This window comes from Salmo salar, chromosome 10 (assembly GCF_965601325.2).
Source record: "Salmo salar chromosome 10, fSalSal1, whole genome shotgun sequence".
Classification (NCBI taxonomy): Eukaryota; Metazoa; Chordata; class Actinopteri; order Salmoniformes; family Salmonidae; genus Salmo; species Salmo salar.
Window position 1 is genome coordinate 12,873,737 of NC_138300.1, and position 72,089 is coordinate 12,945,825.

General features: G+C 42.2%; 2 protein-coding genes and 1 long non-coding RNA gene across 3 annotated transcripts; 1 reads left to right on the forward strand and 2 right to left on the reverse strand.

Annotated features, from left to right (window-relative positions):
• The first annotated feature begins 12,640 nt into the window (after nt 1-12,640).
• LOC123724602 (uncharacterized) lies at nt 12,641-13,478 on the forward strand. The gene is made up of 2 exons (XR_006757138.2): nt 12,641-12,863; nt 13,053-13,478. It is a non-coding gene; the product is annotated as an uncharacterized LOC123724602 (long non-coding RNA).
• A 16,964-nt stretch (nt 13,479-30,442) lies between these two features.
• On the reverse strand, nt 30,443-49,312 carry LOC123724381 (uncharacterized). The gene is made up of 2 exons (XM_045687326.2): nt 48,980-49,312; nt 30,443-38,687 (listed from the first exon to the last, which is right to left on the reverse strand). Exon 2 carries the CDS (start codon nt 38,677-38,679, stop codon nt 36,964-36,966), a length of 1,716 nt encoding a protein of 571 aa, XP_045543282.2. The 5' UTR covers nt 38,680-38,687; nt 48,980-49,312; the 3' UTR covers nt 30,443-36,963.
• Nucleotides 49,313-55,246: 5,934 nt separating this feature from the next.
• LOC106613459 (uncharacterized) lies at nt 55,247-59,494 on the reverse strand. Its single transcript, XM_045687327.2, has 2 exons — nt 59,397-59,494; nt 55,247-57,943 (listed from the first exon to the last, which is right to left on the reverse strand). Exon 2 carries the CDS (start codon nt 57,936-57,938, stop codon nt 55,947-55,949), a length of 1,992 nt encoding a protein of 663 aa, XP_045543283.2. The 5' UTR covers nt 57,939-57,943; nt 59,397-59,494; the 3' UTR covers nt 55,247-55,946.
• Nucleotides 59,495-72,089: the final 12,595 nt, after the last annotated feature.

Below are 72,089 nucleotides of genomic sequence, written 5' to 3' on the forward strand. Positions count from 1 at the left end.
AGTGTCCTGCTGCTGGAAATTTGTCATCTCCCTCTGGGTCTCTTTCTGGGTGTGTCAGGCGCGGGGCCCCTGATGAGAGATTTGTTGATATGATAACTTGATTAGGCCTCAGGATGGATGAAACGGTGGCAGACAGCCAGCCAGCGGCACCCAGGGAGGACCTGATCCCACTCCTTAACCTCTCCTCAGGAGACCAGCAATTAGTGCTAGTAATTGGTTAATTAGCAGGCCCGGGCCCTTGCTTCATAGATTCTCTCTCTTTCCAACCGTTGGTGTTGAGTGTGTATGGGAAATAGGAAGATATAACAAAGGTTTCGAGGCTAAAACCCTATCTATTGCTACTCATCGTCATGACTCATCAAACCTTGCATGGCAACTTTAAAACTCTCTTTTCAGAATGTTAATTTACATTGCCAACTGAAAAAGTCATTTCAGAATGTTGGTTAGACTATTTCTGATCATCAATGTATATTATTTTAAAGTGGGCTCATTGGCTGTCTGGTTGAGAATACCTGATCAGAGTATCAGAATAGGAGTGCTGATCTACGATCAGTTTAGCCTTTTAGATCATAATGAATAAGAACACATGGCCAGGGATGACCTGATCCTAGAACAGCATTCTGAGACGCTTTATTAACATGGGTCCCAGTCAGAGTACTCTGTTGGTCAGATTGGTGATTGTACTGACTGGGGCAGATTCTAAAAGGCTCAGACTGTAAGTCCCAAATGGCTGTTTGAGCCCTGGTTAAAAGTAGAGCACTGTAAAGGGATTAAGGTGCAATTTCGGACACAGAACCCATTCTGCATGTGGCTCCACGCCTCCAGCTCCGACTCAGGAGATAATTCCATTAATGAATCCCAGCTTTGCATATCAAAACCCCCCCTTTTTTTGTGTGTTTGTGATTTGCATCGTAAAACTGCAGCTTTTCCTTTGCAGCCGAAGGTCTAATCACTTTTGATCCATTGAATGTTGGTAACGAGGAGCTACACATACATACACTGCTAAACGAGGACATGTTTGTGATTTGCATCGTAAAACTGCAGCTTTTCCTTTGCAGCCGAAGGTCTAATCACTTTTGATCCATTGAATGTTGGTAACGAGGAGCTACACATACATACACTGCTAAACGAGGACATCTCCATGGCTACAACTATACCCCATATTGTCATGTAGATCTATCATAGAGACACATTTACATGGTTTTATTTTACTGTGCCAGACATTTCAATACCAGGATTTTCAATTAAATGTAAATTCAATCTAATTGAATTCAATAGATCTTTAGTGTCCCCGAAGGGTAATTCACGCCCAGCAAATGACAAGGTGGGGGGGGGAAGTATCCCATCAGTATCTCATTGGATTGTCCATGGAGGTCACACAGAATGATATACTGTAAGGTTGTAATGAATATGTACCACCTGTGGATGTACTGTTATTCAGTGGAGGGTACTTCGATCAAGACGCAAAACAAAACACCCAACAGTTACATTCGCCAAGACGCAAGGGTTGGGTGCGGGACTTTTGATCAGCAATGCCATTTACAGAATGAACCTTGGGCAATGACACTATAAAGTCTTATTTCTTAGTTCTTGATAAACCTGTTATTAAACCCTTCTAAAACTCCAAGCAACTCCACCAAAGTTAAAGGAATAAGTACAAAATGACATATTGATTTCCTTACCCATGGGTTGCTGTCTTACTTTATCCATAGACTGCTTACAGAATACGGAACGTAATATGTCATTTTGTATTTTAGGTTAACTCTCCCTTTAACATGCCAGTAAGAGTTATTTCTACTGGGTGTTATTTACATGTGGATTTTCACTATAGTCCAATAAGGATTGTTTGTCTGTTCTCTTGTTTCAATTGGGGCTACAATTGGGCTTCCATTCAGGTTTGTGGCGCTTGTCGACTCCGGTGCCCTTTGACCCGAGCCACACTGTGGGTTTAGTCTGACGTATTCAAGGTGTTACCATCTGTGTGTCCCCCCTCTTCTATGACTGACTCTGTCCCCCCTCCACCCCTCTTTCTCCAGGCTACATGCTGTGTCCAGGGCCGCTGGCCCGGAAAAGTTGCTTACTGTGCCTTATTTTGTTTGCCTTTGTCAACTCCTCAACCCTAGAGAGACGGAAGGAGGAAAAGAAGCCGGCTCCTTTGAGAACACTTGTATTTGTTTAGGTTCTCCGTACCTAGAACGTAACTCGTAAGAACACGGTTTCAGCTACTTTAGTCCTTTCACTCAAAGAAAAGAGCAGTTAGATTGTCCAAGGCCACTTTTTGATGGATCTTTAGTGGCAGATGCAGTATGCGTGTGCGCGTGTGGGAGTGCATGCATGTCCGTGTGCATGTGGGATTGTTTGCACCCATCCAAGTGTGTGGACGTGGTAGCATGAAGTTGCGGGTGTGTGATTTAATCCGAGCAAGTGGGTTTGAGTCAGTGCATCTTTCAAATCTGCATTGAGTTTCCCAAGCATTCCGGGTATGTGCTGGTTTTGACTGTTGACGTGCGAGGGGAGGCACTGAGTAGACTGTGAAACTGGGATGCGTCCTCTTTGGGGATGCTTCTGACGTCTGTGTGGTTGGCTTCATTTGGGACGATCATTGCACAAATCAACAACGGAACCATCCCCATCACTCTAAACCCTTACAGATGGAGAACATGGCAGTGACACACAGCCACGCCTGCGTCCCGAGTGGCACCCTATTCCCTACGTAGTGCACTACTTCTACTACTTTTTTTTTTAACCAGAGCCCTATGGGCCCTGGTTAAACGTAGTGCACTGTACAGGTAATAGGGTGCCATTTAGGACACAGAGCCATGACATTTTCAATCTGTGATATATCATCTTGGTCATCATCTTCAGGCATGAACACTCAAGGCCCATAAAGATATATGGAAATCATTTTCCAAACAGAATGGCCATACATGCCATTCCGCCGTACGTGTCGTTTGGCTGCAAAGAACGTGGAATGGGTGTCGGCATTTCTAGAAACGTTCGGTGATTGGAATGCAAATGATCTTTGCTGAAACGTGAATGGCTTTTATAAACATAGCAATCCGCTCTTTACATCCAGCTTCTCCTGATGGCCTTCTGGCAGATGTACTCAGATGGAGCTGAGTTATAGCTGTGCTATGGTGGTGTCATGTATATTGATATTTGTACATGTCTATGGGTCTATAGTGTTTCCTCTAATTGAGCTGATTGCATCTTTGACATAGCAGTGGTAACTGAAAACGGACAGGAGAAACTGTATCTCTCCAACTCTGTTGGTTGTCATTGGAAGACAGCACCACCTAGCGGAAAGAATGGGAACGGGGACAGTATATCAGTGGTATTTAGGCTGAATTGAATAATGAAATAGGAGGAACATAAGTATTTGGGTCAATATTTTACAACGCTTGACAAACTGAACACATACAGCGTCAATAATGATTATGCTTTATATTAAATATAACATGATTTGATCCAGAAGGTCTATGAGATATGCGTATACACATTTTACAAAGGCATTTGTATTGAGTGTGTGTATTAAGCGAATGTAAGCGTTCAGTCTGAAAGGATGATCTAATCCTGCCATCTAATGGCTATTCTATACTATAATGTCAGAAAGCCTTTCCATAAAATCAAGAGAATGGAAAGATATAGCCTACTAAATGTGCATACCTCTGCTTGTAATCTTTGACCTTACCATTAAAGATGGAATCCGCAGTAGGAGAAGCAGTGCCATTTTCCGCCTCACGGCCGTTATTGTTTTTTGTTTTGTTGAGGAATCGTGAGCAGCAGCAGTACATATGCTGCTGTTCTATCCTGTGTTCGATGATGTCCGAGGGACCAACCAGTGTTCATTGTTTGCAGTAACTTCTTTGTTGTTGTAATATCGCAAACGGAGGTGGCAGTTTGACCATTAAGGATTCCAGCTTTAAGTTATTTGATTATTTAATACAGTACTGACCAGGGTTGGGTAGGTTACTTTCTAAATGAAAACTACAGTTACTAGTTACCTGTCCAAAATGTTTATCAGTAATGTAACCTTTAGATTACCCAAACTCAGTAACGTAATCTGATTACTTTCAGTTAATTTTAGATTACTTTCCCCTTAAGAGGCATTAGAAGAAGAAACAAATTAATGTTACCAATTGAACGATATCTATTGCAAGATAAATCAATGTTAGAGTTTACATAGATGGCTATGAATGGATGTTGCATTTTACTTTATGGGTGATGTAGGCTTGTAACCCATTGATTTCTACTTCAATACAGATAGTAAAAATATTAGGCTAAATTATTAGTGCCTTCAGAAAGTATTCACACCCGTTGCCATATTCCACATTTTCCTGTGTTACAGCCTGAATTTTAAATGGATTAAATCGAGATTTTGTGTCACTGATCTACACACAATACCCCATAATGCCAAAGTGGAATTATCCATTATCCATAAATCCATTTTAATCCCACCCTGTAACACAACAGCATGTGGAAAAAGTCAGGGGATGTGAATACTTTCTGAAGACACTGTATTTACATTAAAAACCAAAGTCTGTCACGTTTCCTGTCATTAGTTGAAAACATGGTTGAAAAGGAAATGCTGCTCTGCATTGAGCAGTACCGAAAAGTGCTATTTGCATGACGGAAAAAATGAATTCCATGTGCTGCATTTGCTATAGGCCTATTGTTTACATTTTTGTTGGTGGCACCATAGAATTAGGAATCAGAATACTTCATTAATTTAATTGAATCTCTATGGGTGACAAGTTTGATATCTCGATCATTTGCAGCTACTAAAGTCTATCAAAAGTGTGCGAGTTTAAGCACGTGTCCGTTAGGCCTATGAATTGTATTTTTTTTTTAAATCAGCATGAATTAGATTGAGAAATAAAAGCCCTACTCGTGGTCTCCTTAAATTAAACTTGTTTTTGACAGTATGTGTGGAGCACAATACCATGGAGAAGTTTACAAGGGAGGAACTCCCTCAAACCTTTAGTCTATAGGCTGGGATCAGATCTATGCAGCTGTTGCAAGAGCGCATTTTGCACTGGCTGTCCACGGGTTGCATAAACAATGATTGATTTGTGAACAGCCATCTACAACAACCACAATTCGTAAAGTGCAAATAATTGAGAGAGCAGCAGTGTGATTCACACAATTGCTACAGTAGATACCAATAATAAGTCTAAGTGATATCCATATCGCTCATAGTCTACACCAGTGCTGTCGTCCTTACCTCCAAGTGTTTATTCAAGTTGGTCGTATAATCTTTGATGCCGACAGCAGTCGGACAATTGGATGACATAGCTTGCACTATTCCTGCACATTTCCCACAAACCATCAAACGCATTTGGTGTGTCATCATAGTGGTCTCTGACTTGTGGTCAGACTCGCTCAGGCGGAACAAACTTAAACTGATTTGAATGTCATCGAGAAAACAGAAAGGTGTCAAAGTATTTTTTTCGCAAACATCCCTTTCTGAATTTAAAAGTTATCCTTGTTTTTTTTATGTATCTGTAATCTGATTACAATATTTTTGCTGGTAACATAACGGATTACAGTTACATTTTTTTTGTAATCAGTTACATGTAATGGATTAGGTCTATATGTAATCAGTTACACCTTCACCTTGATACTGACAGTACTTCTCCATATACCACAGTGCTTGGACTGAATCTGCATCTATGTATGAATAACTTGAATTAAATAATTCATACATTGTAGCTGCACCTACAAGTTGTATTTTATTCATATAAAGTCAGGATGCAGCCTTCAATGAGCATGGAACAGCTGAGATGGAGTGGAGAAGAATCGCTCTTGCTACGTCCCAAATGGCACAGCATTCCCTGTATAGCGACTACTTTTGACCAGAGCCCTGGTCAAAAGTAGTGCCCTAAATAGGGAATAGGGTGCCATTTGGGATGATGTGACCTGGGCCCTGTCAGCCACACAGCTGACAGCCCCAGGCACTTTGAAGAGCTTTGAAGAGTTCTTGAGAGAGTCGCAGCTCTACCGTGCAAGAGGTTAAGACTGGTCAACGCTCCCCTCCACTTTCTCCCCCTTCTCCCTCTCTGTGAGCAAGGACAATGGCATCATTCAGCCCTCCAATAACATGTGACGACAGTGGCCTCACCGCTGGCCCATGCCCCCCTCTTCTTCTTCCTTGGTTAATGAGGCTGGCTTCCTGTCCTGCACCTGTGCTAGCTGCTAGCTAAGCTCGTCATAAAAGGCTTAATTGAGGTGTTTAGCGGTTGGCTAGCAGACACCCTCCCTCCAGGGCCATGCCCGGGCACTGACCTGGGTCACCGCCAACACGCAGCCCTTCTCAGGAGTTCCACTCAAGTACCTTTGTGCTTGATGATTCCCCAGCCTGTGTGATTGAAAGGTTCCAAACACTGTCATGTTTTTGTGCTATACAGTTTCTTCACTACTTTATCCATGTCGTTAAAAGTGCTCAGTGAACTGATTTCATTTGAGAACTGAACCAGTCTTTTCATACAACATCTGTGCTTTGAACAAATGTCTTTCTGAGGCATCCCCTATACACAATTGTAATGAGTAGGATTATTGGTCTACTTCAGATTACATAAATACAGTGCGGTATCAGCATGCTGAGTTTTCCCATTCATTGTCCCATGAACCACCTCTCATGAATCTCTGGCTCCACCTGCTGATGAGGAATGACATTGCATGCCACATACTGGTGTACATATTAGGAATGTCTCAGTACTTATATGTGTTTTTCTGAAGTATATTGCAGACATGCAAACCATCTAAGCAGATGTTTCCATGTAATGTTTCCTGGGGAAAGTTTATAGCTAGAGGATAAAGTTGTGTGTAACGTGCTACAGATGTGCCATGTGGATGCCAGCTGTGCCACTGTGACAACTTCCAGAATCCGCAGGGAGCTGACACAGATTTATTTGTTACGTGTAAGGTTTGTTAGTTGTGTGGATATATAAAACAATGGTCCAAATACAGCATCAAATGCTCTTTTAGTGTTGAGATGGCAGCTTCGCTTCTAGTCCTTAAGAAACTGTGCAGTATTTAGTTTTTTTTATGTATTATTTCTTACATTGTTAGCCCAGAAAACCTTATGTGTTATTACATACAGCCGGGAAGACCTATTGGATATCAGAGAGACGTCAACTTACCAGCACAACCAGCATTACGACAAGGAATACGACTTTCCCAAAGCAGATCCTTTGTCTGCACCTCCCAGGGCATTTGAACTGATTCCAGAGGCTGACCCAAAACAACGCTGCCGGAGGAGAGGGTGCCGGAGTGGTCTTCTAGTGAGGCTTCGTATGCACCCACTGCTTATGAGTATATTACTCTCATTACTTTAACCTGTTAGGGCTAGGGGGCAGTATTTGCACGGCTGGATAAAAAAATGTACCCGATTTAATCTGGTTACTAATCCTACCCAGTAACTAGAATATGCATATACTTATTATATATGGATAGAAAACACCCTAAAGTTTCTAAAACTGTTTGAATGGTGTCTGTGAGTATAACAGAACTCATTTGGCAGGCAAAACCCTGAGACATTTTCTGACAGGAAGTGGATACCTGATGTGTTGTATTACCTTTAAACCTATGCCATTGAAAAACACAGAGGCTGAGGAATATTTTGGCACTTTCTATTGCTTCCACTAGATGTCACCAGCCTTTACAAAGTGTTTTGAGTCTTCTGGAGGGAGATCTGACCGAACAAGAGCCATGGAACGATGATGGCCCATTAGACACCTGGCGCGCGAGTTCATGTTGGGTACCCTCGTTCCAATACGTTATAAAAGAGAATGCATTCGTCCACCTTGAATATTATTCATGTTCTGGTTAAAAAAGGCCCTAATGATTTATGCTATACAACGTTTGACATGTTTGAACGAACGTAAATATATTTTTTCCCCTCGTTCATGAAGTGAAGTCCGGCGGGCTTAGATCATGTGCTAACAAGACGGAGATTTTTGGACATAAATGATGAGCTTTTTTTAACAAAACTACATTCGTTATGGACCTGTGATACCTGGAAGTGACATCTGATGAAGAGAATCAAAGGTAATGGATTATTTACATAGTATTTTCGATTTTAGATCTCCCCAACATGACGGCTAGTCTGTATCGCAACGCGTATTTTTCTGGGCGCAGTGCTCAGATTATTGCAAAGTGTGATTTCCCAGTAAGGTTATTTTTAAATCTGGCAAGTTGATTGCGTTCAAGAGATGTAAATCTATAATTCTTTAAATGACAATATAATATTTTACCAATGTTTTCTAATTTTAATTATTTAATTTGTGGTGCTGACTTGACTGCCGGTTATTGGAGGGAAACGATTTCCTCAACATCAATGCCATAGTAAAACGCTGTTTTTGGATATAAATATGAACTTGATAGAACTAAAAATGCATGCATTGTCTAACATAATGTCCTAGGAGTGTCATCTGATGGAGATTGTAAAAGGTTAGTGCATCATTTTAGCTGGTTTTATGGTTTTGGTGACCCTGTCTTTGAATTGACAAAACATTACACACAACTCTTGTAAATGTACTGTCCTAACATACTCCAAATTTATGCTTTCGCCATAAAACCTTTTTGAAATCGTAAAACGTGGTTAGATTAAGGAGATGTTTATCTTTCAAAGGGTGTAAAATAGTTGTATGTTTGAAAAATTTGAATTTTGACATTTATTTGGATTCAAATTTGCCGCTCTTGAAATGCACCTGCTGTTGATGGAGTGCACCACGGGTGGGACGCTTGCGTCCCACCTAGCCCATAGAGGTTAATAATGTCCAGTCCCTAGTTAACAACGTCAACGAAATAGGGCAAGAGTTGCTTTCCAAAGAGATATCCGGGATTGTAGCATACTCTGTTTCACGGAAACATGGCTAGTTGGGGACATGATGTCTGAGTCTGAACAGCCAACGGGATTTTCAGTGCATCGCACCGACAGGAATAAACATCTCTCCGGTAAGAAGAAGGGTGGGGGTGTATGTTTCATGATTAATGACTCATGGTGTAATTGTAACAACATACAAGAACTCAAGCCCTTTTGTTCACCTGACCTAGAATTCCTCACAATCAGATACCAACCGTATTATCTCCCAAGAGAAATCTCCTCGGTTATCGTCACAGCTGTGTATATCCCCCCGCAAGTGGATACCAAGAAGGCCATCAAGGAACTTCACTTGACTTTATGCAAACTGGAAATCATATATCCTGAGACTGCATTTATTGTAGCTGGGGATTTTAACAAAGATAATTTGAGAACAAAGCTACCTAAATTCTATCAGCATATCAATTGCAGTACACGAGCGAGTAACACGCTCGACCATTGCTACTCTAACTTCCACAATGCATACAAGGCCCTCCCCCGCCCTCCTTTTGGCAAATCTGTCCATGACTCCATCTTGTTGCTCTCCTCCTATAAGCAGAAACTAAAACAGGAAGCACCCGTGCTTAGGTCTATCCAATGCTGGTCTGACCAATGAGTCTAAGCTTCATGATTGCTTCGATCACGTGGACTGGGATATGTTCCGGGTAGCCTCAGACAATAACATTGACGTATACGCTGACTCTGTGAGCGAGTTTATAAGGAAGTGTATAGGAGATGTTGTACCCACTGTGGCTATTAAAACCTTCCCTAACCAGATACCGTGCATTTAATCATGGCAAGGCGACTGGAAACATGGCTGAATACAAACAGTGTAGTTATTTCCTCCGTAAGGCAATCAAACAAGCAAAGCGTCAGTATATAGACAAAGTGGAGTCGCAATTCAACGGTTCAAACAGGAGACATATGTGGCAGGGTCTACAGACATTCACGGATTACAAAAAGAAAACCAGCCCCGTTTCGGACATCGACGTCTTGCTTCCAGACAAATTAAACCACTTCTTTGCGCACTTTGAGGACAATACAGTGCCACCGACGTGGCCTGCTACCAAAGACTGTGGCCTTGCCTTCTCCGTGGCCGATGTGAGTAAAACATTTAAACGTGTTAACCCTCGCAAGGCTGCCGGCCCAGACGGCATCCCTAGCCACGTCCTCAGAGCATGCGTAGACCAGCTGGCTGGTGTGTTTACGGACATATTCAATAAATCCCTATCCCAGACTGCTGTCCCCACATGCTTCAAGATGGCCACCATTGTTCCTGTTCCCAAGAAAGCTAAGGTAACTGAACTAAATGACTATCGCCCCATAGCACTCACTTCTGTCATCATGAAGTGCTTTGAGAAACTAGTCAAGGATCATATCACCTCCACCCTAACTGTCATGCTAGACCCACTCCAATTTGGTTACCGCCCCAATAGGTCCACAGACGATGCATTCGCCATCACACTGCACACTGCTCTATCCCATCTGGACAAGAGAAATACGACGAGACAGCCTACAAGGAGGAGGTGAGGGCCCTCGGAGTGTGGTGTCAGGAAAATAACTTATCACTCAATGTCAGCAAAACAAAAGAGATGATCGTGGACTTCAGGAAACAGCAAAGGGAGCACCCCCCTATCCATATCGACGGTACAGCAGTGGAGAAGGTGGAAAGTTTTAAGTTCCTCTGTGTACATATCACAGACAAAATGAAATGGTCCAAGCACACAGACAGTGTGGTGAAGAAAACGCAACAGTGCATCTTCAACCTCAGGAGGCTGAAAAAATGTGGCTTGTCACCGAAAACCCTCACTAACTTTTACAGGTGCACAATTGAGAGCATCCTGTCGGGCTGTACGGTACGGCAACCACCTGGTACGGCAACTGCACCGCCCACAACTGCAGGGCTCTCCAGAGGGTGGTGCGGTCTGCACAACGCATCACCGGGGGCAAACTATGTGCCCTCCAGGACACCTGTAACACACAATGTCACAGGAAGGCAAAAAACATCATCAAGGACAATAACCACCCAAGCCACTGCCTGTTCAGTACAGGTGCATCAAAGCTGGGACAGAGAGATTGAAAAACAGCTTCTATCTCAAGGCCATCAGATTGTTAAACAGCCACCACTAGCACAGAGAGGCAGCTGCCTACCTACACACTTGATATCATTGGCCACTATAATGAATGGAACACTAGTCACTTTAATAATGCCACTTTAAGAATGTTTACATATCTCGCATTACTCATCTCTTATGTACAGAATATACTGTATACTGTATCCTTAACTATTTATTCTTACTATCTATTGCATCTTAGCCGCTCTGTCACTGCTCATCCATATCTTTTATACTTATATATTCTTATCCCATGCCTTTACTAGATTGTGTGTATTAGGTTTTGTGGTGGAATTGTTAGATATTACCTGTTAGTTACTGCTACACTGTCGGATCTAGAAACATAAGCATTTCACTACGCTCGCAATAACATCTGCTAACCATGGGTATGTGACCAATAACATTTGATTTGATTTGATTAGAAAATGCAGACAGACCTTACTACCATGACTGTGGCTTACAGGAAGAAAATGTATTTCGATTTAGAAAAATATAGAGTATCTTCAACTGTGTTAAAGAAAACTATTTTTATCATGTTTTATAGTGTAGAGATATACAGTAGATATTATGTGCATTACATCAGATGACAATGAAAGTGCTCACTACACGTGCCTGCATGGGGATGGTTAAAAGTATTGTTATCACGCAGGGAATGAAGCAGTACAGGTTTGGCATGTCACATGTGGGAGGGATGTGGAAAAGGAATGTTCGTCTCTACATACATCTCAAATCTCCGGATACATTTTGAGAAGACTGAGGAGAGCATCATGTTTAAAACGGAGAGAACAGACACGGTAAGTGTTTCCGAAAATAAACCTGTAAGTTACTGTGTTGGTAGTCTAAGAGAAGCGGGAATACATAGAGCAATATATTTATACTGTTAGAGAGAGTAAAGGATAAATGTTAATTAGAGTGATTACCTGGATTAAGGGATTACTAGTGAAATCTAAAGTTACTTAATTTTAGTTAGTGACAGTCTTCCTCAAACAGGACGTTAATAAGTACATGTAGCCAGTAAATCTTCAGTAGAAATGATCCAGGGATATGGCCTATGATGTGTTTTATCTCTGGGATATGTTTTCTCCATCTCCTTAGTTATCATACTCGAATTCCACTGATTTCAAAACTCTGTCCTCCAGAAAGTGGAGAGCAACACTTATGCAGTTCTACTACGCAATAAAAAAAATTCAAAGCTGCGTTAGACAGGATTACCAACATAGACTGACCAGCTCAAATAGACAGAAGCGTGCTATATGGCAGACAGAAGCGTGCTATATGGCAGACCAATCCAAACTCATCTCTCAGCATGTCCAGCCCACTCATTTTCTCAGCCAATCATGGCAAGAGGGAAGGTTGCTGTCTTTTTCTGTGGCTAAACCAACTAGGCTCGTAATTTAACAATTTTATTTGTATTTACAGATGCCATACAAGTTTGTTATTAAGGCATATAAAAGTTCACATGTTCCAGAAGGCATTTATGCCAAAAAAAAACGCATTTTGATTTAAAAAAAATATGTTTACGTTCAAACGGCTCATCTGTGAAGTAGTGACCCACAACGGGGTCACAAATGATCACTTTTTACAAATATCAATATAGCCAATGCAATCTAAATCTGACGTCTTACCGTGTGTCTTTTGACTGACAGTAGATAAAGCCATTGCTTCTGGATGCTATTACTGAAAGTCTTGGGGGATAGGGGGGGTTGTTCTCAAATCATGTTAAATGCAGGTTGTGTAGTCACAGAGGAAGGCTGTGCTTCTCTGGCCTCAGCTCTGAAGCCAAACCCCTCACACCTGAGAAAGCTGGACCTGAAATATAATCACCCAGGAGACACAGGTGTCCGACTGCTCTCCACTTTAGAGGATCCACACTGGAGATATAGAGGGTATGTATGTCGATCCATCTTCCTATCAGACATGGTTCTGAGTTATCAGGCTATTTCTCATCATTTACTGTAACCCAAACATTCTTACCATCACCTAGACAATGTTATATGCTGACCGGGTGTGTGTGCACGTGCACGTGTCTCGTGTGTAGTGCTCAATGACTGTCTGTCCTCTACTTTTCTCTACAGTGTGGAATATGATGGAGAACACAGCCGCTGGATGGGGGGAGGGGTAGAATTGTGTTTTTGTCTGTGCTACAGACAGCTAATACAGGACTAGTAAAGCCCAGTGCACTACTTTTGTGGGGGGGAAAACTTGTTTTTTCCCGGTTTTTCAGGGGGTGCTGCAGCACCCTCAGCACCCCTACTTCTCACGGCTATGGTGGAGATTGCATGGTCAAACCTGGGTTTAAAAAAATGTGAGTGTTGATTGCTTTGAAGAGTAAGTCTGTTGTTATTAACTCTTGATTCAAAGTCAGAGACCACATTCATGACTTACTTGGTCACATTGTGTGTGTGTGTGTGTGTGTGTGTGTGTGTGTGTGTGTGTGTGTGTGTGTGTGTGTGTGTGTGTGTGTGTGTGTGTGTGTGTGTGTGTGTGTGTGTGTGTGTGTGTGTGTGTGTGTGTGTGTGTGTGTGTGTATTTTACATGGCCATACAATGTTGCATTATCATTATTATTCAATAAGTCTTAAATGTCCTTTAATTACAGTGAGGTCCAAAAGCATTTGGACAATTATGTGTTTTTTGTTGTTTTGAAACGATACAATGACTGTGAGGTTAAAGTGCACTTTCTCACTCATCATTATTCACGATTCATTCAGGATTATCTGTAATCATGGTAGCATCCACATTAATGTAGGACGTGTTCAGAAACATATTTTATTGTTATTTACAATATAAATTAGTCCAAAATGACACGATGCATTATTTATTTTCTTTTGGGCACAAAATAATCTGAAACACAACCAAAACAAACAGCAAATGCATCCAACAAGTTTGTAGTCACAAGCTTGATGTAGTCATTGCATGCTAGGAATATGGGACCAAATATTACACTTTTGACTACTTTAATACACATATAAGGGAATTTGTCCAAACACTTTTGGTTCCTAAAATGGGGGGGACTATGTACAAAAAGTGCTGTAATTTGTAAACGGTTCACCCAATATGGATGAAAATACCCTAAAATAAAAGCTGACAGTCTGCACTTCAACTGCATTGTCATTATATAATTTCAAATCCAAAATGCTGGGGTACAGAGCAGAACAACAACAACAATTGTCACTGTCCAAATACTTTTGGACCTCACTGTAGGCACATTTAACATTGGGTGAATGAGAATGTGAATGATGATTCATTTGTACATACTGTGTCCTGTCTGAGGAGAACAGAAAGGCAACGTGTCTAAAAGTGCAACACCAGTATCATGATCACCCAGAAAGTTTTGAGGGCTATGCACAGGTGCTATGTAGTGCTATGTAGAGAGGGTCTGACTGGGCGCTGTTACTGGGAGGCAGAGTAGAGTGGGAGAGAAACTGTTCTAGGAGTAGGAATCAGCAGGAGATGATTGCTTAATGACTTATGGGCCTGGAGACAATGACAAGTCCTGGAGTCTGGACTGCTTTGATGACTGGTACATTTCCTGGCACAATCGTGAGGAAACGTCTGTACGTGTCAACGCCTCACGCTCCGACAGAGTAGGAGTGTATCTGGACTGGCCGACCGCTACTCTGTCAATCTACACCGTCTCCGCTGATGACGAACTTACAAAACTGCACACTCCCTCTATCCAGGGTTTAGAATCAGGCGGTGTGACTGCTCAGTTTCCCTGTGTCAGATGGATCCTGTGTCAACAGCAACATGACGTTTTCACTCATGGACTCATGTTCAGTACGGCACAACCGTAGCAAAAAAAGTACATGAAATAACTTTGTAGTCATGAGTAAACACATTGGGCCTATTGCAACCAGCGTTGGCCAGTGTACTAACACGAGGTAATCTCTCGTTAAACCATCCATATATGCTAAAATCACCTGCACACCTGATCTCAATTTCAACTGTCATTGGCCACCAAACTACTGCTCCCTAAAGCTGATGTCAGTGTTCATTTTTTGTCCTGCTTGCTGTCAACATCTTTGAAGATATTTTCGCCCTCTGATAGGTATTATCATCTGTATAAATTAAACTAGATATTTTTTTGCCGACCAAGGATAGATTTAACTATTGGAAAATTATTCTGTACAATTTAAATAAAATATTTCCTTGTTTACCAAAGCAAATGTACTGCGGCAATTTACCCTACACGTTTTATGAATGGAAAACTCGTGTTGGTTTAGCCTACTCAAATAAAAATGTTGTTTCTAAATTAAATCACAACTTGTCTTACAAAGTATGGTCATTTCTTATCATTATCGGGAAAGATATCCCTGCACTGTCCATATTTGAAATATGTAACTAAATTAAGCCAATCTTGATTGAGTTATAGAATATAACTATATATTTTTAATCAATTATAGTCTAACAAAGATATTGTAAATGGCACATATTACTTTGCCATTTAAGATGAAACGTTATGAAGGAAATATAGGCCTGATACTCCTATCACCTTGTGACTGACCCAGTTCCTGATCAAATGTGATTCATTCCTATTTCCGGCCCATTCACAAACATAGTTAAATATTAACTATATTTGTCAAAACTATTAAATGACGTGGAGAGAATTTGAAAGCTATGTTAATTCTAGGTTGAGGAAAATGTTTGAAAAAAAATCTAAACATTTGTTTACACATAGTATAAGCACTCGGAAGCCGACAATGTTAGCATTAGCATTCTCATAGACTTTCAATGGTAGTTAGCATATTAGACTGTATCTAATGGTTGTTATCCATACAGGCTGTATACCTTTTCAATCAAAAGTCAATGCTTGAACTGGCAATGTTGTTAGACACAGACTATCAATGTCAAATGACAGAAACGGTTGAAGTCGGAAGTTTATATACATTTAGGTTGTAGTCATTAAAACTCGTTTTTCAACCACTCCACAAATTTCTTGTTAACAAACTATAGTTTTGGTAAGTCGGTTAGGATATCTACTTTGTGCATGACACAAGTAATTTTTCCAACAATTGTTTAAAGACAGATTATTTCACTTATAATTCACTGTATCACAATTCCAGTGGGTCAGAAGTTTACATACGCTAAGATGACTGTGCCTTCAAACAGCGTGGAAAATTTCAGAAAATGATGTCATGGCGGCTTTAGAAGCTTCTGATAGGCTAATTGACATCATTTGAGTCAATTGGAGGTGTACCGGTGGATGTATTTCAAGGCCTACCTGTAGCTCTCTTCACGACAACAGACACAGGTTGGTTCTTTGTAACGGGCGTTTATTGCATTGCACGTCTTTTTTCTCCGATGCATCCACGTCACGCCGTGAGAACTATATGTTTGAATGAACACAGTAACGTTGATAAATTATACAGTACTGAAACAAAGAAATACAAATGGCGCTCAGCGCAACAATACAAATGGCGCTTGGCGCGACAATACAAATGGAACTTGGCGCGACTATAAACAAAGTTCTATAGGTTGAACAAAATACCTCGTTGGCTGCTTGTCCTGAAAAGAGGTTCTTGAATTCTTAAAGTCCCTTGAAAGTCCCTTTACTGTCTTTCTTAGCCTCTGCCATCAACAATTATGACTCAGACTAAGATCTGCTTAAGTTAGATTGCACACAGTCAATTAACAAATTCCGTAGCAGTAACACAACAGAGAACGTTAGTTCCGGGATGGAACATAAAAACACAAGTAATGGCCTAACGTTAATTTACCTGTTACATCACGTTTAAATTCTTATCTATACATCAATAAATCATTTATTTATTTACTACATCAAATAAACCTTGAATTATGTATTAATCATGCATAGTGAACACAGCATCTATGTAACAACACTTACACTACCTTCAAACTCAGTGCCTCTTTGCTTGACATCATGGGAAAATCAAAAGAAATCAGCCCCAGATTTTTTTTTTTTGGACCTCCACAAGTCTGGTTCATCTTTGGGAGCAATTTCCAAACGCCTGAAGGTATCATGTTCATCTGTACAAACAATAGTACGCAAGTATGAACACCATGGGACCATGCAGCCGTCATACCGCTCAGGAAGGAGATGCATTCTGTGAAGCATGGGGATGGCAGCATCATGTTGTGCGAGTGCTTTGCTGCAGGAGGGACTGGTGCACTTCACAAAATAGATGGCATCATGAGGGAGGAAAATTATGTGGATATATTGAAGCAACATCTCAAGACATCAATCAGGAAATTAAAGCTTGGTCGCAAATGGGTCTTCCAAATGGACAATGACCCCAAGCATACTTCCAAAGTTGTGGCAAAAGGGCTTAAGGACAACAAAGTCAAGGTATTGGAGTGGCCATCACAAAGCCCTGACCTCAATCATATAGAACATTTGTGGGCAGAACTGAAAAAGTGTGTGCGAGCAAGGAGGCCTACATACCTGACTCAGTTACACCAGCTCTGTCAGGAGGAATGGGCCAAAATTCACCCAACTTAATGTGGTAAGCTTGTGGAAGGCTACCCGAAATGTTGGACCCAAGTTAAACAATTTAAAGGCAATGCTACCAAATACTAATTGAGTGTATGTACTTCTGATCCACTGGGAGTGTGATGAAAGAAATAAAAGATGAAATAAATAATTCTCTCTACTATTATTCTGACATTTCACATTCTTAAAATAAAGTGGTGATCCTAACTGACCTAAGGCAGGGAATTTTTACTAGGATTAAATGTCAGGAATTGTGAAAAACTGAGTTTAAATGTATTTGGCTAAGGTGCATGTACATTTCTGACTTCAACTGTAAAAGTTTTATGTAGGTAACATTAGGATATTTGCAATCTGTTGTGGCACAAAGCTAACTAGCTAACCCACCATTCAAAGTCTATGAGAATGCTAATGCTAACAATGTCGGCTTCTGAGTGCTTTTTTTTTTTTTTACCTGGCAAGTCAGTTATGAACAAATTATTTTTTACAATGACGGCCTACCCCAGCCACACCGGGGTAGGCCTGTTTTTCCACGGCAGGGACTGGGAGACTAGTCAGGATCGAGGGAAAGATGAACATAGTAAAGTACAGAGAGATCCTTGATGAAAACCTGCTCCGGAGCACTCAGGATCTCAGACTGGGGCGAAGGTTCACCTTCCAACAGGACAATGACCCTAAGCACACAGCCAAGACATCGCAAGAGCCAAAGCCCGGACTCTGGAGAGACCTGAAAATAGCTGTGCAGTGACGCTCCCCATCCAACCTGACAGAACTTGAGAGGATCTGCAAAGAAGAATGGGAGAATTTGCAAAAAAACAATTTAAGCAATTTTAGAATAAAGCTGTAACTTAATTAACAAAATATGGAAAAAGTCAGGGGCTCTGAATACTTTGTCGAATGCACTGTATATTCTGTTAGGTTTGAGAAGGAGAGTGTGAAGATGAGGAGGACCGGAGGTCAACTTTGATACCTACTAATATAATTGAATAGAATCCATCACGAATCCAAGATGGCGTAGCAGTCAGACGTCTTTGTTTTTGTCCTGTCGTGTCCCTTGTATATATCTTTTTACATCTTTTTCTTCGCATATCTTTTTTAAATATTTTCCTAAACCTCAACTTCTAAATACTCTCCTGCAACCCGCCTCACCCAATGTGGTGTGGATCTGGGTTTTTCTATTTACTTCGGATCTGGAATCCCTCAACTGAAGCTAGCCAGCTAACTACCTACCAGCTATCAGTCAGCAAACCATTGCTAGCGATCATCAGCTAACCTTTAGCTCGGAAAGCTCTCACCAGTTCGAACAACGTGACTCAAACCAGAGCATAACGGACCTATTATTATTTAAAAAAAAATTCCCTCATATCCCCGGATTCCTACCGCAAACTCTGAACATTTTCGTCTGGATCTTTGCAACTAGCTAACCGCAATCCCGGGTGACTACTCCTGGCTAGCGTTTCCAGCAAGCACCAATTAGCCTGAAGCTAGCCTGGCCAGGGCTCCTGTGCTACCACTGAAGCCCACTCCTGGGCTACAATATCCGGACCCCTTCTACTGCCGGTACGGGGCACGGAACCCCGCCGATCCTCTACGACTGGAATACCGACATAATCTGCTCGAGGATTCCAACAGGCCCCTTAGGCGCGACGTCCGCTGAAGGCCCAGTCTGCTAACAGCAGCCTACTAGCTACCTAGAGCTACTTGGAACCGTACTAATTCCACGACTGGTCTATCGACGTCACCGCACGAAGATGCAAAAACAGACTTACCCCCATCGCGACGTCCCCAAAGGCTAACTTGCTAGCCCCGGTCTGTTAACTGCTAGCTTGCTTGCCCCGGTCTGCTAACTGCTAGCTTGCCTGCCCCGGTCTGCTAACTGCTAGCTTGTTTAGCCCCGGCCTACTAACTGTTAGCTTGTTAGCATCGGCCTGCTAACTGTCTGAATCGCCGTGTCCCCAGTCAGGCCAACCACTCACTGGATGTTCACTTGGCTACGCATGCCTCTCTCTAATATCAATATGCCTCGTCCATTACTGTCCTGGTTAGTGATTACTGTCTTATTTCACTGTAGAGCCTCTATCCCTGCTCAATATGCCTTAACCAACATGTTGTTCCACCTCCTACATATGCGATGACGTCACCTGGTTTAAACGTCTCTAGAGACTATATCTCTCTCATCATTACTCAATGCCTAGGTTTACCTCCAATGTACTCACATCCTACCTTACCTTTGTCTGTACACAAATTCTTGAATCTATGCTATCGTGCCCAGGAACCTGCTCCTTTTACTCTCTGTTCCGAACGTGCTAGACGGCCAGTTCGTATAGCCTTTAGTCGTACCCTTATCCTACTTCTCCTTTGTTCCTCTGGTGATGTGGAGGTTAATCCAGGTCCTGCAGTGCCTAGCTCCACTCCCACTCCCCAGGTGCTCTCATTTGTTGACTTCTGTAACAGACAAAGCCTTGGTTTCATGCATGTTAACATTAGAATCCTACTCCCTAAGTTTGTTTTACTCACTGCTTTAGCTCCCTCTGCCAACCCGGATGTCTTAGCAGTGTCTGAATCCTGGCTTAGGAAAACCACCAAAAACCCTGAAATCTCCATCGCTAACTATAACATTTTCCGCCAAAATATAACTGCCAAAGGGGTCGGTGTTGCAATCTACTGCAAAGATAGCCTGCAGAGTTCTGTATTACTATTCAAGTCTGTACCCAAACAATTCGAGCTTCTACTTCTAAAAATTCACCTTTCCAGAAACAAGTCTCTCACTGTTGCCGCTTGCTATAGACCTCCCTCTGCCCCCAGCTGTGCCCTCGATACCATATGTGAATTGATTGCCCCCATCTATCTTCTGAGCTTGTGCTACTAGGTGACCTAAACAGGGACATGCTTAACACCCCGCCCATCCTACAATCTAAGCTTGATGCCCTCAATCTCACACAAATTATCAATGAACCTACCAGGTACATCCCCAAATCCGTAAACACGGGCACCCTCATAGATGTCATCCTAACTAACTCGCCCTCCAAATACACCTCTGCTGTTTTCAATCAAGATCTCAGCAACCAAACGACCACCCCTCATCACTGTCAAACGCTCCCTAAAACATTTCTGTGAGCAGGCCTTTTTAATCGACCTGGCCGGGGTATCCTGGAATGACATTGACCTCATCCCGTCAGTAGATGATGCCTGGCTATTCTTTAAAAGTGCCTTCCTCACCATCTTAAATAAGCATGCCCCACTCAAAAAATGTAGAACTAGGAAAAGATATAGTCCTTGGTTCACTCCAGACCTGTCTGCCCTTGACCAGCACAAAAACATCCTGTGGCGTTCTGCGTTAGCATCGAATAGCCCCCGTGATATGCAACTTTTCAGGGAAGTTAGGAACAAATATACACAGGCAGTTAGAAAAGCTAAGGCTAGCTTTTTCAAACAGAAATTTGCATCCTGTAGTACTAACTAAAAAAAGTTCTGGGACACTGTAAAGTCCATGGAGAATAAGAGCACCTCCTCCCAGCTGCCCACTGCTCTGAGGCTAGGAAACACTGTTACCACTGATAAATCCACTATAATTGAGAATTTCAATAAGCATTTCTCTACGGCTGGCCATTTTTTCCACCTGGCTACCCCTACCCCGGTCAACTGCCCGGCACCCTCCCCAGCAACCCGCCAAAGCCTCCACCATTTCTCCTTCACCCAAATCCAGATACCTGATGTTCTGAAAGAGCTGCAAAATCTGCACCAATACAAATCAGCCGGGCTAGACAATCTGGACCCTCTCTTTCTAAAATTATCCTCCGCCATTGTTGCAACCCCTATTACCAGTCTGTTCAAACTCTCTTTTGTATCGTCCGAGACCCCTAAAGATTGGAAAGCTGCCGCGGTCATCCCCCTCTTCAAAGGTGGTGACACTCTAGATCCAAACTGTTATAGACCTATATCCATCCTGCCCTGCCTTTCTAAAATCTTCGAAAGCCAAGTTAACAAACAGATCACCGACCATTTCGAATCCCGACCTGGCCAAGGGGTATGAGAGGGTATGCCAAAGGCCTACCTTTTATGAAAGTAAATGGCAAAAAGCTCAAACCTACCCATTGTTAGCTTAAGATTTAAGAAAATAAAATAGATCCAATTCTATAAAGTGATACGTATATAACAGCGGTTTGGTCCGCAATGCTTCAGCTAGAAACAAGCTGTAAAATACCAGGGAAAGACATGACTCCGATACATATGGGGATATCATTGTTTCATTTCTTTGACATTCAGAGGCTGAGCTACAACCTTCTATAGCCGAGAAGACAAAACATTGACTTTGCTTGGGAAGTAATCTAATTCTGTCACTATCAATTGATTAAGCTAATCACTTTCTGTACAATAGAAGATGTTTCAACCTAGACAGCTTTTAGGGAAACACTTGTGACCTTTTCTCGTTTTGTTAAGCCATAGAAGAAGAGTAGCCAGCATTTAAAGCTTACGTTTTTCTGCGTCGGTAGGTCTACTGTCTGGGGTGAAACTTTTGAAAGTACCATGCCTCCTAATCTCAGATTTAATTATTTGCAAACAGGGACAATTTTGTTGCAAACAATGCACACTGATTTGGCATTGGAGTAATATGATAAGACACACAGGCCTCTCTGTCCATTCTTAGCCTGTCATTTTGTAAAATTATGTAGAATTGCATGAAATGTTTATAAAAGGCAATTTTTTGTCAGACCTGCAAATACAATGATAGATTCATGCAGTGCTTTTACTATGACGTAGATCTTTCCAGCCCTACTCTTGTCCACAGTGGTAGGGGGAACCCACAACCTTCTGGCCCACAAAATTCCTGAGGATCCCTGTAATGCTTACAGGGGGAAGAACGGCATATCTAATGCTCTGGTCTGTCCAAAAAGTGAGGGTAAACGGTAAGGATGTTCTCTGCTATTCACTTTATGTTTTAGTTATTATTTTGGGTATAGGGGAGGGTCACTTTTTTTTCAAGGGTTCAGTGAGGGTTTACGTTGAATACATTTTGCTGAAGGTAGGGCCATCCATTTTCATTTCAGATAGGTCTTCTTTTCTCCATGTAACTTATTATAAATAACGTTCACTCTCTAAGTCATTTTAGCTTCTCAAGACTTTCGAAAGATGCTTCAGACATGTTGGATTTTTTTTATAGACAGATCTAGCTTTGTGAGTTTTTTAAGAGGACTCAATACGCCCTGTGTAAGTCTTGTAAGACTGTTTTGAGTGAGACTCAACTCAGACTGTTTGGGCATCTCTCCAAAGAGGACAGGAGGTAGACTTGCAAGTTTATTTTCCTGTTGTGTCAATGTTTTAAGTAGAGGAAAGCCCACAAACATCTCAGAGACAGTTCAGTCAAAAGATTATTGCCCGAAAGTTTCTTGTTTAATTTGTCTTTACATGTATGCGGGAACAATTTGGGTGGTATTGCGGTGATATTGTTACTGTGTAGAGTGATCTCCCTCATATTTAGATAGACTTCCTAATATCCCGTCCGGAATGGCGGTTAACTGGTTGTCATAGAGTCTCAGTCCCTGCAGTTTGTGCAGCTTTGAGAACAGGGCAGAGGCCACCGAACGTAGGTGTTTTTTGGCCAGATGGAGGATCTAAAAGTTTTCAAGGTCATCAAACATCCCTCCTCGATGGTGTCAATCTCGTTTATGTGTAACTGGAGTTCTCTCGGTTTCTTAAGGCCATCAAACAATCCTATGTCCAGACTACAAACTCCTCCTATTCCAGCTGGGGGTTGGTGGTGAAGGCCCCCTTTGTGATGACAGTGATTTGACTGTCCACAAAGAATACCTCTGTGGCACCTGCTTTCAGAGTTAACGGGATCTGTGTTACATCCTTGCCATCAACGTCCTGGTTCTCTTTGGGGCACTCAGTCTCCTTCTCACAGGACTGAGACTAATACCCAAACCGCAAAGGCAGAAGACAGATTATGTGCCCTCTAGCCATTTTTCCTGAAAATATATATAACTTTTTATGGAAATATTTCGTTTTGATATTGAAATTAACTTGATATATTCAAAAGTTGTATTGATTCAAAAAGAAAAGGGATCTCTAAAGTGATACCTGCAGCAAAACGCTAAGCGCTAAGCAGAGCAACGATAGTATACACTGGAGCCATTTAATGCTAAGTCATTTAAATGCCGTCCAACATAAAAGAAAACAGCTAAGCCTGATTATTTCCTCTTGTCTTGAGGCTTATAACTGAGAGAGGCGATCAGGACATTTATAGAGAGAGTCAGGCAAACGCACAGTTTTGGAGAGGGTTTACTCTGCCTAAAATATGTTCAAGAATATATATACACTACCGGTCAAAAGTTTCAAGGGTTTTTATTTTTTTTTACTATCTTCTACATTGTCGAATAATAGTGAAGACATCAAAACTATTAAATAATATATATGGAATCATGTAGTGACCAAAAAAGTGTTAAACAAATAAAAATAGATTTTATATTTGAGATTCTTCAAATAGCCACCCTTTGCCTTGATGACAGCTTTGCACACTCTTGGCATTCTCTCAACCAGCTTCATGAGGTAGTCACCTGGACTGCATTTCAATTAACAGGTGTGGCTTCTTAAAAGTTAATTTGTGGAATTTCTTTCCTTCTTAATGCATTTGGTCCAATCAGTTGTGTTGTGACCAGGTACGGTGGTATACAGAAGATAGCCCTGTTTGGTAAAAGAAGAAGTCCAAATTATGGCAAGAACAGCTCAAATAAGCAAATAGAAACAACAGTCTATCGTCACTGAAGGTCAGTCAATACGGAACATTTCAAGAACTTTGAAAGTTTCTTCAAGTACAGTCGCAAAAACCATCAAGCGCTATGATGAAACTGGCTCTCATGAGGACCGCCACAGGAATGGAAGACCCAGAGTTAACTCTGCTGCAGAGGATACGTTCATTAGAGTTACCGGCCTCAGAAATTGCAGCCAGCTGGTTTGGGCTTAGTGGGACTATCATTTGTTTTTCAACAGGACAATGACCCAAAACACACCTCCAGGCTGTGTAAAGGCTATTTCACCAAGAAGGAGAGTGATGGAGTGCTGCATCAGATGACTTGGCCTCCACAATCCCCTGACCTCAAACAAATTGAGATGGTTTGGGATGAGTTGGACCGCAGAGTGAAGGACAAGCAGCCAACAAGTGCTCAGCATATGTGGGAACTCCATCAAGACTGTTGGAAAAGCATTCCTTATGAAGATGGTTGAGAGAATGCAAAGAGTGTGCAAAGCTGTCATCAAGGCAAAGAACCTCAAATATAAAATATATTTTGATTTGTTGAACACTATTTTTGGTTACTACATGATTCCATATGTGTTATGTCATAGTTTTGATGTCTTCACTATTATTCTACAATGTAGAAATAGTAAACATAAAGAAAAACCCTTGAATGAGTAGGTGTTCCAACATTTTTGACTGGGAGTGTATATCTTTTTTATTGTATGGAGGTCAATGAGAGAGTGACAAATTTTGTCAACATAAAATGTAATTGCTAATTTGCTATGTGAGGCTTATTTGATCGAATAGAAATTTCGTAATGGTTCAGTTTTTACGAATGCACTGATGTAAGTGGATGTACGTGGCATTTTGGCAACTTTTGAATAAAACAACTTACAACTATGTCGGCGTTGTGCCTGTTGTTCACACACGTATCTGCCCTCTCATTGGCTGGAATGGTCTCACCTGATCTCGCCCATCTTTGATTGAACTCCCACAGCAGGCTACCAGTGTGCTAGGTGCCTACCGGAGGCAACATGGGGCGTGGCTAGAGAACCCTCTGCTGTCAGAGATAAGAAGGAACAGAGCTGTGAGCCCATAGATCACACATTGGGGGCTATAGTCGAACTCTGAATCTAATGGCAGTGGTGTTATGTATGCTTTAGTACTGTATTCGTTATTCTTATTTTCTAATAATCAATTAGGCTATTACACAGTATGTGTCCATATACAGTAGGTTAAATTACAGGAGCTATGGTTTCTGTTTTGTCATGTTAACTTCCAATTGAAATGTGTATGCGTTCTTTGGTTGGTTATGCCATGATCAGTGATTCAGTGAGTTCCAGAACGCACTATGGGATGCAGAATACAGTAGCACTGTGTCAAAGGTCACTGGTCTGATGTAAACAATGCACCATTTTCTATGGTACCGCTCCAGAAAGTCACACGCAGCAGGGGACATTATTCCTCTCTAAGTGTAGCAGATTGGTTCAGAGAATGAATGATGACGAATTGACATATTTTCTTCATGAACTAGCAGGTTTATGAAGTAGTAGTAGAGTTTGTTTACTTTATTTAGGAAGGCAGCCTTTAGGTGGTGATGTCTTTACCTGCAGAATGTTCACTGAAAGCTTAAACCCTTCATTTGAAAAAAACAAACAAATGTGTATTTTTCAAGATTTAAAGCCCCTAAACCTCAAACTGAAAAGAGTCTAAGTCCATCCTTTCGCAATTGTGTATAATTGTGTGTTGGTTTAATTGTTTACGGCCTGTATCTTGCCTGTTTGAATTTAGCCTCGTGTCCTTCATCACCACTTAGTAGCACCACTCTACACCTCTCTTTGTCACGTCCTGACCAGTATAGGGGTTATTTGTTATTGTATTTTGGTCAGGATGTGGCAGAGGGTATTTGTTTTATGTGGTTCGGGGTGGTGGTTTGTTTAGAAGGGTGTTTGATTGATTATTTCCGGGTTTTGGGTGATGTTCTATGTTTTTGTATTTCTATGTTCTTTCTAGTTTAGTATTTTCTATGTTAGGTAATTGGTGTTGGACTCTCAATTGAAGGCAGGTGTTTGTAGTTGCCTTTGATTGAGAGTTCTATATATAGGGATGTGTTTTGTTTGTTAATTGTGGGTAGTTGTCTTTAGCACTGCTGTAGTAAGTATAGCCTGGTAAACTATTGTTTTTCCTTGTGTTCACATTTATTTAATAAATTAATATGATGAGCACGCAACCCGCTGCGCCTTGGTCCTCTCTTCACGATGACAGCCGTTACACTCTTACCCTCCAAAGTATTACAGGTTCAATCAAATGTGGGGCAATGCGTTAATTGAATCCAGTAGATTCCAGCTATGGTCAAACATTGTTTCACAATTTTCCCAACATAAATATTGTTTTATTGCTGCTAACACATTATACATTTTACTATGTGAATCGCTAGATTCTATTCAATATTCAAATGTGTTGTGTGTTTGTAGGCTACAATATGTTATTATTCAATCCATCAATTTTGTTAAGTGAGAAATGTCTTCAAAGGGCCAATGTAGGCAGAAAAAGAATATGGTCTATATCTTTTTCCATAATAAACACTAATGATTTGGGCCTATTCATTTCAAACAATTTCATGTAGCCTATACTGTACTGTATATATTATCGGTATACTGACATATAATCATTATAATTATTAGCTTACCAATTTGTTGGTATCTCTCATGAAATGCCAGCTGGTGATAGCACAAAATTATTTACTCTCTGGTGCTAGCCTACTACAGAGACTGTACGACATTCCCGCCACTCACAGGTCATTGCTCTCGTACACTAAAGGAATTTGATTTGGGAATTTCACCCAACTCCCAGCAAGCTGAAGTTTCATGGACAACAGCTTTGAAGTTTAAAGTCAACAAGGTAGGAGACTTAACTCTCCGTCAGGGGGTGAGTTTGTTGACTTCATAGCAATTTCTAAGAGTATTTTCATTTGCTTGCTTGCTCAATATTAGCTTCACTCCTAAACACATACAAATTACAAGCTGAGAGTGCAAGTTAGCTTGTATATTTTCTGTTCAGCTTGCTAAACTCAGCAAAAAAAGAAACGTCCTCTCACTGTCAACTGAGTTTATTTTCAGCAAACTTAACATGTGTAAATATTTGTATGAACATAAGATTCAACAACTGAGACATAAACTGAACATGTTCCACAGACATGTGACTAACAGAAATGGAATAATGTGTCCCTGAACAAAGAGGGGGTCAAAATCAAAAGTAACAGTCAGTATCTGGTGTGGCCACTAGCTGCATTAAGTACTGCAGTGCATCTCCTCTTCATGGACTGCACCAGATTTGCCAGTTCTTGCTGTGAGATGTTACCCCACTCTTCCACCAAGGCACCTGCAAGTTCCCAGACATTTCTGGGGGGAATGGCCCTAGCCCTCACCCTCATATCAAACAGGTCCCAGATGTGCTCAATGGGATTGCGAACCGGGCTCTTCGCTGGCCATGGCAGAACACTGACATTCCTATCTTGCAGGAAATCACGCACAGAACGAGCAGTATGGCTGGTGGCATTGTCATGCTGGATGGGCATGTCAGGAAGGGTACCATATGAGGGAGGAGGATGTCTTCCCTGTAACGCACAGCGTTGAGATTGCCTGCAATGACAACAAGCTCAGTCCGATGATGCTGTGACACACCGCCCCAGACCATGATGGACCCTCCACCTCCAAATTGATCCTGCTCCAGAGTACAGGCCTCGGTGTAACGCTCATTCCTTCGACGATAAACGTGAATCCGACCATCACCCCTGGTGAGACAACACCGCGACTCGTCAGTGAAGAGCACTTTTTGCCAGTCCTGTCTGGTCCAGCGATGGTGGGTTTGTGCCCATAGGCGACGTTGTTGCCGGTGATGTCTGGTGAGAACCTGCCTTACAACAGGCCTACAAGCACTCAGTCCAGCCTCTCTCAGCCTATTGTGGACTGTCTGAGCACTGATGGAGGGATTGTGCGTTCCTGGTGTAACTCGGGCAGTTGTTGTTGCCATCCTGTATCTCTCCCGCAGGTGTGATGTTTGGATGTACCGATCCTGTGCAGGTGTTGTTACACGTGGTCTGCCACTGCAAGGACGATCAGCTGTCCATCCTGTCTCCCTGTAGCGCTGTCTTAGACGTCTCACAGTACAGACATTGCAATTTATTGCCCTGGCCACATCGGCAGTCCTCATGCTTCCTTGCAGCATGCCTAAGGCACAGTCACGCAGATGAGCAGGGACCCTGGGCATATTTCTTTTGGTGTTTTTCAGAGTCAGTAGAAATGCCTCTTTAGTGTCCTAAGTTTCATAACTGTGACCTTAATTGACTACCGTCTGTAAGCTGTTAGTGTCTTAACGACCGTTCCACAGGTGCATGTTCATTAATTGTTTATGGGTCATTGAACAAGCATGGGAAACAGTGTTTACACCCTTTACAATGAAGATCTGTGAAGTTATTTGGAATTTTACAAATTATCTTTGAAAGACAGGGTCCTGAAAAAGGGACGTTTCTTATTTTGCTGAGTTTAGTTTAGTTAGTGAACTGCTCAAGAGGCCAGGGTTCCGGTCTAGAAGCACAGTTACGACTGCTCCCACCTTTTGACTTCAGTAATGCATTTTAACTGATGTCTGGCCCAGAAAGACAATTTCCATAGACGGCCACATAGAGAAGTCAAATTAAAAAAATGTCCAATAAGACACGTTAGTCATCACCTTTGTGCACGAAACATCCATTTAATTATTCTAATAATTGTAGCTGAGGCCGATATTAAAATGTTATATTGATCCAATGTTTTCCATGCTTTTTGGATGACGTGATGGCGTCGTCGCTGCTCCCTATGCGCACTGAGTGCTAGTTCGCATGTGAAATTGAGCCGTGTAAACCGGATGCAACCCGGATATAGATGGTCCATGAATTGGCTTATGCGACGACGGACATCTAGAGACTGCTTCCAAGTTCTTTTATACCTCAGTGATCTAACTACGTCAGTCTTAGTTGCTAGGCAGCCAGATGCCATTCTGAGAACCATATGTTTCTTAGAGCTTGGTGAGAGTGTGGTTGTCCTTTGGTTATTTTGAGTACTCCCTTCCTACAATGTTCTGGGAATGGTGCAGGATAGTTGCTTGGCTTTGGAACATGTTCAGCATATTTAAGGAACATGTGCAAAAAACATGATTTATTTCATTACTTTAAACAGAATGTTTCCTAAAAGTTCAAACATGATTACATTTAATTTTGGTAATGTTTTAGGAACATTCTCCAACTGTTTTGACATTGGGAATGTTCTCAAATTAACGTTAAGAAAAATTGTATTCTATGGGAATTTCAGTACTTCAGCATAACATTCTATTTAAAGTCATGTTCTCAAATTGTTCCAAGTACATTAGCCCTTTACACTCGTACCCGTATATGGGTTGAGAATGGCAGATTTGGGCACTGATAAACGCCTAAATTGTAACGCAGTGGCTGTACAGTAACATGCTATACACAGAGTGCGAATTACTCCGTGACTTTCGTGCAAGAAAATTGTTTATGGGCCTAGTAATGGACTTCATTTAACAGTAAAAATGAATGACCTTTGAATGTGGCATGAATACAACCAGTCATGATGCTTTCATCTGATTGTCAAACAAATCACTTCAAAAAGTACAGTATGTAGACCTATTACCATGACAGAGAGGTGGGGGTTTTCATTTAATTTGGAAGTTTTTATTTTCATATTTACTACTGTAAAACATATTTACCACTGCATTTTAAACAAATTGGATAATGGTTAAAATATTATTATTTAGACAACCCCCCCAAAGGGGACTTGCATTTAGGGGAGCCAATATCTCATTCAGGGGAGCGGAGTCCACCCTGCTCCCTCGTAATTCGCACCCTGGCTATATCAGACCTTAGGCCCTGGGCTTCATAGTGATAAGAAGTTGCCCCCATCCCTCCCACTAATTGGACCACTTTGCAAATGTTTTATTGACTGAGTGAGGATATTGCTGTAATTTAAGTGGACTCTTTGTATTTTGAAATATGAGACATTGAGGATTATAATAAATACTGTTTTGATGTCATACAAGCAAGCCAAACACCAATGTTTATGATCACTATGTTTAATGTCCAGTTACAAGATGACATGGCGTTATACCCTGGGTTATTATGAATAGAATGAGCCTATGTTTGTCTACTGTGAAGAAAATTTGCCACGGCACACGCACCTGAATGCACTCATGGTGTAAGGACCGATGCTGAAGTAGAGAAGCAGGTACGGTGAGTCAAACATTTAATCAGGAACAGACATGAAACAAGACAGGAACAGCGTCAGCACACGGGTATACAAGGACATATGACAATCAATGCTGAAGCCAGGAACAGAGCGGGCGAACAGACAGATATGGGGGAGGTAATGACAGAGGTGATTTAGTCCAGGTGAGTCCAATAATCGCTGTTGCGCGTGACGGGGGAAGGCAGGTGTTCGTAATGATGGTGGCAGGAGTGCGTAATGCTGGGGAGCCTGGCGCCCTCGAGCGCCAGGGGGGAAGAGTGGGAGCAGGCGTAACACATGCAGTGTTGTGTTCGAGACCACCTAAAGCGAGACCGATTCAAGACCAAGACCAGAGCAAATCAAGTCTGAGTTTAGACCAAGACTGGAAGGGGGGGCGAGACCGAGTCAAGACCGAGACGAGGAGGGAGACGGGGTCCGAGGCCGAATCAAGATGGAGACCAGAAAAATGCGAGTCCAATTCAAGACCATGATTGTCATTTTGTCAACTAACCACCATAATAAGAGATCACAATGTCAAGTAATTTCTGTGTTCAAATTTCAGAATAACATATGGATTCTTAAGACATTCAGAATAGTTAAAAATGCATGCTGAGGTAAAATAGAGACACTACAAATTATTACTAACCCAAACACAGTGGGGAACAATGGGCCTTCTACGCATTCAGAGAAGGGCTAAAGATTTAAAAAATAATTATAATAATAATTATATTATTATTTTCAATGACGTTCCGATTTAATCTCTTCAGTTTTCATTGCTGGTCTTTGGGGGTCCGGGTTAGTTGAGGTAATATGTACATGTAGGTAGAGTTGTTATTAAAGTGACTATGCATAGATAATAACGGAGAGTAGCAGCGGTGTAAAACAGATGCAAATAGTCTGGGTGCCATTTGATTAGATGTTCAGCAGTCTTATGGCTTGGGGGTAGAAGGTGTTTAGAAGCCTCTTGGACCTAGACTTGGTGCTCCGGTACCACTTTCCGTGCGGTAGCAGAGAGAACAGTCTATGACTAGGGTGGCTGGAGTCTTCCTCTGACATCGCCTGGTATAGAGGTCCTGGATGGCAGGAAGCTTGGCCCCAGTGATGTACTGAGCCGTACGCACTACCCTCTGTAGTGCCTTCCGGTCGGAGGCCGAGCAGTTGCCATACCAGGCAGTGATGCAACCAGTCAGGATGCTCTCGATGTTGCAGCTGTAGAACCTTTTGAAGATCTGAGGACCCATGCCAAATATTTTCAGTCTCCTGAGGGGGAATAGGTTTTGTCATGCCCTCTTCACGACTGTCTTGATGTGCTTGGACCATGTTAGGAACTTGAAGCTCTCAACCTGCTCCACTACAGCCCTGTCGATGAGAATGGGGGCGTGCTCGGTCCTCCTTTTCCTGTAGTCCACAATCATCTCCATTGTCTTGATCACATTGAGGGAGAGGTTGTTGTCCTGGCACCACATGGCCAGGTCTCTGACCTTGTCCCTATAGGCTGTCTCGTCATTGTCGGTGATAAGGCCTACCACTGTTGTGTCATCTGCAAACTTAATGATGGTGTTGGAGTTGTGCCTGGCCGTGCAGTCATGAGTGAACAGGGAGTACAGAAGGGGACTGAGCACGCACCCCTGAGGGGCTCCTGTGTTGAGGGTCAGCTTGGTGGATGTGTTGTTACCTCCCCTAACCACCTGGGGGCACCCCGTCAGGAAGTCCAGGGTCCAGTTGCAGAGGGAGGTGTTTAGTCCCAGGGTCCTTAGCTTATTGATGAGCTTTGAGGGCACTATGGTGTTGAACGCTGAGCTCTAGTCAATGAATAGCAGTCTCACATAGGTGTTCCTTCTATATAGGTGGGAAAGGGCAGTGTGGACTGCAATAGAGATTGCATCATCTGTGGATCTGTTAGGGCGGTATGCAAATTGGAGTAGGTCTAGGGCTTCTGGGATAATGGTGTTGATGTGAGCCATGACCAGTCTTTCAAAGCACTTCATGGCTACAGAAGTGAGTCGGTAGTCATTTAGGCAGGTTACCTTAGTGTTCTTGGGCACAGGGGCTATGGTGGTCTGCTTAAAACAAAATTCCAACGAGTGTCGGAGCCGGTGTAGACCGATTAGATCTTAGTCCTGTATTGACACTTTGCCTGTTTGATGGTTCGTCGGAGGGCATAGCGGGATTTCTTATAAGCTTCCGGGTTAGAGTCCCACTCCTTGAAAGCGGCAGCTCTAGCCTTTATCTCAGTGTGGATGTTGCCTGTAATCCATGGCTTCTGGTTGGGGTATGTACGTACGGTCACTGTGGGGACGACATCATTGATACACTTATTGATGAAGCCAATGACTGATGTGGTGTACTCCACAATGCCATCGGAAGAGCCTCGGAACATATTACAGTCTGTGCTAGCAAAACAGTCCTGTAGCTCAACTGTATTAGGGCAACATTTTGGAGTGACAGTGGAATCAACCAATCAGATTTTGACTTAATGGGTGGGACCGTTTTTTACAAAAACTTCTTGAAGGCCAACAGGTCACTGCGCAATAACGAGCAGTAGTTTTCTCCATGGTGTAGCTAACTTTTGTCGGCTGGTTTGCAGCTGCTGCAGCAGGTGTTATCAAAGAGGATAACACCAGAGTCTTGGTGGTTCCAAACTTCTTCCAATTAAGAATGATGAAGGCCACTGTGTTCTTGGGGACCTGCAATGCTGCACAAATATTTTGGCACCCGTCCCCAGATCTGTGCCTCGACACAATCCTGTCTCGGCGCTCAACGGACATTTCCTTCGACCTCATGCCTTGGTTTTTGCTCTGACATGTACTGTCAACTGTGGGACCTTATATAGACAGGTGTGCCTTTTCAAATCATGTCCAATCAATTTAATTTACCACAGGTGGTCTCCAATCAAGTTGTAGAAACATCTGGAAACAGGATGCACCTGAGCTCAATTTCGAGTCTCACAGCAAAGGTTCTGAATACTTATGTAAATTTGATATTTCGGTTTTACTTCTTTAATAGATTTACCAACATTTCTAAGAACCTGTTTTTGCTTTGTTATTATTGGGTATTGTGTGTAGATTGATGAGGAAATGTTTTTATTTAATCTATTTTAGAATAAGGCTGTAACGTACACTGCAGTATAACTGCAGTTATAGTGAAGGATAACTGCAGTATGCTGCAAATACTGCGTCCAAAATACCACCGTTGACTGCAGTTACTGCACTTTTTCAAAACAGCAATCATTTTTTTGTAGGTCCGCAACCGTTCTCGAGTACTACAACACTGCACTCATGACTCCTTTCTATGCGCACCAAAATTAGGATGTTTCCCCAAATTGCATTGTGAAAGACTGTCACTGTAATATCGTATTTTATAACTTAGCTAGTTGGCAATAGAACAAGCTTTCAAATGATGCCAACCTGACCCAGATTGCGATTTATAATGGACCATTTTTGGATTGCCTAAACAACAACAGTAACTGTGTGATGGCGGGGATGCACGGTTGTGTTCCAAACAAAACACCTACAAGTCTGCTTGCTCTAGTTCCTCAATACTTTTCATGTTTCTTCTGTAAGAAACATTTCAATTTATCCCTATCCATTTAGGCCAATTCCCACGAGTGTAAAGGGTTTTAAGAAAACTTTCCATAAAAAAAACACAATAAAAGTTTAGTAACGTTCTAAGAATTTTGTTTAAAACATTCATTCCGTTCTCAGAACGTAAAGAAATTGTTCTACAAAAAACACAAGAAAACTTTAGTTATGTTCAGAGAATATTCTAAGAATGTTATTTAAAAACATATACATCCCATTCTCAGCATCAACAAAACTCTATCTATTCTCTATCTTCTTAAGTGTGTTCAGTTAGATGGGTGGTTTACATTTCAATGCTAAGTGTAGGCCTATACCATCAATCTGCGTTAGACACATGGAATGTACCAAGGATAAAGTCAGAATCTCCCCCACACACAAACACTGGGTGCCAAGGTCATGGCAGAGTTTTTCATCTGATACCCTCCCAACCCCATCACAAACCATTGGCATAAACATGATCATCAATCTTTTTTTGTATAGCCTACTCAGAGTGCATACCACATTTGACTAGTGTGATAACTTCTCATTCAAATAGTCAGGCTTAAAACATCAATGTTTACCCCGAGGAACAAGTGTTTTTGGTATACAACTGGACCAAATACAATGGGCTGAAGAAGACGGGAATCCCCCACATCAGTTCAAAACATTGTTGTTGTGGAAAGATAATAACTCTTTATCACACAGTGCCACACAATGAACACTTGTCTCTTGAGCGTTTCAGAATATCACTACTATGTAGTGTATTTATTTAATATAACAGTCAATCATTTTACTTCATTTGTGTGTGGAGCATAATCATTTGCAAGTAGATGAAACCAGCCTTTATCTACTGATTACGCTATATAAAAATCACACAGTAAGTAGCCTAATTCCAGTCAGTAAATCATAAAAAAGAGCTTCTAAAAAAAACAGCAGGTGTGTGGTAAGACTATGCTGAACATTACATTTGTTCAGTATACAGTTGAAGTCGGAAGTTTACATACACCTTAGCCAAATATATTTAAACTCAGTTTTTCACAATTCCTGACATTTAATCCAAGCAAAAATTCCCTGTTTTAGGTCAGTTAGGATCACCACTTTATTTTAAGAATGTGAAATGTCAGAATAATAGTAGAGAGAAAGATTTATTTCAGCTTTTATTTCTTTCACCACATTCCCAGTGGGTCAGAAGTTTACATACACTCAATTAGTATTTGGTAGCATTGCCTTTAAAATGTTTAACTTGGGTCAAACATTTCGGGTAGCCTTCTACAAGCTTCCCACAATAAGTTGGGTGAATTTTGGCCCATTCCTCCTGACAGAGCTGGTGTAACTGAGTCAGGCTTGCTCTCACACGCTTTTTCAGTTCTGCCCACAAGTTTTCTATAGGATCGAGGTCAGGGCTTTGAGATGGCCACTCCAATACCTTGACTTTGTTGTCCTTAAACCATTTGCCACAACTTTGTAAGTATGCTTGGGGTCATTGTCCATTTGAAAGACCCATTTGCGACCAAGATTTAACTTCCTGACTGATGTCTTGAGATGTTGCTTCAATATATCCACATAATTTTCCTCCCTCATGATGCCATCTATTTTGTGAAGTGCACCATCCCTCCTGCAGCAAAGCACCCCCACAACATGATGCTGCCACCCCCGTGCTTCACGGTTGGGATGGTGTTCTTCGGCTTGCAAGCCTCCCCCTTTTCCTCCAAACATAACGATGGTCATTATGGCCAAACAGTCCTATTTTTGTTTCATCAGACCAGAGGAAATTTCTCCAAAAAGTACGATCTTTGTCCCCATGTGCAGATGCAAACCGTAGTCTGGCTTTTTTATGGCGGTTTTGGAGCAGTGGCTTCTTCGTTGCTGAGCGGCCTTTCAGGTTATGTCGATATAGGACTCGTTTCACTGTGGATATAGATAGTTTTGTACCTGTTTCCTCCAGCATCTTCACAGGGTCCTTTGCTGTTGTTCTAGGATTGATTTGCACTTTTCACACCAAAGTACGTTCATCTCTAGGAGACAGAACGTGTCTCCTTTCTGAGCGTTATCACGGCTGCATGGTCCTATGGTGTTTATACTTGCGTACTATTGTTTGTACAGATGAACGTGGTACTTTCAGGTCCTATGGTATTTATACTTGCGTACTATTATTTGTACAGATGAACGTGGTACTTTCAGGTCTACAATTTCTTTTCTGAGGTCTTGGCTGATTTCTTTTGATTTCCCCATGATGTTGAGCAAAGAGGCACTGAGTTTGAAGGTAGGGCTTGAAATACATCCACAGGTACACCTCCAATTGACTCAAATGATGTCAATTAGCCTATCAGAAGCTTCTAAAGCCATGACATGATTTTCTGGAATTTTCCAAGCTGTTTAAAGGCACAGTCAACTTAGTGTATGTAAACTTCTGACCCACTGGAATTGTGATAGATGTCCTAACCGACTTGCCAAAACTATAGCTTGTTAAATAGAAATTTGTGGAGTGGTTGAAAAACGAGTGTTAATGACTCCAACCCACGTGTATGGTGACTTCCGACTTCAATTGTATATGTTCAACTTTTTTACCAGTATCAAAAAAAAGATGAATGGCATTTTGTGCATATCATCCATGCAATTTCCAGATGATTATTGTTGGTTTATGAGATGTTCTTTTTGGTTATTTGTGCTAAATATCGTTCAAACCTCAGAAAGCTTGCTGAAGAGGGACTTGCAAAATGGCTTAATTCTAATATTATGGGATCCCAATCAGAATAACTTATTCGATCAAAGTAGAGTTCCCCAAGGCTCAGGCCCCAGCTAGTCTGTCCTTGGTCATGAGTTCTTGAAGAGACATGATAGAGACACGATGGGTTCCTGTGCTAAGATGTTTGGGAGCAACTGCATCAGGATGTTTGCTCTGGCATGCTCAGCATAACTGTACAGTACACCTCCTATGTGGTTCTCAGGCCTCTGGGCCAGTCTAGATGACCGAGTTGTTTTTGTTCCTGTGGCCAAGGTTGCGGCTGCCTCTGTTGTTCCTCCTCCAGCAGACGCAGCAGACGATGAGACTGGTGATGATGGCGGTGCAGACCACCGCGATGATAATGATCTGCGTATTCCTGGACACGCCCTCTCCGTTCCCCTGCCCACTGCTGGTGTCCTCCCCCTGCTCCTGGGTGGGCGTGGCCTCTGCAGCAGGGGAGGGGGTGCTCCTCTTGGGAGCGGGGGTGTGGGGCTTCCTTCTCTTCTCTGTCGGGGTGGTATCAGGGACGGCGGTCGGAGTGGACAGCATCAGCTCCTCGTCAGTCAGTTCGGCTATGCTGTCACCGCTTAAGACAGAGGGCGTGAGGCACACCACAGTACTGAGGTTAGCCTTGGTGGGGTTCCGTGTCAGCCAGTCCCGCAGTGGCACGATGTCCTGGTCACACTTCCAGGGATTTTCAGCGAGCAGCACCTCATTGGCCACCGTGAGGGTGCTGAGGAGCTCTGAGGGCAGGTTGAGGAGGGAGTTGTTGTGGAGGTCCAGTTGGCCAAGGTGGGAGTGGCCATGGAGAAGCCTGGCAGGAAGGGAGTGGATGTAGTTGTTCTCCAGGGAGATGTTTACCAGCTTATGCAGCCCCTGGAAGGTGCCTTCCTGCAGGCTGGTGAGGAGGTTGGTGTGTAGGGACACTTCCCCCAGCTCTGCCAGCCCACTGAAGGCCCCGGGAGACACAGAGCTGATCTGGTTCCGGCTCAGTACCAGCAGACGCAGCTGGGTCAGGTTGCTGAAGGTGTGTTCCTCCAGGTGGGTCAGCCGGTTGTCATACAGCCACAGCTCCCTCACGGCCATGGGGCCGAACACTCCTGGGGACAGACTCTGGAGCTCGTTCTCATACAGTGAGATCTGGGCCAGGTTAGGGAGGTTGAGGAGAATTCCCTCTGGGAGGGAAGTCAGCCGGTTGCTGGAGAGATAAAGCTTCTTTAGGCTCTGCAGCTGGGAGAACAGGTTAGCGGGGAGATGAGTGATGGCATTATCCTGTAGAGAGAGCTCCTCCAGGCTTACCAGGTCATCAAACGCTCCAGCAGGGATCGCCCTAAGAGCGTTCCGGTTCAGACGCAGGGATTTGATCTTGCTCAGGCCCCTGAAGGTGTCCCTGTAGAGTTGGTTGATGCCGTTCCTGGCCAGGGTGAGATGCTCCAGCTGAGTGACAGAGCGAAAGGCCTTCTCTGGTACAGACGTGATGAGGTTCTTGCTGAAGTCCAGGGTCCTCAGAGCAGCGAGGGAGTAAAGCCAGGCGGGGCGAAGCACCAGGAGCTTGTTGCCGCTCAGAGTCAGAGATTCCAGCTTCACCAGATTTACAAACAAGGCCTCAGGCAGGTCATTCAGCTCAGTGCCGGTGAAGCCCAGGGCACCCAAGTTACGGGTGAGGTCAAAGGTGCCAGGGAATACTTCTCTGATCCCAGTGTCTTTGACGACAAAGATGCCAAGGGCCTCGGCAAAACCAGCCAAGTCATCAGGTTTGAGAGCGGTGATGTTGGTGTTGGAGATGTAGAAGGTGGTAGTGGAACCAGGCACTGAGGAGGGAAACTCTGTGATTGACCTGCCATGGCAAAGGATTTTGTTGTCTTTGCACTGGCATCCATCTGGGCACGCTCCAAGAACTCCACTGATGGCAAGGAGGAGGAGAAAGATGAGGAGGTCGATTGGCAGATCCATTGATGCTCCTAGAAAAGATCAAAAGAGTGGTTACCCACTGGGCACAAACTGGTTGAATCAACATTGTTTCCACGTCATTTCAATGAAATTACATTAAACCAACCTGGAATAGACGTTGAATTCACGTCAGTGCCCATTGGGTAGATTTATTCGATGCCATGCACACCCAAACAACATGTCAAGTTTATAAAGCAATATGTGCGACACTGCATAAAAAAAATCCACATTAAAATAAGTCCTAATAAATACAATTCAAGTGAGGTTGAAAATATATAAGACAAATTCTTTAAATTGTGTCTTGTTAAATTGGGATCATGTGGATATAACACGCATGCGAGGGTGCGAGCTAAATAGACCATTAAATAGGCTACATTTAGCATCTCCCGTTAAGTACTGGAATCAGTCCATCTGTTGACTTAATAGTACTTAATCGTTAAGTTAATGGCTTAATGGGACGGTTAACTTAATAGTAGCAAAAATGAACAACTTTCTGTTCAAATGAGGGTAAACCGAAAATACTGCCAGAATGTGATGTTTTTGTTTTCATGTGATTTTTTTTTCTTTGATTGGATCCACAATGGCTAGGCTAATTCTAGGAAATTCCCAGAGTCTAAAGTTAGAAAAACTAATTTCTCACCTGTCATTCTTACCAAATTATTCCTACACTCAGTACAATCTGAACAGATGTACTAGTTCACCAGCCTAACACCAGCTTAAAGGTCTGGCATGGAAGGCTACAGCCTACATTTTTTACAAATATATTTTTTTGTCAGTTTAGCAAACACTCCTATCCAGAGCTACTCACAGTAAATACTTCAAGTAAGCTGAAGGAAGGTGAAATAACCAAGTATTGTGAGAAAAAACCTGTGCACTTATGACACACTTACTCTCTTACAAAAAAAGGTGCTATCTAGAACCAAAAAGGCTTCTTCGGCTGTCCCCATAAGATAACCCTTTCAAGAACCCCTTTTGGTTCCAGGTATAACCCTTTTGGTTCCAGGTAGAACCATTTTGGTTCCACGTAGAAGCCTTTCCACAGAGGGTTCTACATGGAACCCATAATAGTTTTCCCTGGAACCAAAAAGGGTTCTACCTGGAACCAAAAACAGTTATTCTATGGGGACAGCTGCAGAAGCATTTTGGAACCCTTTTTTCTACAGTGCCTTCAAAAAGTATTCACACCCCTTGAATTTTTCCACAATTTGTTGTGTTACAGCATGAATTTAAAATGGATTAAGTTGAGATTTTGTGTCACTGGCCAACACAAAATACCCTATAATGTCGAAGTGGAATTATTATTTTTACAAATGTTTACAAATTAATATAAAATGAAAAGCTGAAATGTCTTGAGTCAATAAGCATTCAACTCCTTTGTTATGGCAAGACTAAATAAGTTCATGAGTAAATGTGTTTAACAAATCACATAATAAGTTGCATGGACTCACTTTGTGTGCAATATTTTTGAATGACTACATCATCTCTGTAACCGTCATATACAATTACAGTATACAGTGCCTTTGGAAGGTTTTCAGACCCCTTAACTTTTTCCACATTTTGTTACATTACAGCCTTATTCAAACAAATTTTTATTTATTGTATTCTCATTGATGACAAAGCGAAAACAGGTTTTTAGAATTTTGGGCAAATAAAAAAAAAATACCAAACAGCAATACCTTATTTACTTAAGAACCTTTTCTATGAGACTCCAAAATGGAGCTCAGGTGCATCCTATTTCCATTGATCATCCTTCACATGTTTCTACAACTTGATTGGAGTCCACCTGTGGTAAATTCAATTGATTGGACATGATACGAACAACTGTGGGACCTGTCTATATAATAATCAACAACCAACTTGACAGAGCTTGAATTTTTTTTTAAGAATAATGTGCAAATATTGTACATTCTAGGTGTGCACAGCTCTTAGAGACTTAATCACTATGAGTCATATATTGACTCAGTGGCGTGAATATTTATGTAAATTCGATACACTATATATACAAAAGTATGTGGACACCACTTCAAATTAGTGGATTAGGCTATTTCAGCCACACCCCTTGCTGACAGGTGTATAAAATCAAGCACACAGCCATGTGATCTCCATAAACAAAAATTGGCTGTAGAATGGCCTTACTGAAGAGCTGAGTGACTTTCAATGAAGCATCGTCATAGGATGCCAGCTTTGCAACTAGTAAGTTAGTCAAATTTCTGCCCTGCTATAGCTGCTCCGGTCAATGGTAAGTGCTGTTATTGTGAAATGGAAATGTCTAGGAGCAACGACAGCTCAGCCACGAATTTGCTCAAAGAACGGCAACATCTGAGTGCTGAAGCGCGTAGCACGTAAAAATTGTCTCTCCTCAGTTGCGACACTCGAATTCCAAACTGCCTCTGGAAGCAGCATCAGCACAAGAACTGTTTGTTGGGAGCTTCATGAAATGGGTTTCCATGGCCGAACAGCCGCACACAAGCCTAAGATCACCATGCGCAAAGCCAAGCATCGGCTGGAGTGGTGTAAAGCTCGCTGCCATTCAACTATGGAGCAGTGAAAACACGTTCTCTGGAGTGATGAATCACCCTTCACCATCTGGCAGTCCGACGGACGAATCTGGGTTTGGTAGATGCCAGGAGAACGCTACCTGCCCAAATGCATTGTGGCAACTGTGAAGTTTAGTGGAGGAGGAATAATGGTCTGGGGCTGTTTTTCATAGTTCCGACTAGGCCCCTTAGTTCCAGTGAAGGGAAATCTTAACGCTACAGCATACAATTACATTCTAGACTATTCTGTGCTTCCAACTTTGTGGCAACAGTTTGGGGAAGGCTCTTTCCTGTTTCAGCATGACAATGCCCCTGTGCACAAAGCGAGGTCCATACAGAAATGGTTTGTCGAGATCGATGTGGAAGAACTTGACTTGCCTGCACAGAGCCCTGGCCTCAACCCCATCGAACACCTTTGGGATTCACTGGAACGCCGACTGCGAGGCAGACCTAATAACGCAACAACAGTGGCTAACCTCACTAATGCTCTTGTGGCTGAATGGAAACAAGTCCCCGCAGCAATGTTCCAACATCTAGTGGAAAGCCTTCTCAGAAGAGTGGAGACTGTTATAGCAGCAAAGGGGGGACCAACTCCATGTTAATGCCCATGATTTTGGAATGAGATGTTCGACGAGCAGGTGTCCACATACTTTTGGTCATGTAGAGTATTTCATTTTCAATAAATGAGCTAAAACGTATAAAAACAAAATGTTCACTTTGTCATTATGGGGTATTGTGTTTGGATGGGTGAGAAACATTATTTTTTTTTTCAATCCATTTTGAATTCAGGTTGTAACAACAAAATGTGGAATAAGTCAAGAGGCGTGAATCCTTTCTGAAGGCGCTGTAAGAGTGTAGTAATTGAATCAAAGTTTCGAAGTACCAGTATAAAAAGTGCAAAATTCAACATAAAATATAATACTTTTAAGCGTGACTTAATTCACCACCACAAGTGTTCTAGGAGGAGGATAGCCACAGCATTAGCATACAGGGTGACTGCAGCATTCTGGGACTGTGGACTGTTTGGACTGTTTGTAATGGCAGAGGAAGCAGCATATAACAGAGCTCTGCGAATATTATTGTCGGTTTGGTTCTCTCTCCATATAGACCCTGGTCCGTTATTAAAGTCAAATGGCAGTGGAATGTTATTTTAAAGTGCAGATGGAGTGTTTCAAAGACCAGCGTGTTTGTCCTTCCATTGAACACAGCCACAGAGGAATTGGGTTTTATTTTTACATCAAAGAAGTAGGAACATAAAACCATTCCTGGAGTTTCCCAGATGTTACCCATTTCAGTAGATTTTGTGTTCAGTCAGTATGTAGCCTATTTGCTTTGAGTTTCTCTCTATAAAGTAGAAACAACATAGCCTAGTTCCAGTTTCTTATCAAAATATTGGTATCATACCATTTGGATTAGGTTTGAATAATTTTTGCGTTATGTTGTATGTTGCTCATCATAACCATAGCAACCTGTGGGTGTGTGTGCAACACGCTGCTCCCCTGTGGATACATGACAACCATCGCATTTAAAATGTTATTGGTAGTCCAAATAGGTCAGTATTGACTATAGCAGCAATATATAGTGCTTTTGGAAAGTATTCAGACCCCTTGACTTTTTCCACATTTTGTTATGTTACAGCTTTATTCTAAAATAGTTTTTTCCCCCTCATCAATCTACACCCAGTACTCCATAATGACAAAGCGAAAACAGGTTTTTAGAAATTTCTGCAAATATACAGTACCAGTCAAAAGTTCGGATACCTTCTCATTCAAGGGCTTTTCTTTTATTTTTACTATTTTCCACATTGTATAATAATAGTGAAGACATCAAAACTATGAAATGACACATATGGAATCATGTAGTAACCAAAAAACTGTTAAACAAATCATAAAATATTGGAGATTCTTCAAAGTAGCCACCTTTTGCCTTGATGACAACTTTGCACACTCTTGGCATTCTCTCAACCAGCTTCACCTGGAATGCTTTTCCAATAGTCTTGCAGGAGTTCCCACATATGCACTTGTTGGCTGCTTTTCCTTCACTCTGCTGTCCAACTCATCCCAAACAATCTCAATTGGGTTGAGGTTGGGTGATTGCGGAGGCCAGGTCATCTGATGCAGCACTCCATCACTCTCCTTCTTGGTCAAATAACCCTTACATAGCCTGGAGGTGTGTTGAGTCATTGTCCTGTTGAAAAAGAAATGATAGTTCCACTAAGCGCAAATCAGATGGGATGGCGTATGGCTGCAGAATGCTGTGGTAGCCATGCTGGTTAAGTGTGCCTTGAATTCTAAATAAATCAACGACAGTGTCACCAGCAAAGCACCCCCACACCATCACACCTCCTCCTCCATGCTTCATGGTGGGAACTACACATGCGGAGATCATCCGTTCACCTTCTCTGTCTCACAAAGATATGGTGGTTGGAACCAAAAATCTCTCATTTGGACTCATCAGACAAAAGGACAGATTTCCACCGGTCTAATGTCTATTGCTCGTGTTTCTTGGCCCAAGCAAGTCTCCTCTTCTTATTGGTGTCCTTTAGTAGTGGTTTCTTTGCAGCAATTCAACCATGAAGGCTTGATTCAAGCAGTCTCTTCTGAACAGTTTATGAACTCTGTGAAGCATTTATTTCTTCATTCAAACACTCAATCATGGACACTTATTGACAGTTGTGGCTGCTTTGTGATGCATTGTTGTCTCTACCTTCTTGCCTTTTGTGCTGTTGTCTGTGCCAAATAATGTTTGTACCATGTTTTGTGCTGCTACCATGTTGTGTTGCTACCATGTTGTTGTTATGTTGTGTTGCTACCATGCTGTATTGTCTTCGGTCTCTCTTTATATAGTGTTGTTTTGTCTCTCTTGTTGTGATGTGTGTTTTGTCCTATATTTCTATTGTATTTTTAATCCCAGGCCCCCGTCCCCGCAGGAGGCCTTTTGCCTTTTGGTAGGCCGTCATTGTAAATAAGAATTTGTTCTTAACTAACTTGCCTAGTTAAATACAGAACAAATTTGGGCTGCAATCTGAGTTAAATTTAACTCTACTGAACTTATCTTCTGCAGCAGAGGTAACTCTGGGTCTTCCTTTCCTGTGGCGGTCCTCATGAGACAGTTTCATCATAGCGCTTGATGGTTTTTTGACTGCACATGAACAAACTTTCAAAGTTGCAGATTATGGACTGTCGTTTCTCTTTGCTTATTTAAGCTGTTCTTGCCATCATATGGAATTTGTATTTTACCAAATAGGGCTATCTTCTGTATACCACCCCTACCTTGTCACAACACAACTGATTGGCTAAAACACGTTGAGAAGGAAAGAAATTCCACAAATTACCTTTTAACAAGGCACCCCTTTTTATTGAAATGCATTCCAGGTGACTAGCTCATGAAGCTGGTTGAGGGAATGCCAAGAGTGTGCAAAGCTGTCATCAAGGCAAAGGGTGGCTCCTTTGAAGAATCTCAAAAATAATATATTTTGATGTCTTCACTATTATTCTACAATGTAGAAAACAGTAAAAATAAAGAAAAACCCTTGAATGAGTTGGTGTGTCCAAGCTTTTGACTGTATATATACTGTACAGTTGACGTCGGAAGTTTACATACACTTATGTTGGAGTCGTTAAAACTCGTTTTTCAACCACTCCACAAATTTCTTGTTAAACTATCATTTTGGCAAGTCGGTTAGGACATCTACATTGTGAATGACACAAGTAATTTTTCCAACAATTGTTTACTGCCAGATTAATTTATAATTCACTGTATCACAATTCCAGTGGGTCAGAAGTTTACATACACTAAGTTGACTGTGCCTTTAAACAGCTTGTAAAATTCCAGAAAATCATGTCATGGCTTTAGAAGCTTCTGATGGGCTAATTGACATCATTTTGAGTCAATTGGAGGTGTACCTGTGGATGTATTTCAAGGCTTACCTTCAAACTCAGTGCCTCTTTGCCTGACATCATGGGGAAATCAAAAGAAATCAGCCAAGACCTCAGAAAAGAAATTGTAGACCTGAAAGTACCACGTTCATCTGTACAAATAATAGTACGCAAGTATAAATACCATAGGACCTGAAAGTACCACGTTCATCTGTACAAACAATAGTACGCAAGTATAAATACCATAGGACCACGCAGCCGTCATACCGCTCAGGAAGGAGACGCGTTCTGTCTCCTAGATATTAACGTACTTTGGTGCAAAAAGTGCAAGTCAATCCCAGAACAACAGCAAAGGACCTTGTGAAGATGCTGGAGGAAACACGTACAAAAGTATCTATATCCACAGTCAAATTTGTCCTATATCGACATAACCTGAAAGGCCGCTCAGCAACGAAGAAGCCACGGCTCCAAAACCGCCATAAAAAAGCCAGACTACGGTTTGCAACTGCACATGGGGACAAAGATCGTACTTTTTGGAGAAATGTCCTCTGGTCTGATGAAACAAAAATGGAACTGTTTGGCCATAATGACCATTGTTATGTTTGGAGGAAAAAGGGGGAGGCTTGCAAGTCAAAGAACACCATCCCAACCGTGAAGCACGGGGGTGGCAGCATCATGTTGTGGGGGTGCTTTGCTGCAGGAGGGACTGGTGCACTTCAAAAAATAGATGGCATCATCAAATCAAATTTATTTTTATATAGCCCTTCGTACATCAGCTGATATCTCAAAGTGCTGTACAGAAACCCAGCCTAAAACCCCAAACAGCAAGCAAAGCATGTGAAAGAAGCACGGTGGCTAGGAAAAACTCCCTAGGAAAAACTCCCTAGAAAGGCCAAAAACCTAGGAAGAAACCTAGAGAGGAACCAGGCTATGAGGGGTGGCCAGTCCTCTTCTGGCTGTGCAGGGTGGATATTATAACAGAACATGGTCAAGATGAGGCAATCATGAGGCAGAAAAATTACGTGGCTATATTAAAGCAACATCTCAAGACATCAGTCAGGAAGTTAAAGCTTGGTCGCAAATAGGTCTTCCAAATGGACAATGACCCCAAGCATACTTCCAAAGTTGTGGCAAATGGTTTAAGGACAACAAAGTCAAGGTATTGGAGTGGCCATCACAAAGCCCTGACCTCAATCCTATAGAAAATTTGTGGGCAGAACTGAAAAGGCATGTGCGAGCAAGGAGGCATACAAATCTGACTCAGTTACACCAGCTCTGTCAGGAGGAATGGGCCAAAATTCACCTAGCTTGTGGAAGGCTACCCGAAACGTTTGACCCAAGTTAAACAATTTAAAGGCAACACTACCAAATACTAATTGAGTGTATGTAAACTTCTGATCCACTGGGAATGTAATGAAATAAATTAAATATGAAATAAATTATTCTCTCTACTATTATTCTGACATTTCACATTCTTAAAATAAAGTGGTGATCCTAAGTGACCTAAGACAGGGAATTCTTACTCTGATTAAATGTCAGAAATTGTGAATAACTGAGTTGAAATGAATTTGGCTCAGGTGTATGAAAACTTCTGATTTCAACTGTGTGTATATGTATATATTTATATTATTATTTATTTCTTTACATAAGTATTCAGACCCTTTGCTATGAGACCTGAAATTGCGCTCAGGTGCATCCTGTTTCAATTCATCATCCTTGAGATGTTTCTACAACTTCATTGGTGTCCACCTGTGGTAAATTAAATTGATTAGACATGAGTTGGAAAGGCACACACCTGTCTATGAAAGGTACCACAGTTGACAGTGCATGTCAGAGGAAAAACCAAGCCATGAGGTCGAAGGAATTGTCCGTAGAGCTCCGAGACAGGATTGTGTCGAGGCACAGATCTGGGGAAGGGTACCAAAATGTTTCTGCAGCATTGAAGGTCCCCAAGAACACAGTGGTCTCCTCCATTCTTAACCGGAAGAAGTTTGGAACCACCAAGACTCTTCCTAGAGGTGGCTGCCCGGCCAAACTGAGCAATCAGGTAGAAGAGCCTTGGTCAGGGAGGTGACCAAGAACCCGATGGTCACTCTGAAAGAGCTCCAGAGTTCCTCTGTGGAGATGGGATAACCTTCCAGAAGGACAACCATCTCTGCAGCACTCCACCAATTAGGCCTTTATGGTAGATTGGCTAGACAGAAGCCACTCATTAGTAAAAGGCACATTACATCCTGCTGGGAATTTGCCAAAAGGCACCTAAAGACACTCTCAGACCATGAGAAACAAGATTCTCTTGTCTGATGAAACCAAGATTGAACTCTTTGGCCTGAATGCCAAGCGTCACACCTGGAGGAAACCTGACACCATCCCTACGGTGAAGCATGGTGGTGGCAGCATCATGTTGTGGGTATGTTTTTCAGTGGGAGACTAGTCAGGATCTAGGGAACGATGATCGGAGAAAAATACAGAGAACCTTGATTAAAAACCGCTCCAGAGAGCTCAGGACCTCAGACTGGGGCAAAGGTTCACCTTCCAACAGGACAACAACCCTAAGCACACAGCCAACACAATGCAGGAGTGGCTTCGGGACAAGTCTCTGAATGTCCTTGAGTGGCCCAGCCAGAGCCCGGACTTGAACCCGATCGAATATCCTCTGGAGAGACCTGAAAATAGCTTTGCAGTGACGCTCCCCATCCAACCTGACAGAGCTTGAGAGGTTCTGCAGAGAAGAATGGGAGAAACTCCCCAAATACAGGTGTGCCAAGGTTGTAGCGTCATACCTAAGAAGACTCGAGGCTGTAATCATTGCCAAAAGTGCTTCAACAATGTACTGAGTAAAGGGTCTCAATTCTTATGTAAATGCAATATTTACGTTTTTGTTGTTTTTTGGAAATTTGTAAAGAAATGTTATTTTTGTCATTATGGGGGATTGTGTGTAGATTGATGAGGGGGGAAAAACAATTTAATCCATGTTAGGCTAACATAACAAAATGTGGAAAAAGCCAACGGGTCTGAATACTTTCCTAATGCACTGTAATTACAGAATAGTTACTTACTCAGATGTTTCCTCTCAGGAAATTGTAGTTGAATGTTATCCTATTGCTGTTGGGAGTGAAGACATAGCCGATATGACTGAACAGCACCATTGGCAAACATGCCTCTTCTGACTCCTCAGCAAAATACAAATTCATAAGGTCCCTATTTGAGTGGCCGCTTACATTTAAACTGTCTCCTCTCTGATATAATCAGTCCCAGTCTCACCAAACCACAGTCTGGACTGGGCTGGAACATTTTACATTGTAAAACATTTCCAGTTCACCATTAATTGCTGTGATTTTTTTTTTTCTCTCCCCATTTCCTGGACTTAAGCATCAGCACTTTGCCAGTCACAAAATATATATCCAGGAAATTAGAGGGTGGGTATATGAGGAGAATTGCATAGACTAACAATATAAAAAAGGTCATATAAAATTACATGAGATGATTTTTTGCAATGAATCCTGAAAAAAATTGGTTAAGAGATGAAAGAGGAGTGTTTTACCTCTCTTCAAAGCACATTTCTGTTCTCCACATAATTTGCACACAGTAAGACCAGATAATACGGTTAAATCATAGTTTCAAAAAACCATGCTCCTACAGTTGTCTACTTTATAATCATTTTAGTTTTTGTCTTGCTTGGACAATTAAAACTTAACAATAAAGTAGACGACCTCACTTAATAACAATTTGTTTTAATAATAATTACAGTTTTGACCATCTCTTTCTCATATGAGCAAAAAAGCCATTTCAACAGCATAAATAAGATTAGGAATCTCCAGGTCAACCAGTGCCCTGCTAACTATTGTAAAACAAGATGCTTAGGCTATATGGAAGAGCGGAGCTTACCTTGTACAGTACTTGGCAGTTGAGTGAACGGAGAAATGAGTTGGTGGGGAGTGTCTGCTATCTTTTATCCTCTCTTGTCACTGTGCTCCCTCTTCAGAAACGTCAGATATGAATTAATTAGAGATTCCAGTTTCTTCCAGAACCACACATCCTCACGTTGTCCAGCTCTTTGTCATCACGTTCATCATCCTCAATCGATCTTTTCCCCCTGTGCCCTTGAAACTTTCAGGTCGTGTACTGAAGCTCGCTTGCACCGCCTTTTGCTCTGTCTGTTTCTCTTTCTCACATACACACACATTTTTGGGAAGTATGGTGGGTGGATTGTGTGAGGGGAAAGCCCAACCCTTTCTGTAAAAGGACTGGATTTGTGTGAGGTTGTGCTTAGGACTACTTGCATGAATGTGCGTCCCTTTGAGCGTGTTTGAATGTCTCCATGTGTGGAATTGTGACATGCATGTGGGGGGGGGGGGTTATCAACAGTATTTGCGTATACGATCGTTGAGAATGTAGTGGAGGGGGGATATACTGTATGTGTGCACGGGACTTTGTAGTTGTGCATGAGTAAGTCGGCGTGTGTGTTAGGCGTTGACATGCTGACAGTGGGCTTTTAGTCGGGGTGGAGGGGCTGCCCAATGTGCTGATGACCAACAGCCATGATCATGGAGGTGGAAGGGGAGGGGCTGGGGTTCTCATGCATGGCTCAGAGGCATACAGCACTAGGGATCAAACCATTCAGATAATAACTAACTTATGATGGACAGCCAGGGGTATTCACATCTATTCCCTGATTACAAAGAAACTTCAATCTTCTGCAGAAAAAAAAACCCATTTTAGCTCCGTAGAGGTAAAGTGGCAATCATCTGCTCTCAATTAGACCTAAAGAAAAGTTGTCTGTTAATTTATTATTCGGATTAACATTCCTCTCTGTTGCTGTAAAAGGGAAATCCATCTGTTTTACGACTCCTACGCAGACCAAGGGCACTGCTACCCCCACCCTAAACAAGATAGCAAGGGTGGAGTTAACGTATATCTCAGCCCAGCAGCAGCGAGAACATATACTTAATGTGACCAGCATGGTCAAAATACAGATGTAGCTGATTACCATTAAGGGAAATGCAAAATAAAGGGCGGGTCCTTGTCTTTTGTACAGGGTGTTTTTGCAGGGAAGTTGTATTAGTCAAGAAGAGCAATAGGCCAACGTATGTAGGTAATGGGTTGTGCAAGGTTTACACAGACAGACGTTTGTGTAGGTCCTGATACATTATCATTAGTGCTAGCCTAATTTTGGTCCCATTTTTGGCTACTGCTAAAATGCTGTGCACAGACAATTTTGGGGGGATACCCTTTTGTGAATTGAAATGTTTGGATTGGCCAGTTTACAATGACTTCTATTCACTGAAAGTATTCTGACGAATCAAACTCGAACCCTAACCTATGATGGCTGTTTTTAAGGCACAGTTCTCGTGACTTATGACTATGGGTAAAAACCCGGTGTTGCTATTTCCTGTCCTGTGTTTTGATGTGAACTATTTGAGTGTGTGTCAGTGATGTGAATAGTGTGATCTCTGCCCACTGTTATGTGAGTTCAATGTACTGGAAAGGCTTAATCACCGGTCGCCATAGTGATGAACTTGGCTGCTATTCAGCAATTCATTCTCTTTTGTTCATTGTTTGAATATAAAACAATCACTTGGAATTTGTCATTTATTTTCCAAAGTATTTTGTGTTTGTACTTTTCAGGTTTTATAACCCTTTTAGGGACTTAAATTCTATTTGTACTTACACACTGTTAAAATGAAGTGTTTTGTAACACTAAAACTAGTGGCAACTAAGCTGCCACCAACATTAAAGAGACGAAACCTTAACTTTGCTTGAGTTTTGAAACACATGGGTGTAAGGGTCTACGGGGCAGATTTAAGGTGTTCTGAAACATGACATGGTGTGTTGTAACATCACTTAATCAAGAGTTGTGCTACACATTGCAAGAGACTGGGCGCACTAACCTGGAAAAGATTGTGAACACTTATGGTGTTTCGAGTCCTGTTTAGTGCAGAATTACATCCCTTCTTCTGTAATTTCCATATACTGTAAATGGAAGTACCTCCTCTTATTGTATGTTCCCTGCTCTTATATAATAAACTCATCATTGGAAATTCCAAAAAGGTTAAATGTACGGTATTATGCTCAAAGAAATTATATGAGAGAATATCGTTTTGTGATAATACAAATGAATACATTTGTCCAGGATAATTCATGAGTACAAAATACATTTTTCAAGACATGATTTTTAAGTTTCAAATGCTTTATCTTTTCTTTGCAAATCATCAAATGATGACAAAACATTAAGAGGTCTTTTATATTTTTATATTGATTAAGACAGTTCAAAGATCTGTAAGGTATTAATCATATTCTTCTAAATCAAGGGAAATATGGCATTATATTTCAGATTCATTGACAAAAATACAGGCAATGACTACTTATACAAAACTTCAGCCCAGGGCTCAATGCGATACACCAATCATCCATTATGCTAATGTATTTGACCTGAGTCTTATATTCAGATGACGGTACATGGAAGGTTGTTCAGATGTATTGAATCACAGTACAGTTGAGTTTAATGATATGATTGACAGGTCAGATGGCATTAGTCTGTGATCCTTGTCTTGATTGCTTTGGTTAGGTATGGCCAGCCTGTTGGTAACGTAGTATGTATGTTTCTCTACAGGCAAATACTAATAACAAGCAGTAATGATAGTGAATGAATGCATAATGAAGTTATTAACTGCTATAATATTCATATTTCTATACGAATATACATTTATTAAACATCAATAGCAGCATGCAAAATGCAAATACATTAATGAAGCTATGTAAATATAGCAACAACAGAACAATATGACTGTCAAAAGTGGGATGCAGTAACATGTGGTGAGGCAGGCTAGAGCAGGCTAAATTGGCAGTGGCTATTTAGTGCAACATATAGCATGTGGTGCAGGCATCAAACAATATATAAAGCTAGTAGGCAAGCCAAACCCAAAAAATAGTTTGGCAAGCAAAAAACAGGCCTTCGTTTGCATAAAAACATCTGCATGACATGTCCATTAACTACAATGTAGCATTAAGAAAACGAACCAATGAATCAAAATGTCTGTTTGACTTGAACTATAAGCATACAGCAACCATTAGCAGCCGAAATGCTACTCAAAACAAATGTCCTTGTTTAGCCAGCAGATCCGACCCGCATGCTTACAGCTTTACAAGAGTCGGACAGACTTCCTGTGTAGATTAAGACACTGAGGAGCCAGCGTGATATTGCTCGGAAAATGTACCTCAATCCAGGGATGAGAAATGCCTTGTACTCCAAATTGTCCCATTATCCCAACCATTACGCATAGAAGATTTAACGAATGCTAGTTTTTCCAGAAAACAGTCCTTTTCGTCCTAATATTAGGTAGCAGAAGCAACAGCAGCCAGTTAGTGTCAACAAATCAGCTCCTTTGTTGTTCAATGCGACATGCCATTCCACAATGGCTGCTGTGGCTACTGCTAGCTAGCATGAGGATAAAAACAACAGTTTTCAATATTTTCGGTGTAACAGTTGGGATAAGAGGACAATTCGGAATACAACACATTTCTCATCCCTGAATTGAGGTGTTTTTTCCGAGCCATATCTCGCGCCAGCTCCGGGGTGTCTTAATCTACACAGGAAGCCTGTCTGACCCTAGTGCAGCTATAAGTAGTGATGGGAAACCGAAGCTTTCTTAAGGCTTCGGCGCTTTCACTAAATTGTGCTGAAAAACTGTTAATTACACAGAGCTTTATTAGGTTCACAATGCACATTAGTGACCTCTGCTGGTCAGCAATAAATAGCAGTGTGTGATTATCAGAGATATTTTTTTCCCCCATTTGTTTTCATTATAGCATCATGGCACAGCGGTATGTCGTTGGCTTTAGTAACCTAATCAGTTGGAATACTAGGTTCACATCTTACATCATGCTTGACTATTTAGCAAAAACTGAATATGGCATTATAAGACAGAAGCTTATACTATACTATATAAAACAAATTTGAGCAACAGTGCAGAAAGAATCATTTTCTAAATAGTGTGCCTTCAACAGGATTCGACCCGAACCCTCACGTCCATGACTGTTACATAGTTCCCTCGTCGATCTGCTAAGCTACCGGTCGGGTGAAACTTTTTCTACAAAATCCTAACTGTATTTGTATGTACGGTGTCCAGTAGAGGTCAGTGTTTGAAATCAGCTTGGAATCGGAAAAGGTACCGGAACAACGGCGTGATCAGTGGGATCTTGCGTTTTGCAACACACGGTTTGAAAAAGCACGTGATCAAACAAAGCTTCAGAGGTCATTGATGACGTACTGCTGATAAAGTCATACACGCATTGGCAGACATGTTCGAGGTTAGCTGCTTAGCGATTTCGACGCATACCTTGGAGCGCCGGTATCAAACGTAACATCACTAGCTGTAAGCTAGTGGGTCAGATCTGCTGGCTAGTTCTTGTTGAGTGAATTCCTTTTCTGTTTTTTTCTTCAATGTAATAACGTTTTGTACTCACATTGTCAGTGACTCATACTTTCTTGGATTATTTTGGAGAGTTTCACCTCAGCGTTTGTTGTGCTCTTTCCTGTATGAGTTCGTGAAAGACCTGAATAAAGGGGAGGTGCCCGCATACTTGCCTGCTTTTATACTTGACCGTAGAGTTTGCTTAGAGGGCACACCAGACACGAATGCCCTCTCTCCACCTCCATGCCCCAGACTGGAGGAATTCTAAACAGTAAAGCAGCACAATGTCTAAAGTTCAAATTTTGCCTTTAATCTAAACATTCTAATATGGGGGCCCAAGTTCTTCACACGGTACGTGGCTGTGTGGTTGAGTAGGTAAAATTCACTACTTAATCAGTCTCCTGTTGCCAAACTTTCTAAACAAAGCACAGAAAAAAGAAAGATACGTTGATTTAACATGGACTTTAAATTTTTTTAGTTAAATCCATATTTTATTGAGTCTTAAGTCTTGTTAAGTCTATCGCAAGTCTTAATCGGGCCCGATGTGCTCAGTATAAGAAGGGTGGTTCAGCACAACAGTTTAGTCCTGAAGACTGACTGAGTGGACTAAGACAATGTTTTGACAACATAAAGAGTTGTCATTTTGATTTGTAACATTATTATAATCTCACAATGGGCCTGGCAACAGTAGCCTATAATTAGTGCCAATGTCTACACTAGGAAAAGTATTCAATTCACAGTATTTTCTTAACATTTTTAACTCAAATAAAATCATCCCCAATCAATATTTACGCTATAAACCATTGTCATTTCAAAACCATTTCATTGTATGAGAGACAGTCTGCCAAAACATGCTTTTTGTATTTAGATGCTGCCTTTTACATGCACTGAAACACCAGAAATGGTTTTCACAAGACTATCTTAACACCAATATTCAAATTGAAGAACCACTTTCTGAATCTCCATTCTGTTTTCAAATACATTCACCGTATTATAACACTGGCATTGGGTTTCCATTCAAACACCCTCCAAATACCAGATCTCAGCTTAGGTGAACTACTTTTCATGGTTTCACTACACAATGATGGTGTTTTGAGTCTTTCCATTTTAACAGTGTTGTTCTCAAATAGCCTACATGAGAATATTCTACCAACACAAGGGTAATGGAATAAAACAAATGTTTTATAGGCAGCTTTGTACATGGTGATAAATTAATGCCAATGCCTTAAACAGTTTTTCATGTGGATGCTTGTTTTTGTTTTGGAAGGAAACATTGCAATGAACATTTCCAAATCGAAAAATGTCTTACTACACTATGATATTGAGAAATGGTGTACTTGAGCTTCCCATTTTAGGACTGAGATAGGAGCCTCATCGTATCTGTCCGTAGTGTCCCGTGAGTCAAAAGAAAAGCATCAGCTCACCTACAATACATGAAGCTTATGTCCCCTTAAGTGATACCTTGTTTCTGCTTTTTTCAATGTGTTAATACATTTAAATGACTACAATTGGTCTTGTGATGTGTGGGGGTCATCCAAAAGTCACCTAATTTTCATAATTCACACCTGTCGGCCTACCAAGATGTCTCTGAGCAGTTAAACAGTAAGATATCAGTACCTTACTTACATTTGTGTGTGTGTGTGTGTGTGTGTGTGTGTGTGTGTGTGTGTGTAATATAAAGGCATATTAGGATCACTCATAGCTGCTAGTGGGAAAGGCAGGAATAAGATAATGTTATGACATCAGGACATTTTTATTCATGCGGTTAGGCTTACTTTCCCCAGCTGCAGAAATAGTCTGACCTCTATCAACTGGCACGTTTCTGTCTAACTAATAAGCCATGACAACGTTATTTTCCACTGGTTAGATGTTGCCAATCTTTGTATCGCTGAGAGAATGCATACTGTCACCATATGGCCATTAATTTAAGCATATGTTTTGACTTTATCCTATGATAGAGACCGGCAAATTCCTAGGAGTAATACAAGGTTGCTTAGCTTGTACTCCAGTAGTGAATTTTACCCACTGCTTAGTGGACATATGGTTCACCCAATAAAATTGAGAAATTGTTCGCTAGGTCCGTGTAGTCATAAATACCGACATCAGTTATTATCACAATAACAGTCAAAAAGAGTTAGCCTAACTCTATAATGGTCTGGCTCTTTGGACCAATGTTGTGACTGTCCTCTCCCCCTGAGAGGATCATTCTTTGTTCCTGTTGTTCAAAGCTCCTACTACTGGGAGGAAACAAGATATGCCTAATGAAGAAATCGTCAGTTACACTCTTCTAATACTAAAGAACTTCACACAATGCAGACAACGTTAGCTCGTGCTTTACATTGACAGATTTCCAAGGTTTTGTTCCACTATTCTTTTAAAAACTGTTTCGCCACAATGATACTCTCGATACATACTGTACTGTATTTTTGCATTTGGTGAGGCTACAGTTTATCTTGGTCTTTCTGCTTCCTCTCTGATATGATGGTGTGTTTCCTGTTTGTGAGTATTGCTCCTAGGTCTTCCATGGCCTGGTGGAGACGGTACATCCCGTAAATGGCAGCCAGAATCAGGGCCATGCCTGTGGCCACTAGAAGGATATGGAGAGCCATGAGGAACCCAACGTAAGTCCCATTGGGTGGCAGCGTCCACAGGTAAACCCAGCCCTTTAGGCGGTTGTTGTGCACAAACTCGAGCCCGTTCTCAAACACCACCCTGTCGTGGAAGGGCGGTGATAGGACATGGACGGGGAGCGATTCGGTGCCCATAGGCTTGAATATATAGTCGTCGTCAAGAATGTCGAGAATGTCGGCGGTCGGTGTAGCATCTGTTGTGCGCCTAAACCCAGATGTGGTGAACCTGACACTCTCAGTAGGATTTTCTGTTTGTTGGGTTGATGGAGCCTCGGGTGCAGTAGTTGTGGGTGTGAATTCTACAGCGTCTATCTCCTCAAGAGCTGTATTGGAAACAACATGGATGAGTTCAATCGAAGTGTGGGTGGTGCGGCTGCTCGAGGGTGTGGTAAAGTCACACGTAAACTCTTCGTCGAGTAGGGAACCAAGTGGGCGGAGAAGTAGAGGGTGCGGATTACGACATATCACATCTGTCCAATCACTAACCACGCCTTCATTAAGCTTTATCCAACTTGCAATGTCTCTGATGCCACACCTGCAGTCCCATGGGTTGCCACTCAGAGTAACAACCCTTACACCCCCTGCAGTAGAGAAGACCTCCCCCGGAAGGGTCCGCAGCTGGTTGTTCTTCAGCTCGATGCTGGCCAAACTGGGGTTGCCCTTAAATATGTCCTCAGAAAGGGAGCGGAGCTTGTTGTCATTCAGGAGCAGAGTGTTCATATTGGCCAGCTTGGAGAAGATATCTGGATGTAGATCCTGGATGTCGTTGGACTTGAGGGAAAGACTCTGGAGGTTGGGAAGGCAGCAAAAGAGGTCAGGGGGCAGCTCCCTCAGCTTGTTGTTGAGGTGCAGGAAGAGCCTCTCCATCCCGCTCATGTTGGCAAACAGGCTCCAGGGCACGGTGTTGAGGTTGGTGGCATACAGGTAGAATTCCTTCATCCTGGGCATGTGGCCCATCAACTTATCAGGCAGTGACAGCAGAGGGTTTTTGTAGATGGTGAGCTTGGTGAGTTTGGGAAGGTGGTAGAAGCTTTCATTCGGGACACCCTGGAGCTGGTTGGAGGACATGGTGAGGGTCATGAGGTTGCCTAGGGCCCAGAACACCTCGGGGGGGATGTGGGCAATTTGGTTGTTGTGCATTTTGAGCTCCAGGAGGTTGGCCAGCTCATCGAAGGCGCCTACCTCCAGCCGCTCTAGCTTGTTGTTGTAGAGCATGAGGAACTGCAGCCGTGTCAATGAGTGGAACAAGGTGGGGGGCAGTTGCTGCAGGGAGTTTCTCCCCAGGTTGAGATAGCGCAGGCTACTCAGTCCGTGGAAAACATTGGGGGCGAGGTGAGCGATGGCGTTGTTACTGACGTCCAATTCGTTCAGGTTGGCCAGACCCTCAAACAACACGGGAGCGATGGACTCCAGACGATTGTCATCCAGATGCAGCTGCTCCAGGCTGACCAAGGGGCTGAACACCCGGGAAGGGAGGCTGGAGAGGGCGTTGGATGACAGCTTGATGGAGAGGAGCTGCGGGACCACATGGAAGGCCTCAGGGTGGATGGTGTCCAGGGGGCTGTGGCTGATGCTTAAACGCAGCATAAGGGACAACATGGCCAGACTCTGTTCGTTCAGAACCTTCATGTTGGTGCCATTCAGCTGAAGTAGGTACATGTTGGCGGGCATGCCTTTGGGCACGTCCCTGATGTTTCCCACACATTTGACGGCCCCCTCTAGGTTGCACATGCAGCTGCTAGGGCAGACCATGCTGTCGGTGAGCAAAGGCTGGACCAGGAGAAAGAGTAATACGCTCCACATGGTGCCTATTGAAGGGAGAAATGTGTTAAGGTCAAAATCTACTGATCATCAGTATTAGGCTAGTACTGTATATGACAAGTTGCTAGATTAAAGGTGAAGCTCAGTATTTTCCAACTTCTTGTTAGATGGTTCCTCACCTTGAAAGTAGTCTATGGGCCAGAATAAACTGTTTTGTAGTCAAGCAACGTTATTATTTTTTTTAAAGGCCATATTACTTTTGACCGGTTGTAAGGAAAGAGAAAGCTGTGAAAATGACCCAACATTTTTCTGATACGATTTCAGTTTGGCTTGGATGCATATTTTATGTGGTTGAAATACTATCGGTTTTTATGATGCTGATAAAGATACTGTCTGTAGAGGTGCTATCTAACTGCTCATTCACATTCTCTCAAGATGCTGAAAGAAAGATTTCTCCACTCCTATTCCCGAGTCAAAATTTAGCCAACATTTGGTGTATAATTTTACTGCAAGAAGTGCTTAATTCTGCAGGAGTTAATATTATGGCTATGTGAGAGGTGTTGTGGAAAATATTGAGTCAAATACTTGCACAGATACCGGAACCTGTAGATTCAGTTAGACTTTATTACAAAGTAACAGAGCCGAGCAATTCCATGGAACAGCTGAATTCTCTTATCACAGAGCCCTGCCTTTATAGTGTTCCGTCTTTGCATAAGGTATAGAATCCCCTCCCTCTATATGAAAATAACTTCTCTTCACCTTTCTCCACCATTATTTTTCTGTCTCAGTTCTTGCTTCTTAATGCCCACATCTGACAGCTGTCTAGGTTATAATGGTGGCGGGGCCCTGGTCATATATGTTCCATTCCTTATATAGCCATTCTGTCTCAGCACTTCAAAGTGGGCAGTCTAGAAACGGCTAATAATGGAAACGTAATCATAGTCATGAATTTTGCTCCCACAGAGGTTATAGATTTGAGTTTCAATTCAACCTGTCTGAACATTTGGCTACAGTTCCCTTGGCGTGACATCTTGTGACTGTTGAATTTCTATAGCACCTCACAATCATCAATCATCCTCTTTTTTTTACCATTTCACCAATTCTTTCCCAAACATTACTTTTCAGGCCCTCCCTTCTCTTTATCTTCAACTCTCCATTGCGCAGCTTTTCTCTTATTGAATTAAACTCGACATTGTCCTTTTTTTGCCTGTTCCCAAAAGCATTTGGCGATTGGCGTGTAAGCTATTTGGCGCCTGTACAGTTAGGCCCTGAAGCTTCGGCTTACGCACTAATGCCAGATAGCCTAAAATAATTACATAAAATCCTCAATGTAGCCTATAAATATAAACTGCACAAGAATGATACGTTTATGAACTTAAGGTATTTTTTAATCTTTATTCAACCAAACAAATAATCAATATACAGTACTAGAGTTTCTGTACTTTACAATACACAGAAAAAGGAATGTAGTAGTAGACTGATGCAATGAATTCTGCCTACCTTTCAAACGAGACGCACCACAGCAGACTTGTTCTTGTTGTGTTGCTGTTGTTCCTTATATGCCTGGTAATTGAGAGGCTTGATAGGATGCGTCTCCATTTCCGTATCATTTATCTTAGCAGGATGCGCACACCATATGCAAGCCCGTGTTCCGGTCAACAGGCCGCTGAACGTGGGGAGATAAGACCCACATTACAATATATCAGTTATAGACTGGATGGTTGCCAATGCTGCTGCTCCCTATTCCCTGTAACATTCTTATGTAGTAGGTTTAAATGGTTTTCTCTGTTCTATTTTGGTGTGCTTGCGTGCATTTGTGTATGGTTGCGAGCTTAGCTGTTTGTCTGCGTTTTTTTGTTTTGATTAGGCCATGAGTGATGAATAATTCACCCTATCCTGTTGTAGTCAGATCTACAATTCTACCGCTTCAGGTAAGTCAGTGGTGCTTCATAGCCACACGTTTCTCTCCAATATTCCATTGTGGGTTTCTGACAGGGTAGCTGATTGCACAGGCTTACTGGTTTCTCAGATGTCCCTCCACTCCCATCTATCTCTCTGTAGGATTCAGAGAGCCCTATCATTGGTGCAACTGCCCAATGTTCAGACCTAGCCAATGACTCGGCTCCCAAATGCACCACCACAGTGACAATGAGGGAAGAGAGGCAGAGAACAAGGCAGAAAAACAAAGTCATGGGCAGAGCAATAATTCTCAGCTGAGCCAAAATTGTAGAACTGTAAATTGCATAGTTTCACCACGACAAAAAAACCCCAGGTAAAATAGAATTCAAACAATGCATTTTTGGTGCAAGATTGAATTGCCTAAATAATATGTATTTTTTATATAACAATGTGTAGATTAATATTGTTTTTATGGTGGTAATCAGCAGTTGAGACAATAACAAAGTGTCCTCCCCACCCCAGTCTCGGTAAAAAACTGAGGGATGGAGTTAGAGAAATGTAACCACTCTCAAATTCATACAGATGTAGGATCTTAATTTGGTCACTCTTTTGCTCATGAGGATTTTCCTGCCCTGGCTCAAACTGGCTCAAATGAAGATCCTACATCTGTAGACAGAGCTATGGATGCGAGGACTGACCATCCACGATATCAAAATGATAGTTTTCACCATGTTTTGAGGCTATACAGGTACCCCCCCCAAAAATGTACTTATAAGGCGTGTGTACCTCAATGGACTTTCTCACTCTCATACTGGACACGATTATTGCCAGATCTTGTCTTTGCGACTGAGTTGTAAAGGTGTTTCATTCAGGCAAAAGATATAGCCTAAAGAGAGCCAAACATTTCCAAAACAGCCCTGGTCCTTACATTTACATTTTTTTGTAATTTAGCAGACGCTCTTATCCAGAGTGACTTACAATTCAGGGGTTGATCTAACCATTTATTTATCTATTCCTGGAGTGACATAATCACTGGTAGCCAAGACACAAGCTAGCATGATAATATATTATTTATTAAATGAAGGAAACGGTAACACAGTCATCAAAGCAATAGTGATATTTCATCAAAGCAATACTGATATTTGACAATGGAAAGTACATGAATTGCGTCACTGCACCCATTAACCACTAGAGGAAGACAAAGTCAACACGTTGAGAAAAGGACAGTTACTCTGGGTGTGGAAACATGGACCAAGTCCTTTGTCAGCAGACTAATATGTTAGGTTGTGACAACAATACTTTCCATTCTTGGAGAAATGCTGAGAACTCCTTGTCATCTCAAAAGTTGGAGTCCTGTAGAGAAGCCTCTGAAACATTACATCCAATACAGAACTGGCGATCAAGTCCTTTCAGTCGTTTGAGGTAATTATACACTACAAGGTAATTATGCAATACAACACAAATAAAATGTCACTTATGCCCACCCTGATTTAGACCCAACAGTCATTGAATCTATTATAAATACCTGTAGACCCCCGATATTGCGACATCAGCACAGAGGTTACAGCACAGTGATGAGTACATTATAGTATTTGTATATTAGTTATGTTACAACCTTTAAACATTTGGTAATGGGTGAGTTGTGTTGATGTCTGTGAGCGTGTTGAGTCTTTGGAGTGTTAGGGCAATGCAGCAGGACTCTGAGGTTCTTCTCTCCCTTAGGCTGTCATACACAGTACTTCCAGAAACAGGCTGTGGACACAGAGAAAATATTGTTCAGTCTCTTGCTCTATTACAAGGAGGAATATAATTTTGTTGTAAAATGAAGACCACTATAGTAAATGAAATGTGTTATGACTATGAAATCAGTGCCATCGCCGACAATAAGCAATAAGAAACTTACGCTCAACCCTTTTCCTCGGTATGGACTTGTCCTCTGCTAGTGTGTTTGATGAGAGCTCCCTTTCCAGCTCTAAGTCCTCCTTCAAAGCCTCTATCTGTAAGGAGAGAACAACAGCGGTTACAGACGGCCAAAGGATCCCTGTGTCGGTCTTTATGGAAGGTGCCTGCTCTCAGGTAAGGTCATCACTATCCAAGGCCATGAGAGATTATGCTGCTAGAGCTCTCATTTGAACTCCGTCAGACAATAGGTAGATTTGCTTGATGTAAAGGCTAAATCCCAGGGGAATTTTCCACAGAATGAACACAGTGTCTCAGTCAAGGAGAACTATGTTTACCTGTTCATCTCATAAACCTTGCTTATAAAGCATGCCGCCTTCTCAGCTGGAGGAAATATATGACTGCACAGAACACACCAAGTGCTTAAACTGTTGCACTCCGTGTGTACAAAACACTTGAATGACCTACCTTCTTCAACTCCGCTAGCTTGTTGGCAAACTCTAAACCTGCAGAGAAGAACAAAATGTGTTAGCACAAATGGCAAACCTGAGAAACAGTCCATGTAATATTATATATACACATCCTTATATTTTTTACATTGACAAACACTGTATTAGTGTGTGAGTGTGTGTGATATACTGTGAAAAACCTTACCTAAAGCATCATTTCTTTCAATAGGTTCTAAGCTTCTATGTAGTAACAACGCTAGAATCTTGTTCTGGGCATCTGTGTCTCCTCTTTGGGGATATACATGGTTTCCTGAATATGTGGGAAAAAAACGGCAGTACATCTGATTTACTATAAACAACTTCAAAAGCACCTAGTGACCATAAATATATATAATTACACAATATCCCCTTTTAAACTGAGCCACATTCACAGTGTAGTATTAGCAGTATTGTTAGACGAACACAGTTGAATTGGCAAGCGAACACTAAATGACTTTGCCATAGAATACCAACAAAATAATTATTCATATGCTTTTGCATGCTCACAGTATAACAACTGACAATGCATGCAAACAGCTGGGAATGAACCCATAGTTGTAACCAGCGTCCTCAGACTGCCTACATCTTCAGGTAGTCTATGCCTCAAATAGGCCAGCAGCTGGTACACATTCATTCACCAAACCAGCAGACTCACCAGGGTTGAAGATGCTTCTTCCCTCCACACTGACTACCCCTTGTAGAAGCAGAAAAACTAGCAGTCCCAGCCAGTAGTTCACAGAGACAAAACTGTCCATGTCAACGAAGCAACGGTCCCAAAGAAGTGCTTACTGTAGTATCAACTCGTTCTCAACCTGCCCCAGCAATCCACTGCCTTTGGTCCATCCCAGCTATACTTTTATCCTGTCAGATGTGGAAGGAGGAGGGGGGGGGGGGGGCAGGCAGTCAGCCCCCCCAGTGCACTCAATCAATAGTCACCATGGCTTTCGTCAATGGACCACCGTCCTTTGCAAGAGGGACCATGTAGCGGCTGACAGAAATATGACGATCTGGATCCGTGGCCAGCGGCTCTTCATCAACACGACAGATACAAAGCCAGCAGAGTGAGAAAGTTGTCTATCACCTGTTTTTTTTTACGGGAGATGGCAGTCAGATGTTCTTGGCACTTTCAGTCCTTTTCTTTTACATGAATTACTTCCTTAAGAATATAGAGGGAGAATCTTGGACGGGGAGAAGAGGGGGAGAAGTGAATTGATTCTGTCCCTATAAAGTGCACCATGCCCAGAGATGAGCTCTTCAATCTTGGCTCCAGGTCTGAGCATCGGCACCAATGTGGGGCTGATTGAACATCCATCACCGAGGTCAAACCACGTGACCCCAGCTGTTGTAGCCGGAAATCACGGCTCACAACTCTGTCAGTATAATGGCTGCTGTGTTTATGTATGGCAGTTTTAGTTAAATGAAGTGCCTGGCCCCCATTTTGATTGGCCTGTTTCTGTCATAAAGCTTCTTGAGTGCTGTTTTCATTGACACCTTTGTCTTCCTCTGAGGAAGTTATTGACGTCTAGCTGTGCCTCTCATCCCAAATAAACGTCACATATCCTTATAATACGGATTTCGAGGCTTGAGGATTTAGTGAACCTGGTTGAGTGAGTCACAGTGAATTAACCTTGTAACATCAAGGATATATTGCATCTTGTGAAACAGTCTAGTCCTCTTGTGGAAATATAGTCAATAACTTGATGGATCTCCAGGCATGACTCACATTGCAGAGCAAAACGTTCCTAGACACTGTCTGTACCTCTGGCTGTATGGTGTACTTTTGGAATCATTCAATAAATGAAGTTCTATAATAGTGTCAACTGTCAAAGCAGATGGTGTTATGTCCTGACAGATTGCTCTGATGAAAGCCATATCTGATATCCTTGAAGTAGTACATCTATAGGGAATCATTTGTTTCCTTCTATTGTGATAAGAAGTAATTTGACAATCCATTTTTGAACTCAAATACAATTTTATTTTATTTGTCACATGCGCCAAATACAACAGGTGTGGACTTTACCGTAGACTTTACCTCCCTTTCCCAACAATGCAGAGTAAAAAGGAAGAAAAGATTAGCAAAGAAAAAAAAGAAATACTTTATTAATAAAATAACAATAACGAGGTTATATACAAGAGTACCGGTACCGAGTCAATGTGCAAGGGTACGAGGTAGTTGGGGTAATATGTACATGTAGGTAGGGGTTAAAGTGACTAGGCAATCAGGATACATAATAAACAGAGTAGCAGCAGCGTATGGGTGCCATCAATTACCTTAAATTCTCAGAGATTCAATTATATTTCTGAGAAAAAAATATGTTGCAGGAATGCTAATCTTATCTGTTTCGAACAACAGAAACGATTTCAGAACAATCTGAGATGGTGGGTGTAGAAATCCTCTTTCTTGTGCTTTTTTAGGAGGAACAACCAACATCAATATGTTAAGACTGCCAAGGCTCAGGGAAAGACCCAGATGCAGACAGTTTCAAAGTAACAAAAGTGTATTACTCAAACAGGGGGGCAGACAAACGACAGGTCAAGGGCAGGCAGAGGTCAGTAGTCCAGAGCAGAGTTCGAAAGCTACAGAACGGCAGGCAGGTTCAAGGTCAGGGCAGGCAGGTTCAAGGTCAGGGCAGGCAGAGGTCAGTAATCCAGGGTGGTATTGCAAGATACAGAACGACAGGCAGGCTCAGGGTCAGGGTAGGCAGAATGGTCAAAACCGGGAAAGCTAGAAAACAGGAACTAGAGACAGACAGGAGCACGGGAAGAAACACTGGTAGGCTTGACAAAACAAAACGAACTGGCAACAGACAAACAGAGAACACAGGTATAAGTGTATAAGAACACAGGTATAAATCAATAAAAAAAAATGTTAAATGAAGCAGATGCTAAGCTACAGAACTGTTTTGCTAGCACAGACTGGAATATGTTCTGGGATTCCTCCGATGGCATTAAGGAGTACACCACGTCAGTCATTGGCTTCATCAATAAGTGCATCGATGACGTTGTCCCCACAGTGACCGTACGTACATACCCCAACCAGAAGCCATGGATTACAAAGCAACATCCACACTGAGCTAAAGGCTAGAGCTGCCGCTTTCAAGGAGCGGGACTCTAACCCGGAAGCTTATGAGATATATCGAAATGCCCTTTGACGAACCATCAAACAGGCAAAGCTTCAATACAGGACTAAGATCGAATCGTACTACACCGGCTTTGACGCTTGTCAGATGTGGCAGAGCTTGCAAACCATTACAGACTACAAAGGGAAGCACAGCCAAGAGCTGCCAAGTGACACAAGCCTACCAGATGAGCTAAACTTCTATGCTCGCTTCGAGGTAAATTCCATGACATTTTCAAACTCTCCCTGTCCGAGTCTGTAATACCAACACATTTTAAGCAGACCACCATAGTCCCTGTGCCCAAGAACACTAAGGTAACCTGCCTAAATGACTACCAACCCGTAGCACTCACGTCTGTAGCCATGAAGTGCTTTGAAAAGCTGGTCATGGCTCACAACAACACCATTACCCCAGAAACCCTAGACCCACTCCAATTTGCATGCCCGCCCCAACAGATCCACAGATGATGCAATCTCTATTGCACTCCACACTGCCCTTTCCCAGCTGGACAAAAGGAACACCTATGTGAGAATACTATTCATTGACTACAGCTCAGCGTTCAACACCATAGTGCCCTCAAAGCTCATCAATAAGCTAAGGACACAGGGACTAAACACCTCCCTCTGCAACTGGATCCCGGACTTCCTGACGGGCCACCCTCGGGTGGTAAGGGTAGGTAACAACACATCCGCCATGCTGATCCTCAACACAGGGGCCCCTCAGGGGTGCGTGCTCAGCCCCCTCCTGTACTCCCTGTTCACTCATGACTGCACGGACAGGCACGACTCCAACACCATCATTAAGTTTGCCGACGACACAACGGTGGTAGACCTGATCACCGACAATGACAAGACATCCTATAGGGAGGAGGTCAGAGACCTGGCCGTGTGGTGCCAGGACAACAACCTCTCCCTTAATATGATCAAGACAACGGAGATGATTGTGGACCTCAGGAAAAAGAGGATCGGGCACGCCCCCATTCTCATCGACGGGGCTGCAGTGGAGCAGGTTGAGAGCTTCAAGTTCCTTGTTGTCCACATCACCAACAAACTAACATGGTCCAAGGCTCATCGCACTCTAGTGACTCCTTGTGGCGGGCTGGGCGCCTGCAGGCTGACCTCCGTCGTCAGTTGAACGGTGTTTCCTCCAACACAGTGGTGCGGCTGGCTTCCGGGTTAAGCGGGCGGGTGATAAGAAGCGTGGTTTGGTGGATCATGTTTCGGAGGACGCATGACTTGGCCTTCGCCTCCCGTGCCCGTTGGGGAGTTGCAGCAATGAGACAAGATCGAAACTGGGGAGAAAAAGGGGGTAACATTTTTTTTTTAAAACAAATGTTGAACATCAATTGATAGTGACAGAATCACACATTAGTTCCCAAGCAAAGTAAAAAAAAATGTCTCGTCGGCTTTGAAAGGTTGTAGCGCTGCCTCTGAATGTCATAAAGACAAACCAAAGATATCCAATATACATCGGAGTCACGTTTTTCCCTGGCATTTTACAGCTTGTTTCTACCATTGCGGAATAAATCATAATTTTAGATTGCTTTATATACTGCTCAAAAAATAAAGGGAACACTTAAACAACACAATGTAACTCCAAGTCAATCACACTTCTGTGAAATAAAACTGTCCACTTAGGAAGCAACACTGATTGACAATACATTTCACATGCTCTTGTGCAAATGGAATAGACAACAGGTGGAAATTATAGGCAATTAGCAAGACACCCCCAATAAAGGAGTGCTTCTGCAGGTGGTGACCACAGACCACTTCTCAGTTCCTATGCTTCCTGGCTGATGTTTTGGTCACTTTTGAATGCTGGCGGTGCTTTCACTCTAGTGGTAGCATGAGACGGAGTCTACAACCCACACAAGTGGCTCAGGTAGTGTAGCTCATCCAGGATGGCACATCAATGCGAGCTGTGGCAAGAAGGTTTGCTGTGTCTGTCAGCGTAGTGTCCAGAGCATGGAGGCGCTACCAGGAGACAGGCCAGTACATCAGGAGACGTGGAGGAGGCCGTAGGAGGGCAACAACCCAGCAGCAGGACCGCTACCTCCGCCTTTGTGCAAGGAGGAGCAGGAGGAGCACTGCCAGAGCCCTGCAAAATGACCTCCAGCACGCCACAAATGTGCATGTGTCTGCTCAAACGGTAAGAAACAGACTCCATGAGGGTGGTATGAGGGCCCGACGTCCACAGGTGGGGGTTGTGCTTACAGCCCAACACCGTGCAGGACGTTTGGCATTTGCCAGAGAACACCAAGATTGGCAAATTCGCCACTGGCGCCCTGTGCTCTTCACAGATGAAAGCAGGTTCACACTGAGCACATGTGACAGACGTGACAGAGTCTGGAGACGCCGTGGAGAACGTTCTGCTGCCTGCAACATCTTCCAGCATGACCGGTTTGGCGGTGGGTCAGTCATGGTGTGGGGTGACATTTCTTTGGGGGGCCGCACAGCCCTCCATGTGCTCGCCAGAGGTAGCCTGACTGCCATTAGGTACCGAGATGAGATCCTCAGACCTCTTGTGAGACCATATGCTGGTGCGGCCTGGGTTCCTCCTAATGCAAGACAATGCTAGACCTCATGTGGCTGGAGTGTGTCAGCAGTTCCTGCAAGAGGAAGGCATTGATGCCATGGACTGGCCCGCCCGTTCCCCAGACCTGAATCCAATTGAGCACATCTGGGACATCATGTCTCGCTCCATCCGCCAACGCCACGTTGCACCACAGACTGTCCAGGAGTTGGCGGATGCTTTAGTCCAGGTCTGGGAGGAGATCCCTCAGGAGACCATCCGCCACCTCATCAGGAGCATGCCCAGGCGTTGTAGGGAGGTCATACAGGCACGTGGAGGCCACACACACTACTGAGCCTCATTTTGACTTGTTTTAAGGACATTACATCAAAGTTGGATCAGCCTGTAGTGTGGTTTTCCACTTTAATTTTGAGTGTGACTCCAAATCCAGACCGCCATGGGTTGATAAATTGGATTTCCATTGATTATTTTTGTGTGATTTTGTTGTCAGCACATTCAACTATGTAAAGAAAAAAGTATTTAATAAGATTATTTCATTCATTCAGATCTAGGATGTGTTATTTTAGTGTTCCCTTTATTTTTTTTGAGCAGTGTATAATCAGGTCCATAAAAAAGAATCTAAGTCTTAAGCTATGCTTTTAGCCATTTTCTTTAACAAAAGCCACAAATCCCTCACCCTCTCAATTCAAGCCCTAGTTTTAACCTAGCACAACAAGCCCTTTACAGACACTGAGATATTTAAGGAGTGCATGGTAACTGAAGGAATTGGCTGACAAAATCTATGGATAGTAGAATATAATTGAGTCTGTCAAACAGGTAGGCCTATCTCTTGTTTCTTGAATAGGTATCAATAGGCTCCAACACTAAGCCCTCTTGTTGTTAGTAGCCTAAAGTCAAATTAAAATGAAGACTGTTTAAATGAATTATAGGCCTCGAAATGGCCTACTTTCAGAACCCATGCGGTGTTCATCCCTGCGGCTGCCTCTTCGTAAGTAATGTACACTTAATATAAACACAACATGCAACAATTTCAAAGAATTTACTGAGTTACAATTCATATTAGGAAATCAGTCAATTGAAATAAATAAATGATGCCCTAATCTATGGATTTCACATGATTGGGAATACAGATACAGTGGTAAAAAAAGTATGTGAACACTTTGGAATTACATGGATTTCTGCATAAATTGGTTATCAAATTTGATCTGATCTTTATCTAAGTCACAACAATAGACAAACAGTGTGCTTAAACTAACAAAACACAAATTATTGTATTTTTTAAATGTTTTATTTAACTAGGCAAGTCAACAAATTCTTATTTACAATGACAGCCTACCCCGGCCAAACCCGGACGACGCTGGGCCAATTGTACGCCACCTTATGGGACTCACAATCACGGCCGGATGTGATGACTTCTCCAAAAGCTAATTGGAGTCGGGAGTCAGCTAACCTGGAGTCCAATCAATGAGACGAGATTGGAGATGTTGGTTAGAGCTGCCTTGCCCTATAACATTTGAGTTTGCTATTCACAAGTAGAATTTCCTGATGTGAACCATGCCTCGAACAAAAGAGATCTCAGAAGACCTAAGATTAATAATTGTTGACTTGCATAAAGCTGGAAAGGGTTACAAAAGTATCTCTTAAAGCCTTGATGTTCATCAGTCCATGGTAAGACAAATTATCTATAAATGGAGAAAGTACAGCACTGTTGCTACTCTCCCTAGGAGTGGCCGTCCTGCAAAGATGACTGCAAGAGCACAGCGCAGAACGCTCAATGAAGTTAAGAAGAATCCTAGAGTGTCAGCTAAAGACTTACAGAAATGTCTGGAACATGCTAACATCTCTGTTGACGACTCTACGATACGTAAAACAGTAAACAAGAATGGTGTTCATGGGAGGACACCACAGAAGAAGCCACTGCTGTCCAAAAAAACATTGCTGCACGTCTGAAGTTTGCAAAAGTGCACCTGGATGTTCCACAGCGCTACTGGCAAAATATTCTGTGAACAGATTAACCTACAGTTGAGTTGTTTGGAAGGAACACACAACACTATGTGTGGAGAAAAAAAGGCACAGCACACCAATATCAAAACCTCATCTAAACTGTAAAGTATGGTGGAAGGAGCATCATGGTTTGGGGCTGCTTTGCTGCCTCAGAGCCTGGACAGCTTGCTATCGTTGACGGAGAAATGAATTCCCAAGTTTATCAAGACATTTTGCAGGAGAATGTTAGGCTATCTGTCCGCCAATTGAAGCTCAACAGAAGTTGGGTGATGCAACAGGACAATGAGCTAAAACACAGAAGTAAAATCAACAACAGAATGGCTTCAACAGAAGAACATACATCTTCTGGAGTGGCCCAGTCAGTCCTGACCTCAACCCGATTGAGATGCTGTGGCATGACCTCAAGAGAGCAGTTCACACCAGACATGCCCAGAATATTGCTTAACTGAAATAATTTTGTAAAGAGGAATGGTCCAAGATTCCTCCTGACCATTGTGCAGGTCTGATCCACAACTACAGAAAAAGTTTGGTTGAGGTTATTTCTGCCAAAGGAGGGTCATTCAGTTATTAAATCCAAGGGTTCACATACCTTTTCCACCCTGCACTGTGAATGTTAATACGGTGTGTTCAATAAAAACATGAAAACGTATAAATTGTTTGTATTATTAGTTTAAGCAGACTGTGTTTGTCTATTGTTGTGACCTAGATGAAGGTCAGAACAAATTTGATGACCAATTTATGCAGAAATCCAGGTATTTCCAAAGGGTTCACATACTTTTTCTTGCCACTGAATGCATCAGTTGGTCACTGATACCTTTTTAAAAAGTAGGGGCATGGATCAGAAAACCAATCAGTATCTGGTGTGACCACCATTTGCCCCATGCAGCGCGACACATCTCCTTCGCATAGAGTTGATCAGGCTGTTAACTGTGGCCTGTGGATTGTTGTCCCACTCGTCTTCAATGGCTGTGCGAAGTTTCTGGATATTGGCAGAAACTGGAACATGCTGTCATACACGTCAATCCAGAGCATCCCAAACATGCTCAATGGGTGACATGTCTGGTGAGTATGCAGGCCATGGAATCATTTTCAGCTTCCAGGAATTGTGTACAGGTCCTTGTGACATGGAGCCGTGCAATATCATGCTGAAACATGAGGTGATGGCGGCAGATGAAGGTGATGGCGACTAGGGTTGCAAAGGATCGGAAACTTTCCGGAAATTTTGCATGGGAAGTTAAGCCTGGGAATTTGGGGAATTTTGCTTAAATTCATCAAAAAAGTGAGCTTATAACAGTGAACCTTTTTTGTGGGATACACATAAGGCAATTCTAGGCCTTGTTGCATATTTTGGTTAAACGATCCCCAATTCAATGGAATTGCAACCCTCTGCATGCACAGTGCAGACTTCTATCACATGTACAGTGCACACTTCCATCACATGTACAGCTGATTCTCAAGATCTTGCACACTAATGAGATGCTATTGAACCCACACTACTACACTGTCTGAGCCAAGGACTACATGCTTTCTGGTAAGTTCTGATTACAATACTGGGTGGGGTGAATAAAATTGTTATGACATATATGTTTTTTTTGTTAACTAGTAAATAGTAGCCTACAGCAAAGTGTGTTTAAATCATTTCTAACTTGTTAACAATTTCTGTTAGTTAGTTTTTGCTACCATGTGGGTTTTAGCTTGCTTGAGCCTGCTAACTGAGGAGTGTTAATTCACCTGTTTAAATACATGTTTCATTTTAAAACATGTATCTTACAAAGGAGTTGTTTAATCTAACTGCTTAACTATTTATCTGTACATGGAATTGTAGTTGTTGATTTTTTACACATTTTGTTCTAATCTTTACAGGAAAATGCCACAGGCACTATCTGATGTGTGGAGACATTTTACTGCAGCTAATGTAGAAGGAAAAGCTGTGTACATTTGCAAATAATGTGGCAAATCATATGTGAAGAATGCAACAAAGATGCAGAATCATCTGGCCAAGTGCATAAAGTTCCCTCAGCGCTCACAACAAGCAACCTCTGTTAAAATTCCCTCTACTTCTATTCGAGGTGAAAATTATGAATCAGACACCTTATCGATCGTTTTTTTGACTCAATGGAGGAATGTAATCAGAGAAATGCTGATGAATGTCTTGCTCGAGCTGTATATGCAACTGGTTCACATCTGATGCTCACAGGCAATGTGTATCGGAAGAGATTTCTGAATGTGCTTCGCCCAGCATACACCCCTCC

Bases quoted from the DNA above. Each gene is read 5' to 3' on its own strand.
- LOC123724381 (XM_045687326.2), bottom strand. From the start codon at position 38,679: ATGGATCTGCCAATCGACCTCCTCATCTTTCTCCTCCTCCTTGCCATC.
- LOC106613459 (XM_045687327.2), bottom strand. From the start codon at position 57,938: ATGTGGAGCGTATTACTCTTTCTCCTGGTCCAGCCTTTGCTCACCGAC.